General features: G+C 42.3%; 6 protein-coding genes and 3 non-coding genes across 10 annotated transcripts; 6 read left to right on the top strand and 3 right to left on the bottom strand.

The window, feature by feature from the left end:
• Window positions 1-9,372: 9,372 nt before the first annotated feature.
• On the bottom strand, window positions 9,373-17,592 carry lcp2a (lymphocyte cytosolic protein 2a). Of its 2 annotated transcripts, XM_073480101.1 has the most exons (21): window positions 17,043-17,211; window positions 15,733-15,795; window positions 15,582-15,628; window positions 14,801-14,866; window positions 14,582-14,607; window positions 14,243-14,283; window positions 13,829-14,021; window positions 13,099-13,193; window positions 12,960-13,020; window positions 12,720-12,797; window positions 12,584-12,609; window positions 12,371-12,390; window positions 12,167-12,274; window positions 12,046-12,064; window positions 11,941-11,956; window positions 11,761-11,848; window positions 11,543-11,595; window positions 11,234-11,286; window positions 10,949-11,023; window positions 10,569-10,718; window positions 9,765-10,001 (listed from the first exon to the last, which is right to left on the bottom strand). In XM_073480101.1, exons 1-21 carry the CDS (start codon window positions 17,118-17,120, stop codon window positions 9,852-9,854), a joined length of 1,506 nt encoding a protein of 501 aa, XP_073336202.1. In that variant the 5' UTR covers window positions 17,121-17,211; the 3' UTR covers window positions 9,765-9,851. The 2 variants fall into 2 exon arrangements, with proteins under 2 accessions (XP_073336203.1, XP_073336202.1); XM_073480102.1 differs by lacking the exons at window positions 11,941-11,956; window positions 12,046-12,064 and having other exon boundaries at window positions 9,373-10,001; window positions 12,141-12,274; window positions 17,043-17,592.
• Window positions 17,593-21,849: 4,257 nt separating this feature from the next.
• zmat2 (zinc finger, matrin-type 2) lies at window positions 21,850-24,956 on the bottom strand. The gene is made up of 6 exons (XM_073479976.1): window positions 24,797-24,956; window positions 23,981-24,080; window positions 23,440-23,563; window positions 23,255-23,328; window positions 23,021-23,166; window positions 21,850-22,912 (listed from the first exon to the last, which is right to left on the bottom strand). Exons 1-6 carry the CDS (start codon window positions 24,812-24,814, stop codon window positions 22,769-22,771), a joined length of 606 nt encoding a protein of 201 aa, XP_073336077.1. The 5' UTR covers window positions 24,815-24,956; the 3' UTR covers window positions 21,850-22,768.
• Window positions 24,957-25,854: 898 nt separating this feature from the next.
• On the top strand, window positions 25,855-30,823 carry slbp2 (stem-loop binding protein 2). The gene is made up of 9 exons (XM_073479975.1): window positions 25,855-25,961; window positions 27,755-27,913; window positions 28,167-28,247; window positions 28,344-28,424; window positions 28,511-28,654; window positions 28,889-29,059; window positions 29,410-29,572; window positions 29,706-29,835; window positions 29,924-30,823. Exons 1-9 carry the CDS (start codon window positions 25,909-25,911, stop codon window positions 29,986-29,988), a joined length of 1,047 nt encoding a protein of 348 aa, XP_073336076.1. The 5' UTR covers window positions 25,855-25,908; the 3' UTR covers window positions 29,989-30,823.
• Window positions 30,824-38,084: 7,261 nt separating this feature from the next.
• On the top strand, window positions 38,085-40,476 carry fam53c (family with sequence similarity 53 member C). The gene is made up of 3 exons (XM_073480090.1): window positions 38,085-38,143; window positions 38,926-39,935; window positions 40,186-40,476. The coding sequence occupies exons 1-3, from the start codon at window positions 38,137-38,139 to the stop codon at window positions 40,474-40,476; spliced, it is 1,308 nt and encodes a 435-aa protein (XP_073336191.1). The 5' UTR covers window positions 38,085-38,136.
• Window positions 40,477-47,515: 7,039 nt separating this feature from the next.
• LOC141007535 (heat shock protein beta-11-like) lies at window positions 47,516-48,264 on the bottom strand. Its single transcript, XM_073479897.1, has one exon. The coding sequence runs from the start codon at window positions 48,262-48,264 to the stop codon at window positions 47,617-47,619; it is 648 nt and encodes a 215-aa protein (XP_073335998.1). The 3' UTR covers window positions 47,516-47,616.
• Window positions 48,265-50,324: 2,060 nt separating this feature from the next.
• On the top strand, window positions 50,325-50,397 carry trnaa-agc (transfer RNA alanine (anticodon AGC)). Its single transcript has one exon. It is a non-coding gene; the product is annotated as a tRNA-Ala (tRNA).
• Window positions 50,398-52,815: 2,418 nt separating this feature from the next.
• LOC141007739 (early growth response protein 1-B-like) lies at window positions 52,816-56,278 on the top strand. Its single transcript, XM_073480136.1, has 2 exons — window positions 52,816-53,395; window positions 54,373-56,278. Exons 1-2 carry the CDS (start codon window positions 53,182-53,184, stop codon window positions 55,683-55,685), a joined length of 1,527 nt encoding a protein of 508 aa, XP_073336237.1. The 5' UTR covers window positions 52,816-53,181; the 3' UTR covers window positions 55,686-56,278.
• Window positions 56,279-58,987: 2,709 nt separating this feature from the next.
• trnav-cac (transfer RNA valine (anticodon CAC)) lies at window positions 58,988-59,060 on the top strand. Its single transcript has one exon. It is a non-coding gene; the product is annotated as a tRNA-Val (tRNA).
• A 477-nt stretch (window positions 59,061-59,537) lies between these two features.
• trnav-cac (transfer RNA valine (anticodon CAC)) lies at window positions 59,538-59,610 on the top strand. Its single transcript has one exon. It is a non-coding gene; the product is annotated as a tRNA-Val (tRNA).
• The last annotated feature ends 10,454 nt before the right edge of the window (window positions 59,611-70,064 follow it).

The raw sequence follows: 70,064 nt of genomic DNA, 5'->3' as shown, positions 1-70,064 counted from the left end.
CCACCACTGCTTATGAACACTGTTATAAAACAGAGAGAAAAAAATCAGTTATCTGTGTGTGTCTGACTCCTGACATTTAACACACACACACACACACACACACACACACACACACACACACACACACACACACACACACACACACTCCTCAGTGTCTCTGTGTTTATTGTGACAATACAGATCATCAGTTTCAGCTGTCTGTGATGACACACACAATAATCTATGTGTGTGTGTGTGTGTGTGTGTGTGTGTGTGTGTGTGTGTGTGTGTGTGTGTGTGTGTGTGTCCTGAGGGTGGACCTGTCTGAGGACGTGTGGAGTGTAAACAGACGGCACACTTACGCTGCTATTGACCTAAACCTAAACAGACGGGCTTGATCAGACGTCTTTCAGCAGTATTGATCAGCTGATGGCATCAGTCAGTCAGAGTGTGCCGTCTGTTTACCGTCATATACACATCAATGGACGACATGATGACTAAACATGCAGCATGGAGACACACACACACACACAGGCAGGACATTAACATCAATGTAAAGCTGTTTGATGCTTTAATAACAATCAGAGCTTCGTGTGGTCGTTGCTCATTAGTAGCTGCTGTGATGCGTGTCTGGACCCGTCCCCATAAATAAAAAACCTTTAATTAAACTCTGATGTAATCTTTATTTATCCAACTCTAGAGACACTAACAGAAAGAAACAACAACTTCCAACTCTGACAAGATATAAAGACAGGAGTAGAAATCTGGGTAGAAAAACATCTGTATGTTTACAGTCATGTTAAACAATTAACCTGCAAAACGCTCAAAACTAAAAACATTTTATACTTTCATACAAACATGCAGCCTGAAGTGGCTCATAGCAAAATTGGGACAATAAAGACCAAAATAAACAATGATAGATGAAAAATATATAAAGGACTAAACATTGTAACAATAATCAATAAAATGTTAAAGATCAGAATGAAATATTGTTCTTTAGTCCACTACACAACACCAGAGGTGGACGTATTACTCAAATCTTGTACTTAAATACAACAGTGAAAACATCCATTTAAAAAAAAGGTTTTACATTAAAACTTTCTTTTAGTGTTTCATCAAAATAAACTTAGTAAAAGTAAAAGTACTCATTAAGCAGGATGTCCCAGATTAACTGCTGGTTAGTTTGTGACTGTCCACTGAGAACAATAAAGTTTTAATCTTGTAAAGTAAATATAGTTAGCATCATACAGCATGATGAGTATATTTTGCTTTGAGTATATTTTTAGTGATGATATTTTTACTTTAAAAACAAAACAATAACAAGGGCTCAGGGCCACGTATCATCACGAAGACTGTGTGATATGGTCGAAAGCTCCAGAATATGCTGGTAAGTGGACAGAAGTCCATTTACAAAAAGATAAATCCAAAGTTAATTAAAATTGTGGTCAAAATTATGACTTAGTACGTCACAGTGTTGTAAATCACACCCAAAAGTAAAGATATCATTTATCATATTACTTTGGTAAAAGTAAAAGTCACCCATGGGACAGACAGTACTTGAGTAAAAGTCTTTAAGTATCTGACACTGAATGTACTTAAGTATCAAAAGTACAAGTAAAAGTAAATTATACACATATTTAAATGTAGGCCTGCGCTGTATAAAAACTATTTTAGTGCAGTACTTGAGTAAATGTACTTCTTTCCATCATGTTAGCCTGATAGATAAATAAATAAATAAAAAGGTGGAGGACTTCCTCTTTCCCACAGATTAGTTTTACCTGCCATCAGTTCACTGCCTGTGGGAAATCTGAGCGCTGGTTGTGTGTCAGTCTGTGGGATCTGCTGACTGAAACATTCAGAGCTGTAATCTGCGTCATCATCTCTGCTGTCGACTCATCCTGCACACGTTACTGCTGAATCACTGAAACTAAGTCAAACACACAGATAAAAGGTTTTCCTCTTCCTGGATATCACGACTCAGCAGATCCATGAACCGCAGCATGACTGTTTGTTTGCTTGTTTGTTTGTTTTTCTTTGAAGGTGCTGATGTCATTATCCCTCGCCAGCGGTTCAATCTCCGTGGGAAGAGTTTTAAAGAGAGGAGATAAGAAGGATTTCTCACTGCAGAGAGTTAATGACTTCAGATGTTCAAACTTGTTAAGTTCAGCTGTGGAGCTCAAACACATGAGAGCAAAAGGATGCAGTCAGGGCTGAGAGATCTTCCTGACACCACGACATCATCAACTAGAGATCTTCAGGATCCTTTCGTCAATGAACTCTACTGTGTTTTCTGTTCGCTTTGAAAGCAGCTTAATCCTGTGATAAATGGCCTAGAGAAACTAACCTTAGTGTTAGCCTGTTGGAGAAGCTAACCTTAGTGTTAGCCTGTTGGAGAAGCTAACCTTAGTGTTAGCCTGTTGGAGAAGCTAAGCTTGATGTTAGCCTGTGGGAGAAGCTAACCTTAGTGTTAGCCTGTGGGAGAAGCTAAGCTTGATGGTAGCCTGTTGGAGAAGCTAACCTTAGTGTTAGCCTGTTGGAGAAGCTAACCTTAGTGCTAGCCTGTGGGAGAAGCTAAGCTTGATTTTAGCCTGTTGGAGAAGCTAACCTTGATGTTAGCCTGTTGGAGAAGCTATCCCTGATGTCAGCCAAGCTAACCTTGGTTGTGGGCTATTAAAGACGCTAAGCTTGATGTTAGCCTGTTGGAGAAGCTAACATTGATGTTAGCCTGTTGGAGAAGCTATCCCTGATGTCAGCCAAGCTAACCTTGGTTGTGGGCTATTAAAGACGCTAAGCTTGATGTTAGCCTGTTGGAGAAGCTAACCTTGATGTTAGCCTGTTGGAGAAGCTAACATTGATGTTAGCCTGTTGGAGAAGCTATCCCTGATGTCAGCCAAGCTAACCTTGGTTGTGGGCTATTGAAGACGCTAAGCTTGATGTTAGCCTGTTGGAGAAGCTAAGCTTGATGTTAGCCTGTTGGAGAAGCTAAGCTTGATGTTAGCCTGTTGGAGAAGCTATCCCTGATGTCAGCCACGCTAACCTTGGTTGTGGGCTATTGAAGACGCTAAGCTTGATGTTAGCCTGTTGGAGAAGCTAACCTTGATGTTAGCCTGTTGGAGAAGCTAAGCTTGATGTTAGCCTGTTGGAGAAGCTAAGCTTGATTTTAGCCTGTTGGAGAAGCTAAGCTTGATGTTAGCCTGTGGGAGAAGCTAAGCTTGGTAAAGGTGCAGGTACTTCATTTATATAGATGATTACATTTGAGAAAAAAGAGAAAACAGTTTTTGAAGTTTAACTTTTCTTTTTTATTCCAAACATTAAATACATTGGACTCATATTTACGCATCAAACATTCACCCCCCTTTTTAAAAAAAGATAAATAGGAACATTCACACTCTGGCTGGTTTGAATTCAACCAAACATTCACATGAAGACATTTTGAAAACTTTAAAATACATCATCAGTTCTCGGTGTAAACATATAATGGTCTCTGGAGGTTCGTGTCACTGCGGGAGAACCAGAGAGTCGAGGGGCAGACGGTCAGTGAAGCCCCCGGAGAAGAGAGGCTCACACTGGGCCTGAAGCTGCTGCAGCTGCTGGGCCTCCTGGAGCTCCGGCTGAAGACAGGACGCCGTCTGCAGGTCGACGTAGAGCGGGGGAGAGCCGGCATAAGGGTCGACGAGGGAGGAGAAGTGGGTAGGAGTTGACTGGGAGGAGGGGAATGGAGCAGGAGGAGGTGTGATGGAGTGTTGGAGGGGAGGTGAGGAGCTGCAGGTGTCCCACTGAGGAACAACAGCGCCGGGGGAGTAAGAGGAGACGTATCCCTGAGGAAGAGGAGGAAGAGGAGGAGGGGAGGCGTGGTCCGGTACCTGCATGTACAGCGAGGGGGAGCTGGCGTGAGGAGGAGGAGGAGGAAGGGGGAAGAAGGAGTCCTGGGGTTGACACATGAAGTTGCTGAAGCTAGTGTCTGAGAGGGCAGGGAACTCAGTGCTGCTGTTACTAGCACCGCTGCAGTGCATGCTGGGAACTTTAGGGCTCGGCTCTGATGAGGAGGAGTCAGAGGGAGAGGAGGGGGAGGATGGTTTCTTGTCAGCGGTCACGTCATCAGCCTTCCTCTTCCTCTTGCGGCGAAAGTTTCCGTTGTCGAACATCTTCTCGCAGTTTGGGTCGATAGTCCAGTAGTTTCCTTTACCTGCAGAGAGGAGGAGGAGGAGGAGGAAGAAGAAGATGAAGGTTATTAAAGAAACAAAGCAGCAACTACTTTTCTTCTCTTTTCACCAGAACATGAAAGAAAAAACTCAATTCAGGAGCTTTAAAATGTCCAGAAACAAGAAGTACAGATGTGATTTAAACATGTTTCTACCAAACTGAACTCAAAAAACACTTCATTTAATTACACATGACTTTGCATGAGCAGGTCAGTTATAAGTATAATATATTTACTTCTTCAGAAAACATATAAAACAGCCAATCAGAGTCAACACGACAAACTCAGGTGTGGCTCGTCTCACCTGGGTCGTTCTCGTCACGAGGAACTTTCCTGAAGCAGTCGTTGAGCGACAGGTTGTGTCGGATGGAGTTCTGCCAGCCGGCCTTGTTGGAGCTGTAGAAGGGGAAGTTGTTGGTGACGTACTGGTAGATCTGGCTGAGCGTCAGCCGCTGCTCCGGTGCCGTTTGTATCGCCATGGCGATGAGGGCGGAGTAGGAGTACGGCGGGCGGACCAGGCGCAGCATCTCATCTGGGTTGGACATGGAGAACCAGGGGTTGTTGTAGAGATGAGGGAAGAAGCCACCGAACACCGGAGGGAGTCCTGTCGGGAGGGCCCCAGAGACCGGGCCCGGGTCTCGGGTGCAGAGGTAGGGGTCGCTGTGGTTGGTCGGTGGGAGCCACTGTGACGCCGACAGGCTGTGCTCGGGAGGAGCTGGAGGGCTGTACAGGCTGAAGTCGGTCGAATGGAGGCCCAGAGACGGGAGCTCCTGCTGGGACAGACCCTGCTCCAGGACGAAGGAAGTCATGCTGGTCTTCTGTTCCCTCCTGTGGTTCTGCCTTCACTGTCCTGTCTCGTCTTCACGCCGACGTCCTTCTTCTGCTCACTTCCAACAAGCGTGTGTGTGTTTGTATAAATAAGTGTGTGTGTGTGTTTCCAGAGGCTTCACGCAGCTCCTGCACCTGTCGTGATCTGTTCACCTGCTGCTCACCTGAGAAACTTATACTCTGATGCTCCACCCATGGACAAGCTGATTGGCTACTGTGGGCTGTCTCACACACACACACACACATTCGCATGCATGTGTATGCGAATGTGTGTATGTGTGTATGCGAATGTGTGTGTGTGTGTGTGTGTGTGTGTGTGTGTGGGTTGATTTGAATAAGACCAGGCTGAATTCTTCCCCTCAAGCAGATTAGAGCCTGAGGATTTAATGCTGAGGTATGTCACCACACACAAACACGCACACACACACACACGCACGCACACACACACACACACACACACACACACACACACAGCTTGATAAATGAGTGATTGGGAGCCTTTTCAACGTTTCAGTTTCAGACGTCAGACGTCAGACTTCGACTCGTCTGTTGAAAACGTAAAACAAACCGTCTAAACTCCCGGTCGCGTTCATCAAACGCACATTATGAAACATGTATATTTATTTATTTTTGCAGACGACTTATAAATAACATCACGAAGATCGATCAAAAAGACAATTCAGAGCCGGCCTGAGAATCATCATGATGTCATCACTCCCTGAGTCACATGACGTCAAAAACCAAACATCAGGCTTGTCCAACATAGACAAAAAAACAGAGAAAAAAAGACGGCCTTTTGTAATTCAGAACTTGCCTTAGAATATTCACGTTTTTAAGTTTTCTTGAGTATCAAAGCAATCTAGTGATAGATGTCTGAACGACCACGAGTACACTGCAAACAGGAAGTGCTCAGAGCTAATTCGGCATACTTTTAATGAAGAATGAAGTTTGTCCTGCGCTCATTAAAGACTTGTGTTAGAACAAAGTTAAGTTTGATTTTACAGTCTGTCATCAACAAGAGTTCGAGGGTTGTTTTAAATTGTCTTCTCTTTCCATCAGGACATGACAGAAAACAGTTCGGGAGCTTTAAATGTCCAAAACCAGCTTCGGTTTCATGCCATACCAAACTCCACTTAAAAAAACACGGTTTTAAAACATTATTATAACTGGTGTGTTATTCTTCTCTTCACAAAAACTGAGCTGCTGTTTTCTCTTTTTAATGAACATCACAATCCAACTATAACCTCCAGAAACAGCCAGAAGGAACTGATTTTTATCTTTTCTCTTACAGAAACACAATAACTGTGACCAAATTGTGGAAAGCACATAAAGTTTTACTGTAGGGGGTCACTAATAAACTTAAAAATCATATTAAACCAGTGATTTTCCTCTCTGATCTCAGATCGGCTGTTGATTTAAGGTGCCGACTCAGAGGGAGTTGATTCCCTCAGAGCAGAAAGTGAAACTTAATCTGTCTTAGAGACTCTGCAGACAACAAACAGACCAACAGACCATCAGCTGCTGTTTGAGGTGTCGCCCAAAACTATTGTCCTTCAAACAACCACACACACACACACACACACACAGTCAGCACGTCTATCTCACTCACATTAACACCTCAAACAGCGATGTCAGATGTTAATGCTTTGGTTCGAAGCTGCATGTTGATAGAAGAAGTGATTTAAAGGACGTCTTTGTTCTGAGAGAGTCTGAATTATCTTCTATAAACATGCAGCTTTAAAAAGTAGCCACACAGTAATGGTTCAGTTGTTCTGAGCTGTTGTAAACATGTTACGTTTGTCCCGAGGGTTGAATTAAAACACCACCGATAAACTAGTATCACAGAAGCTTTTGTCACATGTTTATTAAATGCTACTTAAGTATCAAAAGGAATTTTCTGGCAATATACATAATTAACTATCAAATGTACAAGTAAAAGTAAATTATACGTATGTTTACATGTATGTATTTACTTTAGACTAATGGTTGATTAATTATCAGATCCGATATTCAGTTTCTTTCTGATTATCAGTATCAGTGTTGGTTTGTTTTTTAATCTGAAAGCAGATAAAATAAGTTAATTTGAAGAAATGTGAAAGTAACTGAATTTATCAAATAAATGTAGTGGAGTCAAAAGTACAATATTTGACTCTGAAATGTGGTGAAGTGAAAGTATAAAGTAGCAACAAATGTAAATACTCAAGTGAAGTTAAAGTACTTCCAAACTGTATTTGAGTAAATGTACTTAGTTACCTTCATGTCCACGAACACAGTTTATGATGGAAACATTTATATTAAAATGTGACTCATTTTCGACCTTTTTTGATGTAATTTTCTTTTCTTTTTCTTTTAATTTAGTGTTTGTTTTAATTTGATATCAATAATTAATTCAATCATTTTCTAACTTTTATAATTGACTTCTTTTGCCTCGAGACGACCAGAGACCGCGTTGAAAAAGCTGACGAGGATCCGAATAAAGAGTAAAAGGTCAGAAAAGGTCGACTTTAAGATCTGAGGGGTTCGTCATGGGGAGCAGTTATACGTCCCGACATTCAGTTGACGACTGTTGTCACTTTACAAATTTAGCACAAAGTATATGAAGAATTTATAAAACATGTTTTGTTATAAATCAAATTAAATCAACTCAGATGATGTGAAGATGTGTTGCTTCTCCTTCGGCTCCTGGTCAGAAATAATCTGCAGATTAACATCAGTTGCAGCCAAAGTGAGCTCCAGCTCAACAACTACAACAGTAAACTCGTGTCTTTACATAAACACATAATTATCTTCTGATGTAATTAATGAGAGTATAACTAATATCTGACTGCAGCCTGGAGCCTCAATGAGACGAACACACTTTAACCGAAGTCTCACCTTTAATCTGAAACTCTGAGGTTCAACATCAGCACGTCTGACTGAAGCAGACAGATTTCTTATCAGCTCACTTTCTGCCAACGACGACAGACTCAACCTCAGGTAATTCACACCTGTGTGTGTGTGTCTGTGTGTGTGTGATGACAGTTGGCGATGGCAGCGGTAATCTTCGCCCTGCGGTGCCTTCGTACACGACGCAGACAAAACAACACACACAGTCTGAAATATAACTGACAGATGACTGGGATTATGGGGGAAGTGCCGCTGTACTTACACTGTAACAGCACCTTCAACTGTCACACAGAGTCTTCTTGGTTCAGAAGGATTGAAGGCTTTAATTTTCCACATCAACAACCTCTAAATCAGTGTCTCAGTTATTTTTACATTGTGTAGCACCTCAGAAACGACGTTAAAGTACAGTAGCGTAGGCCGACTCTAGGCAAGTGGGCCTGTTAGCTGCCGGGAGGCTACGAGACCACCGGAGTTCAGCTTGACAGCAGAGTAAACACAGCGTGGAGGTGATTTATAGCAGCTCTGGACAGGACAGGTGAGAAGCGACAGAGTTGGACAGCAGCAGCGGGTGAAAACTGTGATGGAGCGGGAATATTTCCATATTGTACTCGGGGGCTAGCTGGTTAGCATGCTAACGTCAGTAGATAACGTCGACCGTGGTCATATCTTACAAATTGCTCCTTTAATTGGGACTGTGATTAAAAAGAAATAAAAGATATGTGAGTGCAGATATCTACGGAAGCCCTAAAGGGCCATGCATTCATACATTTTATTTCCTTTGTTTTCCCGTGATAACGAGTTAATTTCATTTGTTTTCCCGAGATCTCGAGTGATTATCTCGAAATAACAACTGCCGTTTTCCCAAGATAACGAGATAATTTTCTCGTTATCTCGAGATAACGAAACTTTGTTTTCCCGAGATAACGATATAATTAATTCGAGATCTTGAGAAAACAAAACGATAGTGTAGTATATTAAATCATTGCAGGAAACATCATTCAGTGTAGCATTGTCAGAGGAGCAGGAGCATATCGATCACCACGTCACATATCTTTTCAATCAAGGCCTGACACAGGCTGAAATAGCATTATGCCTTGCTATTACAGATAATATACACATTAGTGTGCGTAATCTAAAAAGACGGTTAGCAAGGCTTCAGCTATATCGGCGGCGCAATCTAAGTGAGCCTGATGTCGTCGTTAACTACATAGCTGACCAGCTACGAGGTCCCGGGCGTCTCCATAATCTCAGGCCTATCATATCACAGTCATTATCTCGAGATATCGAGAAAATTATCCCGTTATCTCGGGAAAACGGCAGTTGTTATTTCGAGATAATAACTCGAGATCTCGAGAAAACAAATGAAATTAACTCGTTATCACGGGAAAACGGAGGAAATGCATGGCCCTTTAGGGCTTCCGTAGATTTCCCCCAAAAGTTAAACATCTGAGTTCTGTTTGAGAAAAACACGAAACTGCTGATGCTCTGATGATGTTTTAATGAGGAGACAACATTTACAGTGAATCAACATTTACAGTTGATTAAAAATGTCCAGACTGAATATAGAGAAGCAAAGTATGAACACTGGAGGCTGGTGATACAATCATGAAACCTGGCTTTATGCAGCTCAGCTGAACACAGGACGAGGAGACTTTGACTAAAACATTTATTCATCCAATATCGTGTACTGGAAGTAGCGTCATACAGAAATCAAGATTAAAACCTTCTCCACTCAGTTTAAATGGTTTATTAACTTGAGTTTATTAACTTAAACCTCAGCAGAGCCGACACAAACCTGGAAGCTGTCGTCTGTGAACACAAACTAAAGTAAGCAAATGAAGCAACATGTGCAAAAAGGCCAGAAAATAAACTCCGGGTTTCAATAAAATGTTTACAACCGTTCGATTCTGCCTGTTGGGTTTAGTTTGACTCAACCGGTCTGAGTCGGTTTATCTGGTCAGGACCAGCTCTGTCCCGTCATGCAGTATCCGGCCGGGTCAGAGAGTAGACACTGGTTCTGCTGAGCCGAGCCGCGGTTTTTGGCGTCGATGAGGAGGAGAGGAGACTGGGAGTAATGGCAGATGATGCCCATGACTGACGGGAAAGTCTGCGCACACGCACACACACACACACACACACACACACACAAACACACACACACACACAGTTATAGCTGTGTTTCCTCTGAAGGTCGTTAAAGTGCAAATTTCCCCAAATCCCAAAAAATCTAACGTTAGCTTCTCCTAGCATCCTGGACCGGCTTCCACACAATCAATGTGTTAGTTGTTAGCTAACGGTATGCTACAGTGACTTGTTGCATTTAAGGGAACAATATGTAAGAATTTTGGGTTAAAACATTCAAAACTTGACTAAAATTACAAACTGAGTGAGAAGAAATAACAGTTCTGATGTGATGACGTCTCTGTTTTGTTCTTCAGCGATATCAACAGAAGTTAGCATTGCTACCCAGCTATCCCCGGTCCAAAGTCCCCTTGTTAACACTGTGCTCTGAGCTCACAGTCCTGACTGCTAGCTGCACTGCTAGCTGAGCTAAATGGCTAATGGAAGCTACAGTCAGCAGCAGTTAGCAGTTACTCTGGTGATATGCACAATCACTCCTCAGCAAAGGGATGCAGCCCTTTACTTCTTCTCTGCTCAGTAGTGTCATATTTACCTCCTGGACTTTGAGTCCAGTTCCCAGCAGGAAGTGCTGGTGCTGCTGTTTGATCTGGATGTTGTAGACTTTGTCCTGGTAGAAGACCATCAGGGTGAACGGCTGATTGGCCTGCTGACGGGTGCTGTCCCTCACCAGGTACGCCCCGTCCTCAACACGGAAACAGAGACAGACGTAAGAGACGTCACAGAAACACGATAATAAAGATGATAATTATGTTAATTTAAGGATGTGAGTAATTTCTAAACCTGTTAAGCGTCTGTTAAAATGTCAAACATCATCTTGTTCAGACAGATTTCAGAATAAAATACATTCAGATTTCTGCATGAAAAGTCATAAAAATGTACTGAACGTTTATTTTTGCTGCTCTGTTTTGTTACCTTGTTGACTCGTTTCAGACATCCTTCAGCCTGACCTCTGGTCACCTTACCCACATACCAGGAAGGGTCCATCTCCTGCACACACACACAAACACACACACACACACACACACACACACACACACACACACACACACACAGTATTATACTTGTATCTGACTGATCAACAGCGAACAGAAAGACAACAGCCCCACCTGCTGTTCAGACTGAACTACTACTACTACTACTAATAATAATGTGTACGTAGGTGTGTGTGTGTGTGTGTGTGTGTTTGTGTGTTGTTACCTGTGTGCGTGAGGTTGTAGATGGAGGAGGACGAAACGACTGTCTGTCTGGTCCTGCAACACACACACACTGTCAGTACAGGTTTTATTAACAGTGCTGCTGGACGAAGCAGCGCTGCGGATCAGCGCCCTCTAGTGGTCTCACAGAACCACCACAGTCCCGACACACTCGGGTCATCTGACATCAAAACAACAACAACTTAACTACATCCTGGAAACAAACCTCGGTTGAAGGTCGAGATTCACACACCTGTAAAGGTTGGGATTAACATCAACTGTCCCTTTAATGTTTGTGTTGTCGTCGTCTTACCTGACTGTAGTCTGTGAGGCAGAGATCCTGCAGAGGGAACGTTTGGAGGCAGACTGCTCGGAAACAAACAAACAAACAAACAAACAAACAAAGATTATTCATTTAAATGCAGGAAGTTTTTGACTTAATCTACCTTGTGGAGGTTCTGAACAGTCGTGGTGCTGAACAAAGTTTTCAACACTCCAGTTCTGACAGAATGATATTATTGTTTTTCACACCTGTCTCCGAGTCTTGGGGGGGGTCCAGGAAGTCCAGGGCGGGGCGGCAGGTTTTTATTCTGAAGGGGGAAGGTGTTGTGTTTCGGAGCTGGAGGAGGGAAGAAGGATTTATAGATTCACGTCAATAACAAAATGTTGTGAGGGCAGATAAAGTGAGATTAAATAAAATGGAATCCTCACCTTCATCAGGTGATTGCTGATAAAAAGAGAAAAGAAGAAACCGGGTCAGAGTTTATTCACAATTATTCAACATTTTAACAAAATTCTGTCCGAACAGCGTCTTACCTCTCTCCTCACATCAAACCTGTAAAACCAAACCACACATACAAAGTGGATTATAATCAAATAACTTGAATAAACTGATGAATATGAATTCAAACATTGTGGCGATGACACGTTTAGCGACCTGGGAGGAAGTCTGGCTGCTGAGTTGCTCCTGTTGATGGAGGTGGCGGACGGAGGAAGAACCGGAGGTTTGGACCAGGTCGGAGGTTCGGGGACGTCCGGCTGAGGCCTGAACACACAAACAAAAACAAATTAAAAGTCCACCTTAAAATATATAACACTTCAGCTCTAACTTGATTCTGATGAGAGTGTTTTGCGTACTCACCTCCACGGCTGCGTGCTCGGCTGTAAGAGACACACAAATTTAAATTAACAATAACAATAAAGACGTTAAAAGAACGAAAAACACAAGTCAGAATGAAGTGTTCGGTGTCCATGGTGGTACGACAGTGGAGTTCCTCAGGGTTATAGTCTCGGTCCCTTTATGTTTTTAACTTTCTATGTTGCTAAAGTTTATTTAAAAGTAAAAACCCCTCACCCTGTCCACTGTGTTGCGATGAGGTCCTGTGAAGAAGAAAACTCGATGTTATGATGTTAAAACATCAGTAGTTTATTGACATTATTAACATGATTTAACAGAATAAAACCAGACGGCCTCTCAGGTTCAGGATTACCTCTGACCGGTGACGGGTTGGATCCTGAATCTCGGCCCGGTTTGCTGGCACGAAAGATCTGCGGCGGCTCGGGAGGAACTGAACACAACAACAAAGACGCAGATGATAAATATTTTGATGAATCGGTCAAATATCTGGAATCTATAAGCTTCATTTCTTCCCTACGAAACCTCAAAACTAAACTTGGTGACATATTACACATTAAGCTCCACTTGGACTGGATTTCTGAGCGTTACTCACGTTTTCCTACAGGTCGTCCGCCGCCCATGTGTGGGGAGTGATCTCTTCTGGACTCTCCGGGCTACGAGTGGCAGTCAGAGGTTTTAGTTAGCGCGACTAGCGACTCACAGTGTGAACAGCTGATGGTTAAAAAACTCACCATCCTTGCAGACGGTGCAGACAGGGTGGCGACTGGAGGACGGGGGCAGAGGGCGGGTGGCTGGCGTCTGGATGACACGTGGTTATCCCTGTTATCTACACACACACACACACACAGTTATTGTGAGCTAACTGCAGTGTCATGGAGGCGCCTCGCTCTTTATCTCATTATGCGACTTGAGTTTCTGTGAGGAAATTTAGAAAAATCCCCATGACGGCTGGTTACCGTGACAACAGTGGTTATGAATCACTTATTCCTCCCATTAGCCAGCAAGAGGGCACCGTGCCATCTGTACGGAGCTTTACCAGTTTACTTACAGCAGTAGTAGTTTAGCTAGTGTCAGCTAACCAGTATGCGAACAGCTATCCATGAGCTAAACACTTTGAATAAGTTAATAACTATGCTAACAAATGTCTATTAGCTATCAACTACCCATAAGCTAACTGTCCATAAGTTGACAGCTATCCATGAGTGAACAACTATCTTTAAGAGCTAATAAGTATCCATGAGCTACCAGCTATCCATAAACTAACAACTATGCTAACAACTATCTATGAACTAACTATGCTAACAACTACCCATGAGTTAACAACTATCCATGAGCTAATAAACTATCTATGAGCTACCAGCTATCTATAAGCTAATAAACTATCCATAAGCTAACAACTATGCTAACAACTACCCATGAGCAAACAACTAACAACTGTATCCAACCCCCCCTGGTGGTTACCTATATATTCGCTGTCTCCGATGGGCAGAGTGGGGCACAGGTTGCGCACCATGTCCTCTGGAGGTTCAGAGGGAGGAGGTTCGTAATCGTTGGCCCCGTCCGGGTCATCATTTGGGGACTCATAGTCTCCCCCACTACCCTCCTCATCACCGCTGTATGGACTCTCATAGTCATCATCAAAGTCCTCATCATCCTGATGGAGTGAAGGAGAAACTGAGAAAATATGCAGCCAGAAAATATGTGCCTTTTCTTGTCTCAAGTATGAAGTGGTACTCATTTGTTATCAGTGTTTTTGTGTTCTTTAAATACCAATGAAGGAATAATTATTTAAATTCTTTTAAACTCGAGTTTTTCTGGTTAAAACAGACAGAAAAGAGGAAGAGATAATAAACAAGAGAAAACAGATGAACGTACAAACTCGTCTTCACCCCAGCCCTGAACATCCGTAGGCGTCTCTGCACAGAATAAATCAGCACGTTAGCAGCTCATATGTGAAAATGCTAATATCTATATATTTTTTTACATTTTATGCAACCAAGATAAAACTTTTTTGATCCTCAGAGGAAGTTTATAAAATAAAATAGAAACTGTAGAGTACTGTAAAGTGCATACAGTAAACAGAAATGTATAATACACGCAATCTTAATGTGATACTATGACATTTTTTCATCCAAACATTAGAAAAATATTTGTCTGTATTAATACAGAAATATGATTAATTTTTAATGTATTAAATTAATAAAGAGTTCTTACCTGGTTCGTGATATCTGGGAGTTGTTCTGCAGTGGAAAGAAAAACAAACAGACAGAAAGAAATGTATTATTATTTTCCATCGTGACCTTCACAGCTCGTGGTTTTCAAACGGTCGACTCCTCTTTACTTAATGATATCATCAGTAATAGTATATAAAATAATACTATAAAAGTGCATTATCTGTGAAGCTTGTTTTAAATCAGTAAAAACACGACTGACTTTTTACCGAACAGGCCTCGTCTTTCCTCCTTCTTGCTGATTTCAGTGCTGATCTTGGAGATCAACCTGAGGAGACGCAGACAGACACATCGAGGTTATTCAAACTTTTATTAATGAGTCAAGATGTCATCTGCTAATGCCGTGAACCATTTTGTATCTGTCTGCCTCTGTCCTCCACATATCCTCCGTCTCGTCTCCTTTTCTTTGTTGTTACCCACATATTAGCTAGATGGAGAGGCTAACACAGATGTTAGCCTGTTGGAGCAGCTAGCACAAATGTTAGCCTATTAAGGAAGCCAATGCAAATGTAGGTCTTTTATAGAAAATTACACATATGTAAGCCTGTTAGAGAAGCTAACACTGATGTAAGCCTGTATTATCTAATATTAACTTAGATGTTAGCCCATTGGAGAAGCTAATACAGGTGTTAGCCTGTCAAAGAAGCTAGCACAAATGTTAGCCTGTAAGAGAAGCTAACCCAGATGTTAGCCTTTATATTCTTCCCTCCACCGACACGATCAATGTCTCTGACTCATCAACACTAAAATTGAACACCTGTCTTTTCTTGTCTATTATAGCAAGCTAGCTAGCCAGTGACAAGCGAAGGGAGACAGCTAGGAGATGATTGAAGAAGTTTAGAGTTACATGTTTGTTTTTTAAGTTAAGATACAACATACGGATCGTCTTCAGCTCTTCATTGGTCTATTAAAACCTCTAATCAAACAGCAGCCGTCATCGACACTTTCTGTTTGATATGAATCAGCAGTTTGTCGGTACTCACGGGGCGTGAAGTTTGGGGAATTTTTGTAGGTCGTTATCGCTCAGATTCTGCAAAATAAACAGAGAAAATGTCAAACTGTGCGTTGAGTTTAGGTGATCACATCTCCTCCTCACCTTTCCTTCCTCCGTCAAACCTGTTGCGATGAACTCACCACAAATCTGGAGCCGCTGATGGAGTTCTTCAAAACGACTTTATCACAGCCGGACAGACTCATCTGCACAGAAACACAGTGTTAGTGAGAGTGGAGGCAGCAGGAGTTGAACCATCAACCTCAGCAGGGTCAATGGCCTTATTTATCTTGTACTGGCAAGAGCCCTCCCTCCCTTAAAGCTAATTTTCTTCTGAGCGTTCCAGGCGTCTGCCAAACGTTAGCACTGATGCTAACCGCTCATAGCGCAAACTAGACAGGCCCAGTAAAAATAGCAGCCATGGCCGCTCACGTTTTTGCATCCATAGCACCGAAGCAGCAGAGAAACAGACCGACAGTGGTAGGTTTTTTTAATTTCCGCATGCTATTTCATGATTAAACTCCAATTCCAGCTGCTGTGTTGGTGACTCAGGCAATGAGTACAAGCCAAACCCCGGCCGAGATGTCCTCGTCCATCCGCAGGTCATAATCTACACTTCAGACTGGCACATTGCACATTTCAACCAAAGCATTCAGCCTCTTTCGCTCTCTGCATGGTCTGTTTACCTGCACGCAACCAAAGCCCACTCAAATGTGACCGGCCAACAATGTTCCGACCTCAGAAACCAAAACGCTTCCGTTACCAAAATGTTTCATCCCTTTGCTCACAGATTCTGATGCTGCGGATGTACAGACGTCTACATTCGACTTTAACGCTGGAAAAAAACGTAAAAACAAGATGATTCTCAGGCAACTTCTGCAGTTATGAGGCGTTGTTAATCTGGAAGATGCTAACAAGCAAGACCCCATAAAAGATCAGCACATGTGCTGTTGTAACGTCGGCTACATTCTCTTTACAGACACTTTTTTTAATATAAAGTCTGCCGAATTAGCTTTTAGCAGTTCCTGTTTGCAGTGAACTCGTGGACGTTCAGACAACTATCACTGGATTACTTTGATACTGAAGAAAACTTAGAAACGTGAAGATTCTCAGGCAAGTTCTGAATGGTCTTCTTTCTAATGATTTCTAAGTGACTCTAATGCCTCCTCTTTTACTCTTGAGGGCCCCCTGAGGAGGCTTCAGCCTGCTGAACGTCCGTGTTGGGTTAAAACGTTGTCCTGAAACATACGTTAACTCGTGTTGAACTTGATGCAAAGACTCCACAAATAACCGCCGTTACACTGAAGTGAACCGACCTCTCCACAAAATGTGTGACGAAGCCTCGACTGTTCTTTAACTGCAGCAAGTTTCAAGTCTCGGTTCAATGACAGTAGGACAAACAAAGACAGGAAGACAGGAAGGACGGAGGACAGAGTATGGATGGAGGTCTCACCCTCTTCAGGTAGTCTGCCAGCTGCGGTGGGCTCCACCCCATCACCTCAGACCTGGACGGCACTCGGTCAGAGCTCATCCTGCGTCCTCCTCACTTCTCTCAAAGACACGTCGTCCGTCCGGCTGATGTCAAACCCCGAAGACTTCTGCTCTAACGAGAGGAGGCCAACATCACCTGGAGACGAGTTTGTCGTCACCGTCTTTTAGATATTTTTTATTCTCCCAGTCTCGTTGTCCGTCCCCGCTGCTCGTCTTCAAGTTGGACGTCCACCGTTCGATTGTGTGACGGCCCCCCCCGGTCCTCACCACTCCTTCCTGCGAAGACGTAAAAAAAAACCCCCAAAACTTCTCAGAAAGACTTCCAGAGAATTAAAAAAAAAAAGCCAACTGTCTTCAGAAAGTTTTACTTCCTCAAATCAACCCACCACTTTCTGTCTCTCCCAGCGTCTTTTGAAGCAAAGAAACCAGAGAGAGGACAGCAAAGTGCAGACAGACATGCAGCCGAGGAACCAAAATGGCTTCCTTCTTTCTTTCTCTCTCCCCAACTATCTTTTAACCTCCCTTCCCTCCATCCTCTCTCTCTCTCTCTCTCTCTCTCTCTCTCAGAGGAAGTGACTGTGCAGAGGGGGGGATGAAGGCAGCATCCTCCTCCTCCCCTCGTCTGACCACAGAGCGGAACAGATGCAGCAGTTGCACCCACTCGCTGCAGCTCGGCGGCTGACGAGAAACTGTTGACAAAAAAAAAGGGAAGAAGAAAACTCTGACTCCAGATCAGTTTTAAGAGTTCAGTCTGGGTCGCTGCAACGTCTCCTCACTGAACTCAGGTCAGTTCAATTCACGTTCGCACGTTTGCAGGTCAAAGTGTAACTTTGATGAAGTTTTGACAGCTGGAACATAACACGGTGTGAAGTGCTGCACTTAAAGGGACATTTCACCCAAAATTATAAACATATTTTTGTGACATATCAGCCGTACAGACGTCGGCTTTCTCTCCGATATAAAGGAACCAGATGGCACAAAAACACAACTGAGAAACACAACAGTGATGTGTCTTTCCAGAAATCCTGACCCGGTTACTGAAGACTTTGTTGTGAACAGTTTCATGTCAACACCATGCAGATGGAAGTTCATCTACTCATGGACGAGAGGCTACGCTCACTTAACTTGACCTGTTGTGGTGTTGATTCCTTTTGGAGAATTTTCAATACAGATAAATAAATAAATAAATAAATAAATAATTAAATAAATAAGACTTGCTGCACTGACCAAAGTCGAGGAACAGGTGCTGGTGTTTTCGATCAACGAGTGACCCCGCTGGCGTCAGCCGGCGGACAGCAGCTGGAGCTGGCGAGCTTCTGGAGGGAATAAACAACAGGAGTCAAGGAGAGCACAGAGATTGTTTGTTCAAACTTTTGAGGATTAAAAGATTTGTCTTTACTTCTCTGTCTGCTGCTGCAGGAGGCCCCGGAGCTGCTGAAATCCATTGCAAAGCATAGTAACTGCATTAGTTGACTGCTGAACGGAGGAGAAACGTACAATACTTTATGATCGTACAGAGAAGAGATGGAGGGGAAGAACTTTTTGAAGAGGAAGAAGAACATGTGGAATAAAATTTTTTTATAGGACTGCAATGTGAGATCAGCGGACTGCTTTTCAACTCCCCAGGACCTGTAAACACACTTTAATGGGTCAAATTGTTGGAGCTACCCTTTAATACATGTGTGTAGGAGATCTCTAACCTTCATATATTTCTTTACCGTCCAGGTTTTCTGTTTAACCTCCTCGTTGCTGCCACACATCTATTTTAGCTCGTCTTTTTTAAGAGTGTCAGAGGAAAAAACCCTCCACTGCTTCCTCCTCTGGTGTGATGTCACATGACCGGCTGCTTATGAAACTGCATCTGATAACAGCTCCGACATGACGGGAATCAACACAACCATCATAAAACACACACACACAGCTTCAGGGTTCTGGAGGAGGCAGAACCAGCTCACATGTGGGTTTAAAGGTCACACCTCATCCTGCTGAATCACTGACTTCCAGTCTGATGGGAGAGGTGCACTCTGCGGAAAAGCAGATCCAGAAATAAATCACCACTTGCAGAAGTGGCGGCCACAGCTGATGGTAACAGCGCCACAGCAGCGTTAATATGCAAATGAAATAAGTTGAGGTTTGCTTCACATTGTGTCTGAAATAACCTCGCGTTCACATTCACATCTCGTTAACCCTGAAACTCCTTAATTAGTGAAAGAGAAGAAGAATTTATTAAACTTATATCATGTTTAGAAAGTTATTTAAACAGCCGTGTAAATTAAATCCTGCTTCTCTTTCTTATAGAGTCGAAATTCTCAAACATCACAGCTTCTTACAGTCTGCATGACTCAAAGCTGTGAAGCCCCGAACTTCCCATAAGGTGACATGTTTTTTATCTTGTGCGTGTACGGCCTTAAAATTATACTGCAACATTTTTAGGCTATGTAGCGACAGACAGCCTGGCGAGACCAAGTGAGAAGCAAAGGACGGTCCACTGTTCAAGCTGCCATTTCAACATGTGCAAACGAAAGATAATGGACATTTTCCAGCTGTGTTCGAAGCGACAAAACCAGGTGATTTAAGCCAAAACATGATCTTTTTCAAACCCTAACCAAGTATGTTGTGCCTAAACCTAACTAGATCATGAGCCCAGTGTTGTGACAACATAAAATTGAAAAAAAAAGAAAGTAAAGTTGCAACACATCTGTGGTTTGCAGACACACTGCCAACAATTATTCTCCCGATTGTGTGGATCACAGATAGTTTCATAACTTGTCAATAATACTTTGTACGAGTTCACTTTGCTGAATCTCCTCACAGTCAATGAAATACAGACTAAATGTAGTTAATATACTTGCACAGATCTGTCCCCCTGTAACTGAAGCAATAAATGATATTGTTAATGCTGATGCAGATTATTAATGGGACAGGAAGGACGCACACATTTGTTTTAAGTCTCTGGACTTTTCTCTGTTTGATTTTAGATGAAATATTAGATCATTTTCAACAGTTACTAAATTAAACCTTGTGAGAAGTTTAGAGGAAACGGTCTCCGATCCCAAATGATTGTTGTAAGAGATCACACACCTGGTTTAATCTTCACGAGCCGCAACTATAAGTCCATCAATCAACTGAAAGAAAATGAGTTGCCAACTATTTTAATAATCAATTGATCGTTTCGGTTGTTTATAAAGCAAACATGTCAAACATTTTCTGGTTCCAGCTTCTTAAATGTGAGGACTTGCTGCTTTTTCTTTGTCATTTATGACAGTAAATGAAGAGTCTTTGGGTTTTGGACTGTTGGTTGGACAAAAGAAGCGGTCTGAAGACGTCACTGCGCTCTGGGAATGTTTAAAAAAATGGAAATATGCAAGTGAAGTACCTCAGAGTTACTTAAGTGCCACTGTGGTCCTGTGAGCTTTGATATTGACTGTATGAATGAGGAAACGAAAGGTTGTGTCAGACAGAAACTTGTTTGGGCTCTTATAAAGAAAATATGCCAGCAGGCAGGATAATGTTACCACGGTTACTGACATAAAGTTAAAGTCACTAACCCTCTCACCCGTCCTCTGGAGCTGTGACACTGTGAATTATCCCTAAACACAGGATGTTGATCTCAATAAATGAGACATACTGAACAAATGAAACTGAACTGATGAGTTTGTTTGTTTTTTCTCTCCGTGGACAGAAAATGCTCCGACTACGTTTCAGTAAGAATACTTCGTGTTCATGCGGTGCGTCTGTACGATGTGCCGCAGGCGCCTCAGTCCAGTCGAGTGTTTAGAGGAAAGATTACAAACTTCCTCTTCTTCTTCCTGTTCATCAAACTCAAGTTTCAAGTTGCAGCATCAGCCAACAACAGCACAACTTCTTTCACAACCAGAACAACAGCTGAAAGAAAACCAGTCTGGTTGCATCTCAGTTATATTATACATGCATGCAAACTAGAGCTGAAACAGTCAGTCAACTGAAACACAATGAACCGATGATTTTGAGTCATTTTCATGCAAAAATGTCAAATATTTGATGCCTACAGCTTCATAAATGTACGGTTGTGCTGCTGTTTTTGGTCTCAAATGACTTTAAACTGAATATTTTGTGTTTTGGATGGACAATACAAGACATTAGAAGAGGCCATCCTGTGCTTGGGGATGTTGTGAAGGGAATTTTTCAGTTTTTTGATGTTTATCAGTTATTCCTTCTACTTGAGGGAGTACAAGATACCGGGCTCATCGGGTCCTTATAGAAACCAAAGTGAGAGCTGTATCCGTTCCATCCACACAAAGTCAAAGTCCCCTGACACTGATTGCGTTTGTGATTTGCATGGACAGGATGTCAAGGTGCAACTAGTGGAAGAAGAACGTCTGGTTTTGAGGGCCTCGGATCACTTCACCATGCAGACATGGTTCTGTTGGCTCCATCGGACCGTGACCTTCTTCTTCCCACGGAGGAGCAGTTTGCAGCTGATCTGGTTTCATTATTTTACATCCGTTACAAATCAACATTTACTTAATAGTGATACGCTAAAACAAAAATCTTGTATATTACCAGTGTCAGTGTTGATGTCATTTATCCGTTTCATAAAACACAGAATCGATTCGTGAATAGTTGTGATGAGACTTCGCTCACGTTTATATTTTAAACACCGACCTCGTCTCCTGCTGGTGAATGTACTGTATGTCATTTGAGTGCCACTTTTCTCCTCCAACCTGTTTTGGTGATGCGTTCACTGACACAACCAGCGTCGAGCAGCTGATAAATTGGAGAACGACCAATTAGAAAGAAAAATCAGTGTGTTTATTACAATCTGAATTTCTCCAACAAACTGTATCCTGATACAACAGACAAGTTCTGACACGTCAACAATAAAACTAACTACTGCAGTTGGTTGAGCTTTTCTTTCTTCTTGACCTCAAAAGTAAAAGATTTAACAGGTTAAAATTCAATTTGAGGATTTCATAATTCAGTTCTTCTTATCAGAAACTCTTAAGTACTTTTAATTTCTCCCGATTCATGTCCAACGTAGACGCTTAAATTCTTGAAATCCAAAATTTAGTTTTCGACCAACTACAATTGTATTTTTGATTCAGACAAGAATCTTTCTTAACTTAACTTATTTAAATGTATTTTTGTATGAAAAGCTAAAACAGTTTCCTCTCGTGTTTTTAATTAATAACTTGCATGACCTTTAACGTGTCGCAGTCAGACTTCTTACCAACATCAAGGAAACTTTTGCAGCTTTTTTGGTCTCATTTTTGTCCATCGTCCCCGCCATTTTTAAGCTTTTCGTTCAGCAGCTTTGCGTCGGACTGAAAACTGAACCTTTACATTAAAATCCAAACCAAAAGCCCTGTCTGACTGTCTAACCTGTGACCTGCTGTGTTTATTGAAGAAAAAAAAAACTTTTTCTGACAGGAAGCTGCTGAATTAAATCTCATCAGAACTGACAGAGTGATGGATGAAACTACCGAAATAAGAGCCTGGTCGTAGATATAAAAGAAAGAATTTTCTCCGGTTTTACAGTCTGAACCCGGTCTGTGGAATAATGTCTGCAGGCTGCAGCAGGACTCCTCCTTCCAGTGTTTACAGTCTCATTCTGGTCCGAAACTCCAGCATACGGAGGGGGGCGGAGCGTAAACCAGTTTCCTGTCCTGGTGCGTGGTGGTCCTCATGGTGATGTCAAGCTGCAGAGTGTCAGTGACTCTTCTTGGATGAGCCAAAGCCTGAAAAACCCATCACAGCTGCCATCTCATCGTCCTCCTCAAAGTCCACGTCGTCCTCTGCCCGACGCTTCCTCTCCTTCTGCTTCTCCTTCTTGTAGGCCTTCGCCTTCTCCTCCTGAGGAAAAAACAAAAACAGGAAACGTTTCAATGGTTAATCATGAAAACAACACTCAGAGCATCATAACTTCTTGTCCAGCAGGCAGCGTGTCCCCTCCCTCCTCACCTCCTCCCGCAGCTCCTTCATGCGCTCCTCAAAGTCGTACTCCTTCTGCTTCTCCTCCATCTTCTTCTTGTTCACCTCGAAACGTTTCTTCACCTGATCCAGAGACGAGCGCTCGACCCGCATCGACATCCCCAGGTTCCTCTGATCTGCTCACACACACAGAGTGTTACACACACTTGTATACCGACAGTAAACTAGTTTATCATCACAGTGACTTCATCGATGTAAACTCACGTTTCTTCCCGTTGATGTGATCCAGGAAGTTGATGGAGTCTTTCACGACACAGTCACAGACGTTGCAGTAATAACTGGAAGAGAAGACAACAGCCAATCAGAACAAGGCTAAAAGTTAAGATGTCAAACAGTGACGTCAAATCTGGTGACAGCATCAGATTCAGTAAGCATAAAACTCTTCGTACCCGCCCATCTCAGCCTGAGGAGTGGTCTTTGTGATGACGATGGTCTTCCCCAGTTTGGACTCCAGGTCCACCTTGTAGTCTCTGTGACGCAGGAGGTCCCGCTTGACTGGCGGAGCGACTTTCCCTGAGAGAGCGAGAAGAAATCTGTCAGTCAATGGAGAAAACTACTAATGATTATAAATTAAACAATGTTCATTTTCCATTTCCACAACTGTTGTTTTGATTTCTCCGACGTGAGGATTCAGGCTTAATCAACTGTTTTAGTTCTAAACTTTGGAGTGACACAACATTTGTTGTTTGTTGTTCGTTTTTGAAAGACAATAGTTAATGTACACAAGGAAATATTTGATGTAAATGTTTGTTTTCCCTTAATTTGCTATAAGAGACAAAAAAAGGGGGAAGAAGAGTTGAGGACAGAAAGACAAGAAGTATGACGCCGGAAAAAACAGACATTTTAACAAATCATGGCACATCTACTTCCTCTCAATTAACCATTTCCTGTAAGATCGATGCAACATTTCTATACGTTTTATCTTCTCACCATCTCTCCTCTCTCTGTCTCTCTCCTCAGCCAGTCGTTTCTGAGCAAGATTTTCATACTCGTCTTTGTCCCACTTCCGACGGAAGTCATTCTTACTGGACTAGAAGACGAAAAAGAAAACAAAGAGTCAGGAGAAAGTTTTAATTAAACATAAACATGTCACGTCATACAAAAAACCCAGCAATTGACAGTGTAAATAATAGTTGCAGCCGTATGTAACAGGATTTTATTTTGTCAACTTTCAACTTATACTTCCTAACTATACTATACACTTTATGTACATGCAGTATGATCTTGCTCTGTTTTATGTCTTGATAGCAGGCATTTGTCAACACAGATGGAAAAAAGTATATTTAATCTGAAATGTGAGCTTTCTGTTAATGTGATTGTGATGATGGCGCTTTTATTCTGGAGGTATATGGCCGGAAATCTCATTGTTGTAGGTGCTAGCGGAACACAGGCTAACATGTAGCAGCGTTTCATTGTATTTCAACGATGTTGGCGGACAAAAATAAACAAAAATAACAGTCAAGTGTTCAATAAGGCAGCATAATAACGTGAAGAAAACGTCGGCAAAATTGAAATAAAACCGGAAATTTGTACTTTGTTTTGATTGGACCAAGTTGGCTAGCTAGTCAGTTAGCTGCTAGCTAACGAGTCGGCGCTTGAGACGGTTTTTAAACACGTTAAACAGATTCAGTCTCCGCCGTTAGCATCTCTGTTAAACAAACACATCATGGCTGCAATTAAAGTCGCGAAACAATCGAGTATTTGTACATTTTTAACACAAAAACCGAGCTCAGATAAGGAACTTACCCCACTGCCTGACGCCATCTTGTTTACGCAGTCACAGAATACGGCTGTCGTAAAATCAGAGTTGGTCTTTAACGAGTGAACAGCGCCGCCTGCTGGAGCGGAGAGGAGCGACAGGGAGGAAACAGGCTCACCGACTATCAGCTCAGGAAGACGATGTGTTTTTATCTTCTCTGCAATAAACAGAAAGGCCAACTAACAACAATAATCTCACAGAAACAACAATGTTATATATTATATTATATTATATACAACAATGTTGCAGAATGACTGAAATCAGACTATTTTAAAAGCTTAACCTGTAACCTGAGAATTTTAAGAAAGAAAGAAAGAAAGAAAGAAAGAAAGAAAGAAAGAAAGAAAGAAAAAGAAAGAAAGAAAGAAAGCAAAGTGAAGAAAGTGGAAAAGTAGAGAATAATGAAAATGTACCAGGGTATTCCCCACAAAAAGACAAAAACATAAAAACATAAAGCAAATCTAATCATTTAATAAAAAATAATGACTGAAACAAACACTATGAACGTGTTTAAATGATGCAAAATACTAATAATAATAAATCAAAATAAATAATAATAAATCAAAATAATGCACACTGTAGATACTGTGTTTATTTTCCAGGTACTTTTCCATTTTCTGCTATTTCAGCCCATATCTTTCATTTTTCATGTAGAATATCTGATTAACTGTGAACAACATCAACATCTTTTCCTCCATTACAAGTAAACTACTGCAGTCAAAACCTTAAGAAAGGCAGCCAACAACAAAAGCAGCAGCATTAAAATATAGGTTACTTCATTCAGGCCCTGAATCTCCCTGGAAGAAGAAAACAGTACTTTTGATATAAGCCACTTCAGCTTAAGTATTTTAAAGCATGTACAACTTCTCTCTCACTGATAAAACAGCAGGCTTGTAGTCTACACTTGAGTCATGAGGTTACTGACCATCACCTGCCCACCTTCTCACCGGGCCGGATGCGGGTGCCCAGGTGAAGCGTGCGTCGGCTGCAGCAGGCCCCGCCCCCTCCCCCTCAGGTGCGGCTCATTAAAAAGCTGTGAAAGCGGAACAATGGCGTCTGTCCGTCTGAAGCGAAGGCGCCAAACTCAAACTGCAAAAAAATGTCAACCAGCGGAGTGGAAACGGCAGCTCAGAGCCCGCTGCTCTCCTCCAGGTAACAACAGCCAGGAAGACACTAGATATTCAACATTTTATCTACGCAACCCGGGTCACCTGTCCCGACAAATACCCGGGATACACGCGCATATCTAGTTTTGAAATGAAAGCGTCTTTTCCAGCAGGGGTACCGACTCTCTGGACATATTCTGTCCGTCCAGGTGAATCTAGAGGACGGATGACAAAGATTATCTGTTGTTCAGGTGTCACCATGTGTTCACACTCGCAGTCATTAAACTTTACAAGCTGCAGAAGGTGAGTTGTTAAGTGCCTGCAGGCAGAACTGAGGGCTGTAAAACACCCCAAACACGTTTACAGGGTTAAAAAAATAAAAGTCTTCATAATGTCATTTGTGAGATTGATTTAAATAGATGCAGGGCAAAATATGTAATGTTTGTGGTTAAAATATACCAAATGAAGAAGTCTAACATGCCTCTAAAGTGCACAAATAACTAAATGTAAAATACTAAAATGATTAAACGGACGCATCAGGTTAAATGGTGGAGGTAAACGTCACACTTCCTGTGGCTGCCTTTCAAAGTAAAAGCGGTCCCGCCAGAACAGGAAGTGCCTGAGAAGTGTTTTAATAAAGCTTTTATTTAAATCTATAATAAATGAGTCTACACATTAAGGTGCATACAGTCATTCAAAGTATGAAGTTTGTGGAAATGATCAGTTTGCATCTAAAATGTTTGAAGAACTCTAAAGTGTCTGATGTCCTGATAAATGAGTGATGATCTGAAGGTTTAAAGGTTACATATTCACACAAACAGCAAAATGTTTACACTCGATATATATTTACTTATATAAGTCGTCTGAAACAGGACGTGTAGCTTATTATATGTACTTTTCTCAGATTTATATCCATAATAAATGTCTGTTAAAAATCAGAGACTGAAATTATAATGGAAAAATCTGGATATGATAGACTTTCACAATAAGTGTTACAAGAAAATGACATGTGGTTAAATAATGTCTTTGATCCTGTAAACTCTTGAGATAACCTTAAATTTAAACCCACTGAAAAAAACCTGTTTTCTATATTTTTAATCAGCTCATCAGACATTTTACTGTGACATCAGAGCTCATCTGACTGTTTATGAACTGAATGCATCATTTTAAAACTGTCTGCTGTCTTTAATTCACACTCTCAATGTCCAAAATCAGTGGTGGAAAGAAATCTACTGCACTTAAGTTTAAATAAATAAATGAATAATCAAAGTCTTTATACTTTTATACTTAGATAAGGTTTTGAAGGCAGGACTTTATTTGTAGAAGAGCACTTTCACAATGTGGTATTGGCACATCCTTTTGTAAGTAAAGGATCTGAATACTACTTCCAGTAAACTTCTAGCTTGTCAGGAGTAACTTTCCATGTTTACTTTACGACTCCCACAGCAGCGACTACAGCTGGAACATCTTGATATCAAATGAAGAAGTGACTGTTCAGGAAGTTTGTTGTTATGACTCAACAGCCTTTGATTCAACTTAATACTTTAATGATTTTATTGAGTTTGTTTTTCAAACTCATGATGACTTTGAACTAATTACCAAACCTCATTTCAGTTGGCTCTTGTTTAAGTCTGCAGAGAAACCTTTTTAAGTTGAACCAGATTTAAATGTTTTCATGTACCATTTGTATTTTTCCAGATGTGAGTAGCTCCTCTATTTACATATTTAGTCTGCATGCTGTCCTGCTTGAGTCTAAACACACTACAGTGTGTACTGTGGATATGACACTTGTTTATCATTATGAACAGATGTCATGTTGATGTTGTTTGTTGTCCTCAGCTTATGTTTCAGCCCGTGGTCGTGTGTTTGTGTGAAGGGCTGGTCGGCGGCTGTGTGGAACGGCCTCCCCGACCCGCTGCTGGCTGTCGCCTCTGGATGCTCCGCCCCTGAGCCGTGGCTCCTCCCTGGCTGCAGCTCCGTCTACGACAGCCTGGTCAGGTGAGAAACACACCTGGAGACGCAAGCACAGGATCTTCTATCAAGATCAGGAAGCTGCTGAGAGACTTTTACTAAAGAAGTTTGTGAAACGTGTTCTCATTCGTACATTTAATATCAGATACTTTAAGACTTTTACTGAGACTGCGGTGAGACATGACTCGTATACGAGCTCCAGACGAGATTAAAATCACTGACCAGAGATCGTTCTCTACCTCCGAACACTCATTGATTTCTGATAACTTCTTCTTCACAGTAACGTCTCTCCGATCCCGTCTCCTCCTCCTGCCAGCGGCCTGCGAGGAAGAGAGAGAGCTGCCAGCAACAAACCTCGCAGGTTCAACAACTGACTTCATTTTCAGATCTGTAACTATATTCAGATGATGACGTCATTGATCCTGTTCCCCGTCTGTCGGTCTCGGTCTTCCCTCAGGTCGTCCATCCTCGAGCGCTGCATCCTCAAAGTGTCGACCAGCAGTGTGGCTGTGGGGACCGACGATCTGGACAATAAGAGGTCAGTACACTCTGAAAACTGCTGCTCAGCTGAACCTTTCTCTCCTGTCTGGTCCCTGTCCTCTCGTGACTCCCATGTCCTCGCAGGCCTCCCCTCGGTCGCTGCTACCCCCGCCTCCCGGACCCGGCAAACACAGAGACCAACGCTGCGGTTCTGAAGCGGCGGCAGAAACAGATCCAATACGGCAAGAACACCAGCGGATACCAGAACTACCTGCAGCAAATCCCCAGGTGAGAAAACACAGCTGAGTCTGAATACACAAAGTCTGAGTAAAAGTTCTTAGAGTCATAACCGAGTCAAATGTGAACACGAGGACATGAAATACACACGTACGTTCATGGGTACACTGCAACTGCTAATGGCAACTTTGGCAAAATATAAAAGAATGCAGGTCCAAAAGAACCAGCAGATACTCAGTAAATGAGGTGTGTCTGCGTTTTAAACTCTGATCTCTCTTTCTTCAGACACCTGCGGGATCCTAAGCTCCACCCGTCCACTCCCAACAAGTACAGGAAGTACAGTCGGCGCTCCTGGGACATGCAGGTGCGTCTGTGGAGGCGAGCGCTGCACCTGTGGGACCCTCCGACCGACACCCAGCCGGACACCGCCGACACACAGGACCCAGTGGAGCAACTGTAGGTGGAAGCAATGCAACAAAGCTGGAGATGTTTCTTCTGCTGTTTCTTCTTCTGCTGTTTCTTCTTCTTCTTTTGTTTCTTCTTCTGGCTCTTCTTCTGCTGGCTCTTATTCATTCTACTTATCCAGATTATTGCAATATAAAACTTGGAGAAACTTGTGGTTTTGCCTAAACAATGGTCAAAAGTTGTAATTTTTCTAATTGTTTCATACTTTTCTACACAATACAAACCACTGTCGGTGGTGCACTTCTTGTGTCATCAGTTCTTTAGTAAAAGTTTCTCTGCAGCTTTGTGAAAAACTCTGAAAATTATACTCTGAACCAGATTTCATGAGGACATTTTTGCAGGCAGAACCAACTGGCGAAGATGAACTCTGACCTTTGTGAGGATGGAGGAGACAAGCAGAGAGAGAAGGAGACTCCAGCAGCCTCCAAAGCCTCCTCTGTGTCTCCTCTGTCGGATGTGACGTCGCTGGAGCTGCCTGGACCCTGGAACAGTCCACCCTCACAGGTAACACCGCAAAACTTAACAATCAATGCACTTAATGACCAGTTTGTCTTCAGTTTTATTAATTTTTATGGGTTCATTTGCGATGTTCTGTCTATAGACCTTGCTCAGTTTTTATCTCGTTTCTCCTCATCAGGAGCTGGAGGGAAGCCACCGGCCTCTTCGTCCTCCCCCCGGCCTGAGCCACTCCTTCAGGAGTCAGCTGCCCACCAACGACAACATGACCGACTGGCTCCGCGTCCTGCTGGAGGCCGACGACGCCCGAGGTGAGGTCACAGGTCAGGTGTTACCATGACAATACAATAGCTTGTTTGCACAGATTTCATCTCACTGTTCCTGTTTTTTTCTTTTTAGACTTCGGCTCTGATGACCAGCAGGTTCCTGTTTTTTCCGACCAGCTCTTGTGGAATCCGTACTGATCATCACCGAGTCCCATCTGTCCGAAACACACAAGGTTCAGTCGTCTGTCAGCGTCTTTAACTCCTCACTCATCATCTTCATCATGGAAACTTGACCTCATCGTCTGGACCTTGATTAGTTGATCCTGAATGTGTCGGAGTAACGTGTGTGTGTGTGTGGTTTCCAGTGTCCATTTGTCTTTTTAAGATAACGACAGCAGGGATGTGATTAGTCTTTTGATCGGAGTTACATCCACCCCTCCAGGATCTCTTCTGGGAGGAGTGCTGAGAGGAAGCACCCTCCTCTCTCCTTCAGCCCTGGAAATGTCTGCGTTTTCCCGGCTGCTCTTGAACGCATCACAGGTCTGACAGCTGAACACTTTGACCCTGAGCATGGTACCATAGTGTGCACTTTATATATTTATGTTGAACGTCATCAGATGGAGCACTTCTTCTCACCTGCATCATGTTTTATTTTGAACCCGCACTGGAGGAAAAGCTGCTAATTATTTGTACTTGAAGTCACTTTATTTTGTCTGTTCATCTCATTTTGTTTGTCACTTAATTGCCTCTCTGGAGGCTGTTTGTTGTTGTTGTCTTTGGTCCACCATCACCTTCATGCTCTGCTGTCTGTCTGAATCAGGCTCCAGCTCCTCCTCTCTCTCTCTACCTCCATGTTTTTTCTCAAAAACAAAAAATCCTGATTAATGGAGGAGAAAAGGCTGTCGCTTTGTGTTGTGAGATTTCTTTTTACTTTTTGTGTTTCTCAATTTTGTCGTTTTTGTGCTGCTTGAAATTCAAGAGCAACGCTGAAAGATGTGATTAATAAAGATGTAAATAAAGTGTTATAAATTCAGACTGAGCTACTCATTGATATTTTTTCATTTTAAATATTTAAAGTTGTTTATGTGGCATTTATCACAGTGAATAAACTATTATTCATTTTGTTAATAAATATTTCATGAGTAATATAGTTTGTCATTTTTATTTGATATAAGTAGATGTTTTTTTTCAGCAGACTCAAATTTACAAGATATTTAACCTTTCTGTCCCAAACCAATATTAGAAATTTAAAGTAATTAAAGATGGTGTAGAGGAGGAAGTATTCAGATCCTTTACTGAAGTAAAAGTACTTTTAATTATACGTTAAAAAAAAATACTGTTACAAGTCAAAGTCCTGGATTGAAAATGTTACTTAAATAAAAGAAGCTGTAAGTGTCATCAGGGAAATGTAAAGTATACAAAGTAAAAGTACTCAATGCAGTAAAATGTCCGATATATATAACATGAGATTATGATGACTCGTGTATTCATGTAAAAGGATTTTATTGTTGTTGTTGAGGTGGAGCTCATTTTGAACCAATGACTATTTTCACTCTGGATCAATCTGCTGATTGTCTCCATTAATCGATCGATTGATTGTTTTGTAAAAAGTCTGAAAGGAACGAGAAATGTGGCCACAATGACCCGAAGTGACACCTTCACTATGTTTGTTTAGTCCAAACCTCATCATTATCACACATACAATCATATTATTAAAATAATTGATTAATTGTCAAGTATTAGTAGGAAAAAACCCTCAAAATGTTCTGATGTCAGCCTCTTAAATGTGAATATGTTCTGGTTTCTTCTCTCCTCTGTGACAGTAAACTGAATATCTTTGACATCTGAGGCTTCATCTTGAGCCAGTTTATAGATCAAACAACTAATTGATTAATCAAGAAAATAATCAGCAGATTAATCGACAATGAAAATAACCGTTAGTCGCAGCCTTAACTGGAAAAATGAAATGTTTTATATGAAAAATGACATGAGCCAATTAATTTATTGCCAATCGACTTATTGATCAATCGATTTTTGAGTGTCAGCTGTTTAATTCATAAGAAAGGGTAATTTTATAAGCTGTTGTGTAAAAAAAATCTTAATGTTTTCGTGGCCTGCCTTGAATTTGTACTTGAGTAAATGTACTTAGTTACACTGTAATGATTGGAGGAGCGGGCTGGAGTACATGTGAGGTTATCTGGGCTGATGATGGGGAGGATGAAGGAGTCTCCTCCGTCCACACGGTGCTGCTGCTGCTGCTGCTGCTGCTGCTGCTGCAGCCTGAAACGACGCTAAATCACCAGTTTGTGTGCATTTGTCCTTTAACCGCAGCGCTCACACGCTCCTCTCCTGAACATCTGGATAATAAAAAAAATAACAACAGCAGTAAATGACTTGACACGGGCCACATCAGACCCCGCAGATCTGGCTGCTGTAAACAAGCCGCTGTGAACAGGCTCTGAACTACAACTCCCATGATGCTTCACCACTTCACGGCTTATTCTCACATTTGCTGATTTTTTTTTAATTTTTTTTTTTTTAAAATCTACTCCTGTTATATTTCTGCTCTGAGAACGGGCTGTTTGCGGGAGCGAGGGTGAGATAAAGATGAAATATAACGCGTGTACGCGGCAGGTGCTGGTGGGGAGGTGTAGCGCCGCCCCTCCTCCTCCCGCCTGGCACCGTAAATGTTATTTATGAATGCCTGCCGCTCACGGGCGTGTGCACGCAGATCCTCTATTATTATGTTTTTAATAATATCGACACACCGGACATTGATCGTAGCCGATGTTTAAGCGTGCCCCGGACCCTGCGGTGCCCGCTGTGTGCGGTTAAATCCAGACTTTTAATTCATTGTGGTCGGTTTTCGGTGCTGACAGCGGCGGCGGCGGCGGCGGCAGGCGGCAGGCGGAGCGGCGCGTTCTGCTCTTTAATAATACTGGGTCAATACACCGAGCAGCGCCGCTGCATCCACCGGAGCAGCTTCGCCCCCGTCACCTGGAGGTGCTGTCCGACCAAAAAGGTAAGCGGTGCCCGGCCACGGCTGCGAGTGAGCAAAGAGGGAGAAAAAAAAAAAAGCCCGTTTGTTTGGTTGGTTTCGCTGTCTGTGGTCGCTCGCTGGTCCCGGGGTTGATCCATCCCGCAGCATCCCGCCGTGTTTTCCTCCTCTCACGCTGCTCCGGAGAGCTCACAGGCCGGCCAGACGTGATCATCACCACCGCTATTTTTTTTTATTATTGTTCGCCCCGCAGATTCTGGCTGTGAATTAGCCTGCGAGGGTTTTTATTCAGAAGTAACCTCTCTCAGCAAAAGGCTGGAGGAGGGACGACAGACGAGCACATCCCTCTCGGATATGCAGCGGGTTTGTTTGTGAGACCGCCGCGGCTAACGCTGCTAGCTAACGCTGCTAGCTAACGCAGCTAGCTAACGCTGCTAGCTAACGCTGCTAGCTAGCTAGCGCTGGGCAGGTCAGCTAGCTACCGTCAGCTAGCTGCTGCCCCTGGATGCAGCCAGGCGGCCAGCGTAGCTCCCCTATTAGCCCCGCAGACCCGCGGAGCAGACCGGCCCGAGCCCCCGGAGTCGGCGAGGCTGTGCGGGAGGCACAATCTTCAACCGGCCGATTTGTTTCAGTGAGCAAAATGGCTGAATTTATTGTGCCGACCTTGAAAGTAATAACGAGATGACATATTATTTATAGCGAGCTAACTGTGCAGGTGATGTTGGGCTGCACGGCGGCGCGTAGCTCGCTCGGAGACGTAACCGGCTGCATTTATAACGCGACAATGTGAATTATTTTTATTTTTCCGCGCTGACTTTATGTCCAGATCTCATTATGACATTCCCGCACTTATTCCACACTCGAATGGGAATACCACTGTATATGTGTGTTAGCATCCCTCATTGAAAACAATGGGATCTGTTAGCCACGAGCTAGCAGCAAGCCGGAGATGCCCAGCGGCCTCAGTCAGTCCGGCATCAGAGAGGCGGCTCTGCTCAGGCTGCACAATGGCCTCCGCTGCCAGGGACAGCCTGTCATCACCAAACACTGAGTGCCATTATTTAACCACAACAAACCACGTGTTTTAACTCGAGCCCGATTAACGCTGCGGCTCCAGCCACATCAAAATAAGGAGGGTGCGGGATCAGGGTCTGGACTGTTTGTGGCCCCTGACCTCATTTGTACCAGGAGCCAAAATTCTCGTGACTCCATCAGTAATACAAGCTGATGCAGTGCCAGACTTTACTGAGCGAGACATTCAAGATGTTTAAAAGGATATTATATTAAGCCTAGTCTGTATTACAGATGTATAAAAATAAAAATAGAGAACTGAAATTGTGAGTCTATTCATAGGTTAGGTTAGCAACAGAGAAACAAACCGGCTATTTTGATACTCGATTATTTCTCAGTTTTTCAGGATGAAGTATGAAACATTTCAGCCTCTCAGATGTGTTGATCTTGTTTTTTCTTATCTTCATGATAATACAATGAATCTCTTTGGGTTTTAGGACCGTTGGCTACACAAAACTCACAATGTGAAGATGTCACCTTTTTGGCTTTGAGAAATTACAATTTCATTTTTATCTCCCAATTTAATAGAGAATTTAGAAAATGGTCATCATTGTCATTACTACCGCAATGATGTTCAGAGCTGAAATGACCAGCTGAATCATCAGCTAGTCCATGGAAAGAGATTTAATACATTATTTTAATCGTTTAGTCTCATTTAGTTTTTAAGGTGCCTAACAACAGTCGAGGCGTTGGCTCCTCCAACGTCCCAGATTTCCTGCTCTTCTCACTCTATCATCTAAATTGGATGTCTGAGGGATTTTCGCTGTTGGTCCAGCAAAATAACACATCTGTGCATCTCTTTTTTTTATTATTTCAGAGACCAAAAGGGTTAATTGATTCATAACAATCATGAAATTAAACTAACAATGAATATAGTTGTCAGTTGCAGCCTTGACCAGGAACATCATCATCATCAGCACCACGATTCATCATCTCTTGATTATTTGTTTCATCTAGATGAATCAGAAAACTGTTAAAAATGTCACAATTTCCCAATGTGATGTCTTCACATGTCTTGTTTTGTCAGTCCAGCAGTCCAAAACTCAAAAGATATTCAGTTTAATTTCTTGTGAGATAAGAAAAGGTAGAAAATTCTCACGTTTGAGAGTTGAGAAGCTGGAACCATCCAATTAATTTGAGTCATCATAATAGTGCATTTTCTTTCAATCGATTAATCGACTGATCTCAGCAGTGCTAACACAAATGGCATATTTTCATTTTATTACAAATACTTCAACAACAATCACTACTTCAATTATAACAATCTCCATGTGACCCTGTCTGCTTATTAAGTGGACGCATCTGGGCAACTGTCTCAGGATCCCAAAAACCTCAGGGCCACTGTCTGATAATTGTGTTGTGGTAATGTGACGAATTGTATTTTGTTGTTGTCAGAGAATCAACTGACATAATAAATGTTTCGTATTGGGTTATTAGCTAGCTAAGCCAGGTTTTCTCTTCTTTTTATTCAATATGTTTAATTTGTTTTACGTTGTCCGTATTCCAAAAGTATTTGGCATTTAATTAAAACACCTCACAGCAAACCTCAGCCATGTTCAGTAGGATCCCTATGGGGCCCCCAAAAGCCCCCAGGTACCTGTGTGACTAAAGCACAACAACAACAACTGACCTGAAGGTATCCTTCCAGCTTTACCAGCTGATCTTTAGACTCTGTCGTCGTGAAGAGGTCAAACTGTAGTTCAGACGTTCATGATTTTACCTGATATAGCATGTGTGCATTGTGCATATGCCTAAATGTATTTGTTTCATCAGGTTACCACACATCAAAGCTGTGGCTGTGTATTTTTACCAGGAGAAAGATGTTGTCTGATACTAAGTCTGAAAGAGCCGGTTGCCAGATATGCAGCATCACAGGCCCAGAAATAAGGTGGATTGATCAAATTATGTTTAACTTCTAAATATGTCTGAACGCGACGCCTTCATTGTGTAATCAAGTCTTTAAACAGCCAGGCAGAGACGCTGATCAACATATTCATTAGTGAATCTCCTGCTGATATTTCTCAGTATATTCTTAGTAGAAAATGCTGAATCCAATGATTTTTCAATCACACTCAGTGCCCTTTTTTTTTAGTGGCAGCTCCTCGTAGAGCTGCGGTGATATGGCCATAAAATAATACTTTAAAATTTTTAGGTTATATGGTGATACAAATTATATATTTTGAAATACCTTCAAAAGAACATAAATGCAAGGATATTTTTGACCAAATACCTTGATATCGATACAACGACAATATTGTAGGGATGACTGGTACTTTCACAAAATTTTAACACAATGATTTTTTTGAGAATTAATCATCAGTAATATGTACAAAGTGTGTAAAGACAAATGTTATAACACGTATAACAGTCTGGTAAATACAGAAAATGTCATCACTTTATTGCAATTAAGACTTTAATATATAACGATAACGATATAATAACTAAATATTGCCCAGCACAAGTTTCCAGCACATCTTTGGATCCATGAAACTAATAATTCCTGCACCGTCCTCCAGTATTAGAAAGGTGTTCCTCATAAATTTGCTGTTAGCTTGATGTGTTGTAGTAGTGTACTACTAAACACTTATTTCTTAGTACTCCTCGTGTTTAAATACACTTTTGACAGTCAACCTTTATTTGCACCGGCTTGTTTTGAACATGCCTTTTCACTTTTTATATTCAAGCTTTTAACTCTGATGACGTTCTTGCTAACTCTAGCAGTTAGGTGCGTGTGTATGCAAGGTGACATGATTGTCAGGTTGTATTGGAAATTTTCTTTTGGATTGATATGAAGGATTGATATGGTTTGTAATGTCTAAGGCTACAATTAACAATTAATGACAAATTGTCTGTAAAATGTTAGAAAATAGTGAGAACTGTCTCTTTATAATTCACCAAAGCACAGAATAAAGAAAATCCTCAAGTCCGCACATTTGAGAAGCTGTAAACGGCCCATATTTGCTGATCAGTGACTGAAACGATACGTCAATCATCAAAATAGTTCCTAATTATACAATTTAAGAAAATGACCCTAATATCCTTTGTTGTTGTGTGTTATCTGTGGAAGAAATTCTCTGCTAAATTACTTAAAAGTACAATCTGGTTTTATCCATTAATTGGAGATGATGTTAGCTTCCCTTACAAAAAGGCTAATGTCAATATTAGCTTCTTCAATTAGCCGGTTGGAGAACTAACACTGATGTTAGCCTGTCCGAAAAGCAAACATCGGTCTTAGCCCGTCCGAGAAGCAAACATCGGTGTTAGCCGTCCGAGAAGCAAACATCGGTGTTAGCCCGTCTGAGAAGCAAAAATTGGTGTTAGCCTGTTGGAGAAACAAGATATTAACCTTTTAATGTTAGCATTGTTTTAAATCACTCTCATTTTTCACACCTTGCTAATGTTCAAGTGCTAATTCAAAAATGCTAATGTTGTCTGCAGTTGGACCCTGGCTAACTGTTTTAATGAACATGTATGACTCCTCATGCTCACGTGTGCATCTCTTTCCTCTCCAGGTGTGTTGCCGGGGGCAACAGCTGACTGACAATGTCCTTGTGAGAGTGGGCAGGGCTACCTGGCCCTAAGGTGGTAAGGAGGAGGAGGAGTCTCAGCCCTCAGCCCCTCCCGCTTCTCCTCCTGCGACGGACCAAACGGACGGACGCACAAACGGGCGTGGCTTTCCCCTCCCTCTTCCTCCTCCTCCTCTTCCTCCTCCCCTCTCCTCCCCATTTTCTCCCCCTCCTACTCTCCCTGTCTCCTCCCCGCCGCCCTCCCCCATATCCCCCCTCATCCCCTGCCACCATGCTGTGGTCACGCTGCTGGTGGAGAGCCTGAGAAAGCAGACTCTGGAAGGCGACCCTGCTCAGCCAGGGGACTACTACCTGGTGAGGCTCACGTCCACCTGCATCCTCACCTGCTTTCAGCCGGCCTGAAATGTATAGAAACTCACTTCAGACCAGTTTTTACTCCTCAGATCAGTTTACTCATTGTTTCATATGAACGAAAGTGAGAACGTTTGCTAACATTGAAATAACAGCTGTAGCTACTAAATCTGACACTTATTTTTCTTGAGCTACTTTCATGAGCTGCTAACCAGCCTCCTCATCGTGGGTTGGTTGGCTTTTAACCCGCCAGATATTACACACAACACAAATAATTATTGTAGTAGTAAAGTAAGAACTGTTGTTTGACTGTTTAAAGTCAACCTGTCTTTTCTTTTTGTCTATCAGTCCCTGCTGGACCCGAAAACCCTCGCAGAGTGCTGGCCCCCAGATGGCTTGATGCCTGGTGAGTGTTTCAGATTTCATTCTAAGTAAATGTATCTCAAATTTATCCTACTCGTAAGGATTACCTGTGATTTTGCTCCAAATGAACAGACCAAACACTTTATAATGTAGTACTGCAGTAATTTAGTACTTCACTTACACAAGAGGCAGATAAAACAACAGAACAGTCCTTTTTAATGGACTAAAAACAACCTCAAAGCACGACAAAAATGTACAGTAATTAAATACGAATAAATCAATAAATATATCGGATGCTACAGAGACTCTGTGTGACGCTGGTCTGCAAGTCGAGGTCGTTTGCCCCTGACAGGATAACCGAATCCAAAGAATCAAAGAAAGATTTCAGGATAAAAACTGGCACACAATAAAATAGTTATATAAATATGTGTATAATTGACATTTTTATAGAGTCACAAGAGAGGAAGAGACCGATGAGTTATTGTTTCTTTAACTTGGTTAAAAGGATTTTTGTGGTGTCTTAGTCACAAGAAACCACAAAAATGGGTAAACAGATTTTTCTGTTTATTGTAACAGAGTGCTTGAGAAGATTTAGAAAGAGCTCACTCGTGTAAATTTATCTTGGGGCCAGGAAAGGAACTACACTTATTATTGTAGAATAATAAATAACAATAATGTTGAACGTGCGAAAAGGGGAAACCATTACATCGGAAATGTATAGCAACATGTCATCAGCATAGAGTTACACCTAATGCTTTGTGCCATACTCTAAAACAAAACCTCATCACATAACCTTTTGTATTGTATGTGTGTGTGTCCTCTCAGAGAGCAGCTACTGGCAGCTCTGCCCTCCCTCCAAGTCTGGCCTGCAGGGGGGGTTACTGAGCTCTAGTTTCCCCCCCGGCCCTGTGCCCCTGGTACCCCCAGATGCTCACCTACAGGAGGGGGGCGACCCCCTGGACGGGACCCCCTCTCAGCCGCAGCAGCACCGGCCCCTGGCGCCCAGCACTTCAGCATCCGAGCTGTCTCTCCCCGGAGCGCCAGTGGCTCCTCCTGGCCCTGGGCCCCCTCCTCCTCCTCCCCCGCCCCCTAAACGCCACTGCCGTTCACTGTCGGTGCCCGAGGACCTGTCGCGCTGCCGCTACACCTGGCGGCCCAGCGCCTCACGGGTCTGGACTCCTGTCAGCCGTCAGCAGTGCCATGGGGGAGCTGGGGGAGGAGTCGCAGGTGGGGGGGCTGGGGCAGGAGGAGGGGGTATAGGGGCAGGTGTGGCGGGGGGAGGAGCCTGTCCTCTCCGCGCTCCCAGTTCCTCCCTGAACTCATCGCTGCACTCCTCGTCAAGCCCCACCTTCTTCAGCCTGGCGCTGTCTCCAGACTCCCCGCTGCCCTGGAGCTTCCCCTGGGACCCCAGCGAGGCAGCAGCAGGAGGAGGAGCCTGTTGCTGCTTCTTCCCCTCCCCTTCCTCCTGCTCCTCCTCGCCCTCCCCCCTCCACCCACCTCCCCCGCCTCAGAGGCGTTTCTCCCTCTCACCCGTACTCATCAGAGACTCGGCGGCCTCCACGTTCCTGCCTCCGCCTCCTGTGCCGAGCCAAGCGGTGGCGCCTCCTCCAGGCTGCTCTGCCATGGCCGGAGCAGCCCGGGGGGGCCCGGTGCCCGCTTCACCCTCCTCAGCCTGCAGCACACCATCGTCCCTGAGACGCAGCCTGCCACCGCAGCTGCCCCGCTGCCACTCCCAGCCCTGTGACCTGCTGCTGCTCAAACCAGGTCTGAAGAGACGCCGTGACCCTGACAGACCCTGCGCCCGACCTGTCCTCGACTTCACCAAGATGACTCAGGTACTGCAGAAATGTTTTAATAATTAAAATGATGTAAATGTCTTTGGGTCTTGCACTGTTGGGCGGACAAAACAATCCATTTTAGGGTCACATTAGAGTCATGTTTAACAATCCCTTAGATTAGTTTTTGAGAATGACTTACTGGTCTTCACTATCAGCAACACACTATATCTGTAACAAGCTGACACCATCGATTTTTCGGTAGTTGTAGTTTTTTAACTTCTTAACCTTCTTCCTGTGTTTCCCGCAGACCCGCAGCATTGACCCGCAGTGTCTGGAGCGTGGCGGCAGGCTGGTCTGCGGCGGTGACGTCTGCATGGGCATGGAGGCCTTCATGGGCGACTTCCGGGGCTCCTGCTCGCCGGCCGAGTGCCTGGGCAGGACCAGCATCGGCCCGCTGAGCGAGAGCGACGAGGAGTGCCGCGAGGACGACGACGATGACGACGGGGAGGAGGAAGCCGAGGAGCGTGAGGCAGCGCAGCAGGCGGTGTTTGAGAGGGATTGTACAGAACTTGACTTGAACTTAATAGAAGAAAACTGACACATTTGTAAATGGAAGGCTGTTCTCTGTTTCAGTTTTTTAATTTAGTTTTATTTTGAATTGATCTGAACCCCGCCCCTCTTCCTGGACCACCACCGTCTCAACACTCTGCGCCTCCTTGCCACCAATCAGCAAGGCTCTCAGGAACAACACCTTCTCTCATTGAATGAGCTGGGGTAAACAAAGCTGATTGATGACGACAGTGATGATCTGACTACCACCGGTAAAGACTCAGCGCTGTGGCTTCACTTGGAATCCTCCTGGCTGCTTTTTAACATTTCTTTGGTTGGAAAGCTGTTTGTTTTTAAAGGGAGGATCTCTTAGAGAGTAACTCTGGTCGCCTGAGATGAGAGGAAACCTCCACACTCTGGATCCCAGTCAACAGAATGTCCTCCTGCATCTGACCTTCAGTTACCTCTAAAAAACAACCAGGATCTTTGCTTCAGGTATCTGAAGCCCAGATGCAGAGATTTCCCTCTTCTGTGACTGGACTCAGACTGTGCAGGTGCTTCTTGGCGTCCAGGTGTCTTCCAACACACAGCTGCTGAGTCTCTTTAACACACTACAGTCTGATGAGGCCGTCGCCACAACGCAGCTCCGTCCTGAAACACCATCACCACGCCTGTCACACAGTCCAGCACGACAACACAAACACCAGGGGACACCAGATCTCTTCTCTCAAAAAGCACCTTCAATGTCCAGTCGGCATTTAAAGGGTCACTTCACCCGAATTACAAGAACTTCTTTTCCCCAAAGTAGTAAATATACTTAAAACTCATATCAAAGTGCTTTTCTATGAGACAGTATTTCGAAAATAAGAGACTTATATATTTGTTCTTTAATTAAAAAAGGATCCTCAGCAAATATTTATTTTTCAGCATAGTTTTTATTGACAAAATTAAAACGCAATAATATAGTATGTTGTCAAGACGCCAAAATAGTAGACTTAAGAAAATTGCTATTTTGCCATTAATTTGTTGGAATGACACGCATGAAGATGTTTAAAACTAGAATGGCACTAAGTAGAGCGCATACCTCTGCCAAGGCCAAACAGTCAACATTTTGATTTTTTTCCATCAAGATTCATGCTGCATTACCTGAGAAATTACCTAAAAAGTAGAAAAACGCCCAATCACGAAATGTAAAAAAAAAAAAAAGTCCTTGAAAAGTTAATGGGGTCTTTTCTGGGCCGAGACCCAAAAATGAGTCTAAAATGAGTCCCTCCAGAAATATGACTACAATGACGTGTCGAGACTCTATCTGGGATTTCGAGTTGTTGCCCTCTCCACGTCCTCTTTTTGTTGGTTAGTTGTTTTTTTTAATTATTGACAAGATGAAATATGTAGAATAAAACCAGATTCAACCTTTAAAAACACTCACGTACAACAGCTTGTGTTTCACAGTAATAGATAAATCTGATTTGTTGGCCTGTTCTCCTAATGAAATAAAGTGATCACAGCTCCATGTCTCACATAGAGATGTATATTTGGATCTGAGCAAAACATTTTAGTTTCCCGTGTTAATTTCGAGGCATCGCTATGAAATTTATCATGATAGTGGCCCAACTTTGTTTATAACAATACGTAGTTCGGAGTCTGGTGTTGTATTAAAAACAACACTGAAACACACTGATCATGCACACGTCACAGTCATGTGACCTCAGCGTGGTGATGCGTTCAGGTTCGCTGTTGTTTTGAGGTGTCGTCCCATCAGGCTTCACTGAGGGCAGGTAGCCACTGATGCTGTTGTTCACCTGAGTGTTCACACATTCCTGTCACACACCTGTCACTGAAAAACACGACACACACTCCTCCTCATTCACTCACCCAGTCTCTCAGTGTGTGTGTGTGTGTGTGTGTGTGTGTGTAAATCCTTGAACACCCCTGATGGTTTTGGGATTTATGTCCAGATTGAATCCAGATTGACTCCAGATTTGGGTTGCAACGGTATGAAATTTTCACGGTACCATAATCAGCTCAAAAAATATCACTGTATAAGGAATTACACACTTGTTATTGTTACCATCAGTTACAATGACCTTTCACAGGATAAAAACAATGTTTGCTTTTGATAGAACAAACGCTTTATTATAATTCCACAAATATTTATGTCCTGACAGACATGAAACTTATCATAAATGTATTTTTAAATGACACTTGATACAGTAGAATCCAATATCGTAGATAAGCAAATGTACACAGTATGATAATCTTCAATTTATATCGCTGCAACCCGACTCTGGACATGATTTATCCTCTCTGAAGCTGTGCAGAAACACTAAGTGGTTTTAGTGGATTATCGTGTGACATGTGAAAATACCTACGCAAATACCAATCACAGGTTGTTGGGTTGATGCTGGCCAGTTGGAGAATTTTAACATATTGCCCGAGGCTATTGGGACATCAGATCAAGAAACCTTTCAGGTGATTAATCGGGCATTGTGACCTTAAACTGAAAGTCCAAAAAGTTTTTAAAAATGAGTTGCAGACGGCCAGTTTAGGGTTAAAACGTGGGCTGAATCTGCACACTGTATGCATTTGTATCTAAATTCTGATTGGTTATTGGGCTTGAGTATTGCTTGAAATTTTTCTAATACTAGTGCTGATAAGATGCGTCAATTTCCATTATTGTATCAGCGAAACAACAACAGAATGATACCTTTACATTAAAGGTGCAATGTGTAACCTGTCAAAGGTCACTCCAAACCAATAGGGGGCAGCGCAACACCAGAGGAACCGCCAACTGCTGCTCATTATACTCTTTGCTGTTGCTGTTAGCTCAGTTACCAGTAAATTAAGAAATTATTTTGACCAGACCAGAGTTGGTGATCATTGGAACAGTTAAAAGACTAAGAGAGACTGTTTTGTATGGTTGCATTTTTCCATTTAATAAGGATAATATTGCCTTTATTCACATATTGTGAGTTAATTCTGTTTATTTATAAGACTAAAAAGCTAAGCGAGCTTGTGAAATGTTACAAACTCATCGCTCACAAACATCTGCGCTGAAACTACGGGGGTTGTACTATTAATACAAAGTGGTATTACAAGACAGGACAGGCCATGGCTAGAGGATAAGCATGCTAACTTCAGTTGACATCTGTGCGACACAAATCTAAGACGTCTTTAACATGACGTCAACACTGTTGTTTCTTCACAGTCTGTTGACAATGTGAGTTCATTTGTCAGATATTTTAAACAAAAATTCTGACCCTATCTTACACATTGCACCTTTTTTATCAAAAATACAATCGAAGTTATCACATTTTACAGCAACACGGTCTGAAACAAGCCAATAAGATTATAATTCTGACCCGATATTCAAGATTAACCTTCAGCATTTGACGGTTTCAAGTGCTCAGTGCTACAGACGTGTATGTAAATGCCTTTATTGACTGTATGTTTCATAGGGAGCTTATAGAGAATAATGCATTTGCGGAAGTGGATAAATCAAATGTGAATCTGGATGCAATCTTGATGGTGAAGATTCACAGAACCACCAGGTGTGAATGTGTTGTTGGGGAAAGTCGACTGAAAACGCTCACAGGTTGTTTTTTCCCCACCAATTTCCCTTGAAAAGAACAAAAACTGCACATTTAAGGTCTCCGAACCATTTACAGTGTTTCAAAGTTTCACTGAGCGTCCATGTTGTTGTTGCCAGCTGCATAAAGGACCACACGGCTTGTTTTAAATGTTAACTTTTGTACTCAAAATCATACTTCACATTCCTGCATCAGGTTTCAGATTGATTTCCTTGTATCCAAGCAGCCATTTTGTTTCCATTAATTTCTGTGAGGTAATCCATCACAGTCAGTGTTGAGGTTTTGTTAGACTTGTGGTCAAAGTTATTGTCTTATTGTCGGCCACACAGTTGAAAACAAACTGTTTAATGATTCATTCAAGGGCAATGTAACATCCGAGAGTTGACGGTCAATTGCTGAACAACATCTGGGAGTGATGTTAAAAACTAAAAACTTAAAGACAATCAACATGGAAACAAGAAACAATTTAAAAACGATCTTGTAGCAAAGAAGTAAGGTTTGTTTGGTCATTTCAGATCAGCAGACTGTCAGATCTCAGATGACGAATTGTCCCTGAATACAACAAAAAGGGAAAAGGGTTACCATTCAATAACAATCGTTTAACTTAAAAATTAAAGGTGTTTAAATGCTTACTGTGATGGATTATTGTCATTTGGTTTTGGCAACGTTACTGTTAGGTTTTCAGATATGTGTTTTAAAAAAAAAGAGCATTGAATCCACTTTATGAAAGACAAGTTTGTTGTTTTGTTAGCGGGCTGTTGCAGTCTGGATGTCTGAGGGTTTAAAACTCATCCGCGTGTTTGATGTGTGAGCGGAAAATGCAGCGTTTCAGTTTGTGTGAATGTTTCTTCTTCTCTGTCTAATGTCAGTTTTCATCCGTCACGTCGTTGGGTAAAAGCATCTCTGAGAAACATCTTGCAAGTTACTAATTTGGCGCTCATAAAGGAACAGTTCAGCGTTTTCTTCGGAGTGTGATATTCAGATGGATCAGTCTTATGTTTGTGTTGTCTTCATTAAAGGTAGTGTCGGGACACTGTTAGCCTTCACTAGAGTCTAGTAAATTTTTGATGTTCACCTCATCCAAATTTTAAGTCTAAATTGGACGTATTGAGAATTTCTGATGGTGACAAGGCAAGAGAGGGTGATCATTTGTTAACTTTAGAGGTGTTGGTAGGTGTATTTTTGAACTTTACACAGAGCCATGAGACATGACAGAACTATGTCCTTGTGCTTTCCCATCTTTATGTTAAGCTTAGCTAAGCCAAGCTTACCACATCCTGACTCCAGTTCTGTATTTAACACGAAGTCATGAGACTGATATTCATCTCGAAATCTCACACATCTCACAAGAAAGAATAATGTTGAACTACTCCCTTAGGATAAAATTAAAGTTTGCTATGAGCTAATTTGTTAGCATGTGCTATCAATTAGAAATTTGAGAGTAGCTCACCAAAATTAACAGAAAAAAAGCAGATCAGTTCACTCAAATTCATAAATTCACAAAATAATTGAAAAAGAAACATTACATTTTTATAAAATAAACCTGCAATATGACCAGAAACAATGTCCCCATAACACATGTACACACACACACACACACACACCTCCGCCCACCCCCCTGGTTTGTCGGTTCGTTTCTGTTGATCGCTCCATAACACCCAACATAAGCCTTAACTGAACATATTCTATTATTCTGTAAATCAAAACGTTAAAAAGAAAAAAGGAAAAGACAAAACTAACGGAGAAGAAAAGGAAATGTGTACTGTAGCTGTTAAATTTTTAGTCCCTCTGTTAATTATTTTCTGCTGTTTTTTCTTAATATTTCTAATCTGATGTCTGAGCGTGACGAGGTGTCGGCGATGAACGCATCGTGTTTGAAAAAATAAAAAGAAGCTTCAGGACAGAGGAGGGAGCTGTAAACGGAGGAGCAGTCGTGTACAAAGTTAGCGGAGAGACTCGGACATCTCTTGTCTTTTAGAAATGTTTTTTATTGTATGTGATTAAAAAAAAGAACAATGACAACATGGCAATTTGAAAAGCAGTTTGTGAATAAATTAAGTTTATTGAGAATTATTTTACAAAGAAAGGGAAAACTGGTGTCCTGTGTTTATTGTCATCACTTTCATCAATCCTGTCAGAAACTAGTTCATTTCAATGTTTTTATAAAAGTCTTGGTCGACGTTTATGGTCACGATTGAATGAGCATATCGCTGGTTTTGTACGTTTTAAGTCCGAGAACTACACGTTTATCTGGAAGCTCCCGTCACCTCCGAAACTTGGACCACAGAATTGGATGGTGCTATTACTCTTACTGTAGATTGATTGACAAATCTTTTTTGTTTTTAACATGACTTGAATCAGTTATTAAACTTGTTTGATGCTGTTACAGTACAGTATAAGATTGTAACAGGTTGTTTACATCAGTAAACAGCAAAGCAACAGGAAGATATTTTAGTTATGATGTTACAAAATTATTATGAGGATAAAGTCGTCATTTTATGGGGAATAAAGTAGTGAAATCAGAATACAGTTTCAGTTGTATCAGAAAAGGTCATAATATTAGAACAAAGCAGCAATTTTATGAAAAAAGGTCACTATAATTTAAAAAAAGACATACATTTAAAATTATATTCATGATATGAGAATATAGATGCAATTTTCTAAACAAAAGTAAATATTACTGGAATGAACTGGACGAATCAGACGAATTAGTATATATTTATTATTTTATTTATTTTACTTGTACATTTGATAGTTATACTTAATACATTATACATACAAAAAGTAACTTTTCATACTTAAGTACATTCAATATCAGCTGCTTTTAGTACTTCAAGTACTATTTGTGTGGGTGACTTTCACTTGTACTAAAGTAATATTTTAATATCTTTACTTTTACTCAAGTATGACTTTTGGGTACTTTTACAGCACTGAATATATTCATAATTTACTCCAAGTTGTCCATTTGATACTAAAGTACATTTAATATCAGATACTTTGAGACTTTCACTCAAATACTATTCGTACGGATGACTTTCATTTTTACCAAAGTAATGTTTTAACGTACTTTTTACTTTTTTGCAACACAGGTAACAATATGAGTACAAAGTCATTATTATGACAAAAATCACAATTTAATTTCCCCATAATCTCATAATAATGAGCTCAGTAATTAATATTGTGAACAGGGATAGTGCACATTGAAAACATTAAGGAGACCTGAACAGATGTTACACCCTAAAAAGAATACAAGATTAACATTTTAAAAGTTAATTTAATAGTAAATAAGCATGCAGCACAATAATAAATGCTAGAAATATATAATACAGGGCATCATTATGCTACATTGTAAGGTTGTAATTGAAACATCACACAAAAATGAGAATGTTTTCATGTTTTTGACATTAAAAAGTCCTGGAGATGTGACTGAAATAACTCAAACTTCATTCTGAGACATTAAAACATCAAATGAGAAGTTTATTATAAAGAGTTAATTGTTAAAAATCAAAGTGCAACTCAGGAAAATCAGCTTCATGTTCCCTCCGTCCATCAGATTAATAATTAAACAGAAAGAAGATTATGTGAATGGATGAGATGGTTCAGTTTTTCTCAGCAGGGCAGCTCTCTGAGGAGGAGGAGATGCTGCTCCCCTCCGTCCCCCCGCTGGAGGAGGTGATGGCCGGGGTTGAGGTTAAGGTGATGGGGACGACCCTCTCCTTCCCGTCAGTCAGCGCTTTGTCCCGGGGTGCCTGGATCTGCAGCCGGCCGCCCACCAGCGAGCAGGTGACGGTCTCGGGGTCGACATTGCTCGGCAGGTCGAACTCCTGCCTGAACTCCTGACACCTGTAGGAGTACGAGCCCTTCTCGTCCTCCTTCTTCTTCTCCGTCTTGCCGCTCACCCTCAGCTTCCTGCCCACCTGTTTGACTGACAGCTCCTCTGGGGAGAACTCCTGAGTGTCCAGGCTGAGGGCGAAGCTGCTGTCGTCCTTCCCCAGCTCCTGGAAGCCGATGGGCTTGAACATCCCCGTCAAGGTCGAGGTCTGGTCGATCTCCTCGAAGATCTTCTGGTGGAGCCTCTCCATGTACTCCATGTTCTGCCTCATCTCCTGCATGTGGCGGACCATCTCCTGCTCGATTTGGTAGAACAGCGGCCGGGTCTCGGGCCACAGGCTTCTGATGGGCCAGTGCATGTCCAGGAAAGGCCTCATGGTGACGGGGAGAGGCTGGAAAACGCTGGGGCACAACATCCTAAGAGCAGTAGAGGTGGAGGTCTGGTTTCAGATTAGTCGCTTCAGTCTGGAGTCCGACTGTCTGTCTGTCTGATATCCCGTCTCTCTGCTGCTTATATACCCACACACACCCCACCAGAAACTTCCAGCAGCATTCCTGTGTGTGTGTGTTTGTGTGTGTGTGTCCTCACAGTCTAAATGCAGCCCGGCTGGTATTCCTGCAGCCTGCTGCCACATGCCGACACATCTCAGCTTTGTTCTATTTCTGCTGCAGGACTGTCATCGTCTTTATAAAGCAGGTGAACACACACACGAGTCACTTTGCAGTAATTATACTACATTTATAGTTTTTATTGTGTCTTTCCTTCATCTTTGTCATATAACCGACGTTAAGAGATTATAAAATCAACTCTGTTTCATGTCTTTTAACTTCCTCTCTACACAGGAAGTGGGAATGTGTCGCGTTTGTCTGTTTGTGATCACTTTTACCTGCATTGGATCAAATATCAGATCTGTTTAATAATCTAACGTACAAGCTGAAGGGCAGACGGAGACAGAATGAAATGACAAACATCCACTGATTATTAGATCAGCTCACGGGTCATCTTCTCATCTTACAGTCAAAATAGTCACAGCGACTGGTCACAATGTGCCGGTCTTTATTGTGTTCATGATGTCATAACACAAGTTGTATGAGTCGACGTTCAAGACGTGTTAATACAGTATTTCTTCACACAGTGGAGACTCATTTGGTCTCACACAGTCTGGTTTCAGTATGACATGGGCTGATTATTGTGTAACAAATGGATAATTCATGTTGTGTTAAAAATAGGATGCACAGAACAGGAAATGGAACAAAGCAAAAAAGAGGCAGGAGGCTAAAAGAGTGTGAAAACCAGTGTCACTGAACATAAAACTCATCACAAAGACCACACAGGTTTAAGTTACGAGAAACTGTTTTAATGTTATACTTGTTTTGACAAATCCAGTGTTTTCTGTCTCTAAATACTACAATACCCATGAGCCTCAGCTGCTGTTGCTATGGAGAATTTTGGTGAATTCAGGACCTGGAAGTTAGCATTGCCCACAGAAGCGTATGAGATTTTTTAATTGGATTTTTGAATAATTTTATGATACTTGCACATTTTGTTCCTCAAGATAGTCTTCACAGATGAACACCACTTTTGTGATTTTCAAAGCATAAAATAAATCTCGAGTAGTAAAAAGCTAATGTTGGCCTATAAACAGACTACCGTGGCATGACGTAAACATCAAGTGGTACACAACTTACCACACAATTATTATACGCGTTTTCTGTAAACTGATCAATCTACAAGTTGTAAAGTTAGAGTTAGAATAGTTTCTAACTTAAGTCGTCCTGTAAAGACGGACTAGTGAGTAGATGAGACTCAGTATTCGCTGTGATGGCGTTTAATGTCTCCGACAACCTCTGTAGTCTTGTAGTTAGCCACTTGTTAGCAACCGCCGTTTTTTAAGACACGTAAGCCAAGGACATTATAACGCTTAATAATTAAATTGTGGGACATTTAATGATGTATTTTATGTCGCAGAACAAAATGTGGCTAGCAAGGCTTGACAGGCTAATGACTATGCCAGCTATGTTAGCTTAAACGACTGTTAATAAATGTTGCTTTGGGCTTCCTTAATGATCCTTGTATTTACATTTATTGAATTAACAACATCGCTGCATGCTATGGTCAGTAAAATTACTTAACGTCGTGGTTTTAACTGCTGATGAACAGGGTCAGCAGTGTGTAGCGGTGCATCAGCCTCCAGGTTTAGCGTGTTAGCAGGTCGCTGAGCTGTTTCCGTGAAAGCGACTCATCCACTTCGTTTCTATTTTTTGCTTCAGTTTTTTCCCGCCACTGCCCCCAAACATACCTGTCCGGGATCACAGCAGGTCACAAGCCAGCTGTCATGAGGAGGAACAGGTCGGTAGGTTTGTCTTTACTACCTGATGCTCGGTGGAAGACTTTATTTTTTATTAAAACATTATTAATATCTTCGCTCGACATGTAATCTACTAATACTTACGACGAGCGCCCTGTGTCATCATCGGGGGATTAGCTCAAATGGTAGAGCGCTCGCTTAGCATGCGAGAGGTAGCGGGATCGATGCCCGCATCCTCCAGCGACACTTTTGACTCTCAACACCGCAAAATTTATCTACAAAGAGACGGTAAATGATTTGTGTTGAAACATGTAAAGATACATTTCGCATACACTCCTCCATTTTGTGTATTTGAGGCTGAAACTGACGTGTAGGTACGTTAACTTGGCCACGTGTTGCTTGTGTTAGTTGATGCTCTTGCAGAAAACATGTTAATAGTTTCATTTTCTACCTCAAGAGTATTGAACGTCAGACCGGAAGTTTCCAAGACATGCTTTACTGGAATCAAAATGTTGAATTTACGTCATTGGATGTGGCTGTTGCACATTAGTATTAACGCTATTTCCAGGTCACAGTGTACTTTGTTAGTCTGTAAACTTAAAATAAACACCAAATGTCTACTGATGCAACACAACATGTACAGAAAGGTGTACTTAACACCGTACATTAAGAGAAATTAATAGAAATGTGCAGTTAGAAATATATTTTAAAGACAGTGGGAAATGAGAATCCAAAAGAAAGACACATATTAAGACAAATAAAACAAAAACAAAATGACGCTTACATCAGGCATACAGGCAGTATCTCATCCGTATTATGGTCTAAGTTTAAGCAGTTAAGTTGAATCATAGGTTTAATTTCACTCATCCAAACAGAGAACAGTTTAACTGGATGATTATCTGGTAATATATTATATATATATTATCATCCAGCAGGTGGCGCTGCTGCCGCCGCCGCCGCCTTGCTTCATTTTGATGAACTGAATGCAGCTTCTCTAGCTTTTCTCTACAATTCATACGAGCATCAAAATGCTGCACAAAAGATGCTGAAAGAGACAAAAAAAGTCATTTAGTAAAGACGTGCAAAAGTGAAAATAAATGTGTAAAATAATATTTGAATCTGTTCAGCATTGCTTCATGTCTGCCCTGTCATTTACACCAGGACACAGATTTTAATCCAATATATATATATATATATATATATATATATATATATATATATATATATATATATATATATATATATATATACACACACACATTAAAAAATAAAACAAATATCATACTTGCATACTCTTGGCTGGAAACATACAGGAAGTTGTACCTTTACAGGAATGATGTGAGTAGTATCTGAATGATGTCAGATACAGTAGTGGTGAGTAATTAAGTACATTTAGGCTACTTAAGCACTATGCACTACAAATCAGAGGTACTTTTATTTTACTTGAGTACTTTATACTTTATTATATTTCAGAAATATTGTACTTTTTACTTTTTCTATCTAAAAGCTGCAGCTACTTTTCTTATTAATTTTTGTTTACAATTTAAATAAAACATAGGCTTATACAGTATTGTATAATATATAATAAATATATTGAAATATATTAAAAATTAAAACAAATATCGTACTTGCATACTCTTGGCTGGAAACATACAGGAAGCTTTACTTTAAGTAAAAATATGTCATTAGGAATATGTAGCCTACGTTATGTCCCTGTGACTGTTGTTATTATTAGATTATTAATACTCTGTAATACTTGTGTACTTTTGCTGCTAAAACTTTTAACTACATGAAGCTGATAATGCTCCTGCACTTTTAAGCTTCAATGCAGGACCTTTACTTTCATTATAGTTTTTCTACACTGTAGTATTCCTACCTTTACAGGAATGACTGAGTACTTTGTCCACTCTCAGTGCAAATCAGATACAGTAGTAGTGAGTAATTAGGTACATTTAGGCTACTTATGTACTGTGCATAAGTAGCTCACAAGTACTTTTACTTTACTTGAGTACTTTCAGAAATATTGCACTTTTACTTCTTTAGCTGACAGCTGTAGTTACTTTTAGTTTTTACATTAAACTACTCAGCAGTATTTAGACTACTTAAAATACTTCTATCTTAACCAGTTACATACTAAGTACAACTGATACTTGAGTATTTTTAGTCAAACCTGCAGCTGCCTGTCAGCCGTCTATGTTTTTTGGGGTTTTTTTTTTCTTCTGCCAGAGTTGAGCTGCAGGACGGGACGGGCCTGCACTCGATCAGCAGTCTGACAGGAAAATAACCAAATAAGGCCCGAGGAAGTGATGACGGCCTGGACGACCTCCATGTGACGTAGACCTTAAAAAAACTGATCTGGGCCGTGACGTGTCGCCGGGGTTTCCGGCCATGGCGGCTGGTTATGGTCCGTGTGCGCCGTGTACCGGCCACAGTCCGGCCGACAGAGGAGACCCACCGAACCGGACTCACGTCTGGACTCGACCGGATCGTTCACGCTCCAAAAACCGCCGCACAAAGAGCGCAGAGAGCACCGGAGCGTCCGTGTGCCGGCCGGGCTGCACGCTCACCTCTTTGACCAAATATGGGCTTACCGCCTGCCATATTTGGGAATGTACGTCACGCAGGAGTCTTTATAAAGCCGGGAATCCTCATTGAAGGAACTTGACAGAGCTCAAGTTCAAGTTGTCACCGTCCACACGTGAAAACACCAACCGGATACAAACATCTGATGTTGTTTACTTTCCCCGATGACTTCTGTCACAAAGATCCTAAAATCATAACTGAAACATCTTCTGAACCGGGACCGCCGGACCAGCGTTGGCTTCCCCCGAGAATCACCGCCCCAAGCAGCCGCAGCCGCAGCAGCAGCAGCAGCAGCCTCGGCCCGGCCAGACCGCCTCTCCTCGGGGTTCAGAAGCGGAGACCAACTCGGTCCCCGTGCAGGAGCAGCCCGGCGCTCAGGAGCTTCAGGAGCGGCTGAGCTCCACACCCGCGACAGCCTCTCGCTCTTCTTCCTCCAAAGAGATGGCAGCGACCAAAGCGGAGCTTCTCCTGCCCACCCTGCAGATCTCCGACCCTCTGAGCTGCTTCCAGCAGCCTCTCTCCCCGCTGGACGGCTACTCGAAGCTGGAGGAGCTGCAGATGCTGCTGCAGAACGCCGCGGCCGGAGGCTCACTGCTGGCCGCGTCGGCAGCGGAGGGAGCCGGGCTGCTGAGCGGAGAGCCCGGGGAGTACGGAGGTGAGAAGCGGGCTGTGCCGGCGGGGGTGGTTGGGGGTGTTTACAGAATGTTTAGAGGAGATGAAAAGTGCCAGACAAATGTACATGAAAACCCAAAAAAGAAATAAGTGCTTAATGTTGCTTATTATGCTCCTAAAATCACGATTTAATGATCAGGTTGAGGGTTTAATGAGGGATCCTGCATGGTGTAGTTTTGCAGAAGAAATTAAAACTCAGAATTTTGATATTTACAATATTAATGAGGTAATAATACAAACTCAATAAACATAACTGAATAAACAAGCTGTTCTCAGAGGAAAATAAGGTCCAGAACACTGTTTGAAGCTAGAAAAGTGGCAGGGTCCGCCACATATAAACAAAGTGAAACAGCATATAATTGTGTTGTCCTTTTAAGATCAGTTTGTTTATTCAGTCATGAAAACAAAGACAGTTTGTTTATCTAGTGTGCATAAAAAAATCTGATTAAAATTTCTTCCCAAAAACTACATAGTGCACCTTTAGGCTGTTTAAGGTGTGTTTGACTGATTAATAATTAATTTCTGAGCTAATAAAACAGGTAAATAAAATGCAATTACTGTCTAATTACCAGATCTAACACTATTTTAGTGATTCTTAACAGTTATGTGCATACAAGCTCAGAATGTAGCGACTATATCATATAAAATATCATATTTTCTGAAATTATGAACATGTTTTCTTCAGATCAGCCTGATTTTAAGGATTTTTAAATCTTGTTTGTCATTCTGATTCTGTCTTGTTTGAACACGCTGACACTGAAAAGCCTTAAACAACATTTAAAATTAAGATAAATAAGATGGGACGTTGGATTATTTGTGTCAGTTTAACAAAAAAAGCAGAATCAGCTGAGTCACTGCAGCCAATCAGATCAGAGCCAACTTCCCTCTCAGGTGTCTCAGGTATGATGGAGCAGGTGTGACTCGTCTCTGACCAGTTCTTCTTCTCTTGTTCTCTCTCAGACTCTCTCTCGGACATCCCGGACCTGCAGAGTTTCCCCCCTCTCACGCCCCGCCTCACCCCTCTGGCCTACAGCGGCCGCTTCACCTTTGAGCCGTCAAACGCTGTGTCCAGCAGCGGTGGCCTGTGGGCAGAGCCTCTCCTCAGCCTGTTTACTGGGTTGGTCAGCATGGCGGCTCCCCCCCCTGCATCCTGCAGCCTCTCCTCCTCTTCCTCATCAGTGACATCATCAGTGACATCATCATCACTGTCCCAGCCGAGCCTCGGCTCCATCCAGATCAGCTGCGGCGGCGGTGACGTCGCATCAGTCTTCTCTGCAACGCAGACATACACCGCCGCTGGCTCCGACCTCCCCCTCCCCTCCTCTGACTCCCAGGCCTTCCAACCACAGGGCCCCCCTCCAGCCTACCCCACCTCCACCTCCAGGCTCGGCCTCCAGCCGCCCTCCATGGTGGTGCCGATGCTCCCAGACTACCTGCTGTCACAGCAGCCACAGGACGGCGAGCTCGGGCTGAGTCAGGACCAGAAGCCTGTGCTGTCACAGAGCCTGAACCTGCCATCATCACAGCCTCCGCTCACGCCCCTCTCCACCATCAAAGCCTTCTCCACACAGATCCAGCCTCAAGGCTCCGCCTCTGGCCCCAGCTACCAGGCCCAGTTCACCAAATCCAACCGGATCAGGAAGTCAACCGCAGGCCGGCAGTGCAAGACGCCGCCACACGAGCGTCCATATGCCTGCCCCGCTGACGGCTGTGAACGCCGCTTCTCCCGCTCTGATGAGCTGACGCGTCACGTGCGCGTGCACACGGGCCAGAAGCCGTTCCAGTGCCGCATCTGCATGCGAAGCTTCAGCCGCAGCGACCACCTGACCACACACATCCGCACACACACTGGCGAGAAGCCGTTCGCCTGCACCGATTGCGGACGCAAGTTTGCCCGCAGTGATGAGCGCAAGAGGCACTCAAAGATCCACCAGAGGCAGCAGGAGCGCAAGGCTGACAGGAACTCCTCCCTCTCTGCTCCCATCTCCATCAGCAAGCCCCCCGCCTACCCCTCTCCTCCCACCTCCTCCCCCTGCTCCTCGTACTCCTCTCCCGCTCAGGGTTCCTCCTCCCCCGCCGCCACGCTCTTTCCCACCTCCTCCTTCTCCTCCCTCAGCATGCAGGCCGCCTCCCCCTGCTTCACCTCCTCCTCGTCACTGTCACATGTCTACACCTCCTCTCCGTCCCCCCACCTCTACTCCTCCTCCTGCTCCTCTCCGATGGGGAGTCCTCAGTCGGAGCTTCACTCGCCCCACAGCTCCAACATCTGCTGAGAGAGAGGAAGTCCGAGGTCCAGTCGTGACCTTTGACCTCAGACTGAAACTCGGCCTTTAACGTGAACTCACATATCAGACCGTCCACAACAAACTGTGTGGGGGAGGGAAACACCTCGCTGAACGAACATCTAAAAACTGTTTACAGACTCAGCTTCTGGTTCATTTTGAGCCTTTTCAGCCACCGTAGTTGATGTTCAAACACCGCTGACAACGTCTGTTGAGTTGAGTTAAAAATGACGTGCTGGACATGAACTTTAACCTTCAGCAGTGAGAGAAAAACTGACTTTGAAAAACTCTCAGCACCAAACTTCATAGGGAAAATTGCTGAATTTAAGAGTCTTCCAATCCACTGATTGAAAAGAGAGTTTCATGTATGAATGAGTGTAAATACGAGTATTTTTGTAAGTGGAATGTGTGTATATAATGTTTACATGTATTGTGTACATGAACATGTACATAGTTTTTACCTACTGAGTAGGTGCTGGGACTTTTGTATGTTTACATGCAGGTCAGTGTTTGATTTTATACTGAACATGTTTCCTCTTTAAAGCAAAGAGTTACAAGAATAAAAAGTCCTGTCAGTACTTTTATTTCTGACTCATACTTCATTACTTTCTTCACACGCTGAATTGTGTCTCACAAAAATGAACCCTTCAGCTAATATAGACAAGAGAAAACGTGAGTTTGACGGTGTCCTGACAACTTAGTAAACTCCAGTAGCTGTAGAAGACCATGAGATATAGATGAAAGCCCCAGAATGAGTGAGTAAGGGGACTATGAGTTGAGATTGAGTTGTTGACCTAAAGTTTAGAGACCAAAAAACTTTATTTAAATAAAATATTGATTTAAATCAGGAACTATGAGATCAAATAATAAGTCAAAAGGATTACAAATCAGATCAGACATTCAATGCCAACTTAACTATATAAACACATAAACACAAGTTTGCAGCTTTTATTTACTTTAACAGAAGAAGAAGAATCTGAGATAAAAAAAAAAAAAATAATAGTTTTCATATAGAAAAAAGTTTTATAAGTAAAAATCAAATGTCAAAGATCACAGAATGACACACTCCCGCTGTCCTCTGGCATTCATGTCAGCAGTAAATCCGCTGTGTGTGTGTGTGTGTGTGTGTGTGTGTGTGTGAGAGAGAGAGAGAGAGAGAGAGAGAGAGAGAGAGAGAGAGAGACAGCCAATGGGATCAGACTTTGTCCAGCCAGCTCTCTGCAGGGAAAAACAACACGGCTTTAGCCCAAATATGGTGTTTCCTGCTGCTGCAGCGGACGTCCTGCCGCCCAAATAAGGAGCTTCCTGCTAGTGGGACACCAAGACGGTGTGTGTGTGTGTGTGTGTGTGTGTGTGTGTGTGTGTGTGTGTGTGTGTGTGTGACGTAAGAACTAGACGGACAGGGACGGCAGGTCGGACTGGAATTAGTGTGTCTGTCTGTGTGAGTGAGTAAAAGTACTTCAGCTACAGAGGAGACTATCTGCAGCCAAATCAAAGTCCTGATAGTTTCAGTTTCTGGCGTCAGGCACCAACATGTGTTTCAACTTGATGAATCAGTGAGAAAAATCCCCAAACTTAAACAAGGAGTTATTTTCTCAAATGTAGGCGGAAGAAAGAAAGAAAGAAAGAAAGAAAGAAAGAAAGAAAGAAAGAAAGAAAGAAAGAATTTTAATGAAGCTAAAACAGGATAATACTAAACAGGCTTTTCCTGACAGTGGCCATATTTATTATTTACTTCCTGCTGAAGGTGTAGTACATATGTATGTACATTTACCTCCAGCTGTCTGATAAATGTAGGGGAGTAAAAACAGAACAAGGTTTCCCTCTAGTGGCGAAACACAGTCGGTGTTTTTTCAAGTTCAATCCCAAACTTTGACTATAAAAGACCTTTCTGTTCTCTTCACCAAGTTTCAATATTTAACAAGGCACCAGCTGCTCATTAGCTCGTCTGTCCGGTGGTTCCCAACCTCGGGGTCAGGCTCCTCTACAGGGTCACCTTTTACATCTGAGGGGGTCGCAAGATGATTAAAGAGAAACTTTGATTTCCAACCAGCTCTGTTTCATTAGATCCTGTTACTGCATCTGTCAACTGTTGTCAGATAAGCCAAAACCAGCACTGTTTAACTCGTGGTACCAACCCATCAGCATTTATTGTGCATTCTGGTTGTCTTTTGAGCCAAAGGAAACACTACAGCCCATTTTCTCTGTTTTATCTGGTCTTCTGGCATCAAATTCAAAAATATTTGCGCCTTTCTACTGCATGGACAGCCCAGTTTTATCAAGAGGTCATCGTTCCAGTGGTGAAACACTTCCTTAAAGGGAGAGAGAAGATGAAATATCTAAGTTGTGATACACAAATATGTTATCAGTTTTTTTGGAGGGGGGATTTTGGTGAAATATTGCCTATTTCCTGTCAGTCAGTCCCTCTGCTGCTCTTCCTGCAGCTTTTTTTCCCTTTTTTAAAATCCCCCTTTAGTTTTATGTCTCCATATAAAGTGGACTTGAGAAGTTTATAGGTCAACTATCTCATCCAGACACGATTTTCTCTGCCAGACTGATTGAGAACCACCAGTGTAACGTTATACTGGTTTATTGTTTCCAATGCATTCATGTTTACACAGCTTTTTCCTCATAGCTGCTGCAGGTGGAGCTAGTCTCAATCATGGTAGTCAGAGTTCCCTCAATGAATCAAAGGCTGTTTTAAGTATAAGATGACGCATGTTTGGATTGTAAAACCTTGAGAAAACAAGTTCCTGGGAGCGCTCGCCTGTCAATTAGCAGTTTATTACCTTTATCACGCAGTTATTCAGACTAGGAGCAGCAGGTGGCGCTCTCACCTGCACAAAACCACGCACGCGCCTCCTCCGGGGTCTCCACAGGGTCATGCGCGTGGCGGATTGATGTAGGAGTGAAGTGCAGGACACCTGGCAGAGACGGTCCTGCGGCTGAGATTTGTGAACTTTCTGCGGATGTCTGAAACATTTTTTTCACCATGACAGTCCTTTTAAGGAAAATTGACCATCGGCGAAGACGCACACAAGTTACAGTGAACGGTCTGCAGTTACGTGGCAGTTTGCTGCAGTGAGTATTTGATACACAGAATTTAAACTTTTGCAAAAACTTCCACATGGAGGCGAACAGAAGTTCTGCTGCGACGACAACAGTTACTTCATCTCTTCGATGTTTTTGCGTTGAATGTTTTGCACTTCAGGAGCAACTATAGATGGAGGCGTTGTAGCTAAATATTTACATGTTGCCGACGTGGGCGCGGTCACGTTTTTGTATGTGCACGAGTTTCCGTAGTGTAGTGGTTATCACGTTCGCCTCACACGCGAAAGGTCCCCGGTTCGAAACCGGGCGGAAACATTGTTTTCGAAGTCTTTTAGCGAAGCGGCGAACTCGACAGGAAGAAGAAACTGAAATATTAACAGGATGCATGAACAGGAATATAAAAAACAACATATGTTATGTATGTTCGGTGACCTGGTTCTGAAAAAGGAACTCTATAATCCCATTTAAAGTTAAGAAAGTCCTTTATTGACATAAAACATGTTTCCGCCCGGTTTCGAACCGGGGACCTTTCGCGTGTTAGGCGAACGTGATAACCACTACACTACGGAAACCGATATTCGAGGTTATTTCGGTTAACTATATGAATATTATCTATAAATTAACGGTTTCTGATTGACATTCAGGTGAACTATAGCAGGACCGTTTAACTCTGAACATCGTTACGATACGATAACATGACGGTAATGACAAACACATATCCGCTTAGGCTGTCTAACCTTCCCAATAAAAGCACAGGTTCATTTATTTATATATTTATATAGTGTGCATATGGTTTCCGTAGTGTAGTGGTTATCACGTTCGCCTCACACGCGAAAGGTCCCCGGTTCGAAACCGGGCGGAAACACTTATTGCTGGATATGGAGGACTTCAGTCTCTTTTTCTTGTTATAACACCCTTAATTTTCAACATTTTCAATTTACATTGATCATTAACTAACAATGATGAAAAGACAGCAAGACATTCTTTCATTTTTGTAGAACAGCTTAAAAGGTAAAAGTTCATGATGTTACTAAAAATAACGATAAAAAAATTACTTCAGATCCACAGATCCACGCCCACCTTGTTCTAACAAGTCGGCTTCTAATGCCTGATTAAATTCAAAACAGATGTTTTAGATGATTGCTGCTTTATATTCTCAACATGATTAAGTCAGGCTAACATTTAATCATTTGTTCAGATACAATTGACTAATGTGTGTATACTTAGACTAAATTAATCTGTTTTACGACATTGGTATGAACCCAAAACAAAGAGATTTCTCTGTGATCTGACAAATCTGATCTGATCTGTAAAAGGACGTCAACATAACAACATCATAATGCAGCCTGAATTAATCCTTTTTCAGGTCTGTCAGCCAGACGACAAGCAAACTTTTAAACTTTTAAATTACCTGTTCTCTGAATGGCGTTCGGATTGATCAGAGCTATGCTGTGCTGAGACATATTTCCACAACTTACCAGGTAGTCTGCCTTCCTTGCTCACTTTCCTCCACGGCAGCTCCGGACATCGGTGACGTTAATGTCATGACGTCAGTGTGGATGTCAATGCCTGCAGGCTTTTGCAACACAGCGTCGCACGAAAATCTTGCTTGAATTTAGTATTTTCAACTCGCACGATTACGTGAATGACGCAAATATGCGTGTTCCCATCTATTCACGTTCATTGACTTTGTATGTAATCTAAACGCGCTAACAATTCTCCCCCGCGCTTGGACTGAACCAAGCCCCCAGGAGAAGTGGCAGGCTTTGAAGTAGTGGCCAAACCATGTGATTACATCGTCATGTGTTTCACTGCGGCCCAAAGAGACTTTTTCCCTTGAGCTAACATTGTGAAAGAAGCATCTGTAAAACAGTGGAAACATTTTTTGGATGCACAACCCCACGAAATGACTCGTTTCATCGTAATTTGAGCCATTCGGTCCAGTAACATTTGGAAAGTCTAGAAGAGCTGCATGTTTAAATTATTTTATCCCCATCCAAGTTAGCTGGGCGTTCAACAGGAAGTTAGCCAGATTGGTCGGCAGAAGTCTCTAGTGCGCACGCTCTATGGGCCTCACAACACGGAAGATCGCGGGAAACACGGGAAGTCGAGCTTTTCTGGCTTCAAAAAGCCACTGAGCAGCTTTCACAGGAATGAATGGGGCTCCGCCTCCAAGGCTGTGTGCAGATATAATAAAACTAACCAAGCCGCTAACCAGAAGTTGAAGGAGTGTGCACCGCTTAGAGGAGATATGCTACCATTGGTAGAGAGGGAGGGATTGAAAGAGTTAGTTCGGTAACGTTACTTTGAGCCCGAGTACGTTAAGACATCAAGAGCTGGTGTGACTAAACACATGGAGAAACACTTTGAGAAGAAGAACAATGAGATAAAAGTCATGCTAGCTGTGGCAGACAATCTAACATGATCTCTTACAAGCGACTGCTAGACAGCTCTCTCAAACGAAAGTTAACTTCACAACTACCTGTGACTTCATCAGTCACAGCCCAGTGTGCTCCTTTGTCTCAACAAAATGAAGTGTGGAAATAAGTCCGGTTTGTGAGACTAGTGTGCTCCTCACTCAGAGACGCTCCACCCGGTAAGTGTCAGACAGCCTTGCTGGGGGCTGACGCTCCTTGAATCAACTGTGCAACGGATTAAATAAAAAGTAAGCGCTTCTTGTATTTCATGTCATTCTGTGTTTTTTTTCTCTCTTAATAATTAACAGGTTAATTACAGGTTAATGTGTGTCGAAAAACAGACATTTCTACAAGTTAGCTCGGACATGCCTGTAGTTTCAGCAGGAGGTGCACGTACTGACTGGGAAAGAGGATGACGTTGACTGTTGGATGGATGGTCCAGTAGAGCCACAGTATCCTGTTGACACTTGCCCTCTTTTGGCTGTAGAAGGAATGTCCAGGGACATGTTTTTTACTAACTTGCTCAACCAGAAAAAGTGTAATGGCAGCTCTGAAAATGGCACAACAGTTACTATCTAGTCAAAGTTTTGTTTCTAAGATGTGTTGTGTATGATTTGTGAGGTCCAAGGCCAGGTAGGAATATTGTTCGACTAATTGTTTCAGCACTAGCGTGATTTTAACGGTAGTATTTGCAAGTACAACCTAAAAAACAGCAGATCAAAACTGTCTGGCATTTTTAAAAATAAATCTACAAACATGAAGCTGCTGATTATGCAGAGGCTTATTAATCTAACTGAAAGAGTAAAGAGAGAAAACACTTTGACTAAAATCTCTAACTTCTGAAACTGACTCGACTGAAACTATGATGCATAAAAATGACTAAAATGTGCCTAGAAATAATAATAAAAAGTATTTTCATCTCAAATTTAAAATACCTGCCAAAATTTCACTGCATTAGCAAAGAAAGCATGACTTTTTTTTATGTAACTCCAGTGCCATGAGTATGTGTTTGGCCCTCTAGCTGTATGTTATCACAGCCACAGTAAAACACATTATTTAAAAACTGAAATATTTCTGAGGGTAATGTCATGGCTGAACGTGACCCCAGTGACCGTAACGTACTGCTCACTCCTAATGGAGAGTGTAACTAGTACTGAGAGTGAATTTATTGGGGTTTTGTGAACTTATGTTAAACAATAAAATAACAGGTAAATGTTTAAAAGGATTTTCTTTATATGGGGAGCTAAATGTCAGAATCCCTCTGGACTGATTGCAGTAGATTCAGATCACCTGTTGTGCAGAGTGTGGAGACTGACTCCTAATCAATGATTGAGAGCTGCTTGGCTTGTTCTCCTCACAGCCAGTCGGGGGATGATGACGCCCCTTTTGTGAAGGGTTAAGAGAGGTGGTGAACCTGGTCATTCTGATCCTCCACTGACTCAACTACAGACCTCAGCTTAACAAATTGTCAGTCAGAAACTCTGCTCTGTTTTGGCCCTGTTGAGATTTCCCTAGCTGTCTTTTTGTTCTTGCCTTATATAGCCTCAAGTTTCTTTTGTTTATCTCCACCGAACCCCCTTAATACCCAAGCTCCGTCGTGCACATTTTGTTTGTTTCCATGTCATTGGGGAAACTATACAGGGAGGTTATTACTGAAGCAGCACTTGTGTGGTTTGGGATTCTCAATAAGAGTTTAAGATTTGTTTGGAGCTGGTTCTCAAGCGTCTTCCCACTGGTACCACCACAACTGCAGTGATGTTTGGTTTGTTGGTGAAATAAACCCCACACATCCAAACATCCTCAGTACAAGACCTTTTTATTCAACATTTATTGTTTGTGCACATGTAAATAACAATTAAAAAGTTGGGGTAAGATGACAACAAGAGGCAGGGGAGATGGTGAGTCCGGTCAGAGGACGATGGGCCACAACATGATGGAAAGAGTGAATATGAAGACATCGGATCGTCCAGGGTTGTTTTTTTCTGTCCACAATTTCTTTTTCCGAGCATGTTCAAGATTGTTGGGTTTTGTAATTTAGTAAATGTGTTTACTACCTTACTTTACCTCTGCTTTGCTACTCATTTCGTGTTCTTCACGTCTTCTTTTGTTCATTGTCAGAAAGTGGCCACGCAATTAAACAGGAAAATATTTCAACTCCCTGATATGCATATTAAATTTAAACTAACTGGAAATTGTAACTATTACAGCCTCTCTAAACACAAAAGACTCGCCACAGAGACCAAAATATATTTAAAAAAAAAAGGACACCAGAGACCAAATTTCAAGTGAAAAATTTGTTTCCTTTTTTTTTTTTTTAGTGAACACGGCCAGTTGAGTGATCAAAGGCTTTGCCAAACACAGCCTGACCGGGAAATGCCACTGGATGCATGTGCGTTGCGGAACGGCTCCGGTACAGTTTTGCCCCGTCGTACGGCAACCCCCACTGGCTCAGTTTTAAGTGCAGCGATAATTAAAGGCTCTAGCGCGACCGCATTTATACGTAAAATTTACAGGATGTTATGTTGTTTCTTTGTGACTTCCTGTCTGCTCTGTGCTAAATTGCTGCGCCGGCATCCGGCAGAAATAGAAGCCTTGCGTATCTGCTACGGAAGGAGCCGGACTGCCGGAGTAGATACGGAGACTAGAGTGAAACCTATCAGCTCTGCTGCCTAGACGGAGCGGAGATGGACCGAACGTGGTTCTGGTGGAATTTAGGGGTAACGCAGTGTCCGAGACAGACAGCTGCCAATTTCATGGCTCCTGGCAACCCAGGGCCGAGTCCGCTAACAGGACCATTAACGTTATCTCCATGGCTAAACAAGCAAGTGGTAACTGTCTAACAGCAGCTAAAATCCATTAACAACTTTGGTACTGGATTCCCCGTCGTCAAACTGGCTGCAGTCAGTATTGGAGTTTGTGGTCGGTCCCAACAACGCTACAGTTAGCTGCTGTTAGAGGTTACCCGAACAACAAGTTACGTCGTCTGTTACGTAATTACGTAAATCTGAGAGTTCAGGCGGGAGGACGTTTAGAGGGAAAACCAGAAAACATTGTGTCAGTAAAATATGATCCAGCTTCACACAAATCAATTAAAGTTTTAAGTACAGTAATCACTGAACACTCCAGGGCGACTTTCCAACAAGAAATCTGAACTCTGCTGTTCGCTCACCGCAATCGTGATATTATTGGCTGAAACTGGTAGGAGCTTACGTAAGCACTGTTGACGTTTCGCTTTACAGGAAGAAGATATGACTGGAACTTGATATAAAATTACACAGAAATTGATTTTTTGTTAAAACATTTATTCTTAAATGGGTGTGTTCATCCTGCTGTTTGGGATGCACTTGACTACAAAGATGAAGGCAGGTAGTCCCCTCATGTCCACAATTTCCAGGAAACTGCATGATCCAGATCCAAATGTCAGGATGAAGCTCCATCGGTCAGGAAAGATGTTCCCGGACGGCCAATGGTCCAGCAGAGAGACCTGGTGAAAAGAGGAGAGAAATGAGACAGAGGGGCAAAAACTTTTTTACGAAATGTCTACAGTTTGTTGCTTTCTTCTTGGCAGGACAAACATGAACCATAAGTACTACACTAAAAACAGTGCCTTCAAACTGCAAAAATATAGTCTAGAAATGGTGGTTTTGGTGTTAGAGGGTTATTGACACTGTATGACTGATCCAACTGTTCAGTCATGGTCTGTGGGAAGTTTCGGGCCATTGAAAACCCTGACATGTGGACAAGTAATTTAGACAGAAACCCTGCTATTGATAATGCATTAAACATCAACAGCTATAAAGGTAACTCATACTTTGAGAAGAATGCTTAGTACTTCTACTTAAGTATGATTTTAATACCAGTAGTTTTACTTGTAATGGAGTAATATTTTAGTAATTTACTCATTTTAATGCAGATTTTCAGTACCCTTTCCACCACTGGGTTTCTCGTACAGAGCTCATAGCACTTACCAGAGGGGAGGAGTTTGAACAGGTTGTGTCCAGTTGTGCACAAATGCTTCCTACCTGTTTTAGTCATCTGTTGGAGTGCAGGTTTGGCTGCAGAAACCTGGGTGAGGTGGCTCACTGTAGATTCCTCGTGTCTGTTCTCTCTTCCCTTGTCCAATATATCCTTGAACAAGGAGAGAGATATAAATAGTTTAGGTTGACATTACAACACAAGTGTTTGTTGATATGAAATGTATCTCAACAAGAATTAATTGTTACAATTAAGGTTAACAAGGTGAGGACCCAAATGCAGACAACACACGGGAGAGGCAGGATTGGGGAACAAAAGGTGAGCTTTATATTAACAAAGCTGAATGAAACACAAAAAAACAAGGAATCAAAGACCAAAGACAAAGTAGCAACAAAAAGGGCTTCAACAAAGTGCAAACAAAATCAAAGTACAAATCCATGACAACGCAAGGAACAAAAAACAAACATACCACTGGGAGACGCTGGAGAAAACACCGGAGATGACACGGGTGGGAAACACGGACGAACACGTAACGAACTGACAAAGACATGAGTGCCGAACCACCAGACAAGAAAGTAGCTTCATCCTCAGCACTCTGCCATAAAAAAATGTTTTAATTTTATGACAAGTAAATGATAAGTGGGAGTCTGACCTGCTGACAAGGATTGAGAATAACTATTGACCCATTGCAGACATGTCAAAATGATCACGTGACGCGGGAGGCGACGCCGTGACGGATGGCAGGAAGCGCTCAGCCTACAGTACTGTGTATGGGTGCCGGCACAGCGAACAGACGGAACAAAATATTGCGACGGATGAGTATATTGTTTTAAATGTAAATGATGGCTGGACAGAACAAAATACAACAGTTAGATCTGAGCCTGCCGCTTCCCTTACCATCTGATTATGTGCAAGAACAATCATCCCAAACTTGCCAGTGAACTTGAGCTACTGGAGGTCACTCTGGTCCACAATAACAAATGCTGCAGAGAGGAACTGGCAGAAAGAGCTGAACAGAGGATGGTGTTCCGAGACACACTCCCTGGTAAAGCGCCGCATGCAATGAAACAGGTCCAACTTGACGGTTATGTCCTCATTAAACTTGCTCCTTGAGGCACAGGTGTTTTCCAGGTTACAATTATGGTTAACAAGGTGAGGACCCAAATGCAGACAACACACGGGAGGTAGTATTGGGGAACAGCAAACCACTGTTCAATGGCAGCTGTTCAGTGACCAGCTCAAGAGGCTCAGTTACCTGAGGGAAAAGACAATAGGACATGAGAATGATCGGTGATGTGTTTGAAAGCAATACAACCCAATAGAGGTAGACCTCTATTGGGTTGTATTGCCACTTTTCTTTTATGTTTGCCCTCTTTGATTGATACTGGGGACACTGAGCAACCTAGAAGAGACCAAATAGTCAAATTTGTGATGAATGGACACATTAGTTCAGTGTTACATCCACAGACGGCCCTACTACATTTGCAAGAATACACATTACACTCCCCAGTTCACCAGGACAGGACTGTGGCAGGTGAATGTACCACAGATGATCAATAATGAATTATGTGTGAACAGCACATGTATCAACACAAGAGTCTGAGGATACCAACTTGCGGACGTCTTGCAACATTCCTGGCCAATAGTACCTGCAGATGATGGCACTGTGGGTCCTTTCCACTCCACAGTGTCCACCAAATGGACTGCAGTGGAACTCCTCGAAGATGGAGTTGGCCTCCACTGCAGTCAACACAACTTTGGCCAGGTGCTTGGAGCCATCCTTCTTTCTCCTGCAAATATAATGCAGGTCCCCATCTGATGTTTCAATGGTATAGTGTTAGTTTTGTAGGGAGTTGAACCATAGCAGATGATCGTTGTGTGCTAGGTTTGATAGAGCATGCATCCTTACCCTTTACCTTGAAGGTGTCCGCTCTCCATCTGATAATGAAACGCTCCTTGGAGGTCAAACCATCTGGATAGTTTCCACGGAGCTTTAGGTCCAACACCTCCTGTACTAGTTTTGGATCCATGTTACCCAACTTGAATCCTATCGCTACTATCTCTTTCAATATATATTATATATCTCTAGCGCTGTCTTCCACTGTCCAACCTACTTCTAAACCCACAAAGATGTGATGTGTGTGTGTGTGTGAGAGTTTTAAAGGCTACCACCCCACCCCCGTATTGATTTTAGTTTCTACACCTGTGCATGGGTTGCCATTTTACAACAGCCTGTGATTCTCCCTACTGACGTAGTACTCTGTACACCTGTGAGTGACAATTAACCAATGTCCTTCCCTAACTGCACAACAGGTAACTGGTGTGTGTACTTTGGATGGCAGTGTGTTGACTTGTGTTGGATGTTGAGATGTGTGAAATACATGTCTTTGGACCTTGCAGAAGAGCACAATGAGAACAGTGACTCCACACTGACAGGACTGACCCAAGCTAGGATTTAAACCCAGAATCTAGCACATCATGAACCATGATCGACGGACGATACAGATGTTTGTATCACAAGTTGATCTGGGCGTCTCACGCTTTGCCACAAGACTGTTCCACCCATCAGCTGTATGTGAGTACAGACAATCATGACAAAGATATAAGGCCGACAACATGCACTTTTGGACGGTTTATTGACAGTTGCGTTTGTTTCGGACAGGCATTGACACAGTCATCTACAGTGTCATTGTGTGCTCTGTAGCGTGACAACCAACATCTTTTGCAACATTCCGTGATGATTTACCTTCTTGAAGAAGTTTTATAATCCTCCATTGTTTCAACTGACATCTCTTGTTTTGGAGCCATGATTCATGAGTGGCGATTCCATCATTTTTGCCAGGGGTTGTATGTGTGTAGGTTAACAATAAATACCCTAATTAAGCTAATAAGACTTGAACCACAATCACATTTAACATGTTCTATCTAACCTGACCAAACAGCAGAGCTTAACATAGAGTAAGTTGAACGTAAAATGTACTTAGTACTGGTTGAAATGACGGTCAGTGTCGCAAAAACTTGAACCTCAACATACCATTTTTTTGTTAAGCTAGGGTACAACCTGCCGCAGTGCTGTGTGCTCACAGCCTGTGGATAGGTTGAATACAAGTGTTTTGAATTGTGTTTATATCACAAGCTTACAGTTTTGTCTTCCAAACATTAAAACCGGAAAAATAAGTGTTTCCGCCCGGTTTCGAACCGGGGACCTTTCGCGTGTTAGGCGAACGTGATAACCACTACACTACGGAAACTGGTGCCACAAGTCCAAAAATGTCCCTACAAATAAAAGTAAAGAGTAAAAGTAAGTATTGTACACTGATTGTCAGGTTATGTGTCCACAATGGCTACAACCTTGGAAGAGACAATAAATAGTCTGAGTAAAGACTTGTAGTTTTTATAAAAACAGGTGGAAGCTGCAACTAGACTTCTGGCTAAGAAGTTAGAAACAGTGACCGCTTTAAAGAACAACAATTATTATTACTTGTTTTGATGTGAGTGGGCCCTCCAGGACCATTACTATAATGTTGTTACCTTCTGCACCAACACTGTTCTGTTTGTGCAGTGTCCGTGTCATTAATGGCTGTTTGTCTCCATCTAGTGGCTAAATCAGATTCACGAGGAACACACAGGACTAGATTGTGCATAAGATGAGATAGGACTTTATTAACCCCGAAGGAAATTACTGTGTCAGAAATTACATTTACAAAAATTTACAGTGCTATAGAAAAACCAGTAACAACCAGTGGGATGCACGGGTCAGGGTCACACACTGGGTCCAGTTTAAGACAATAAGAGTATGATACAAGTTATTATAAAGTGTTGAAGGAGTAAATGTAGGAACCAGGGCCTAATATAGTAACAATAGAAGTAAGACAAGACATATTATTTCAGACTGTCAACCTGTCTGTCAGAATTTGTATCCCCCCCCCTCAAAATGGACAGATGAAGCCTGACCTTTGAATGATTTATTTTATGTGTACTTCAGATACTACTCTATAACCTCTGTGATTATGAGCAAGTTTCCTCTCTTCTAGCCAAAGATATGGGGGGAGACATATTATTTCAGACTAACAACCTGTCTGCCAGAATTTGTAGAATTTGCGGCTCAGTCTCCGTCTCAAACACGGTGTTTACTTTGAAAATCCCGGTGATTATCTCTCTCAGTTGTGGGAAAGTGGCGGAAATATCACTGTGTAACAGTTATGAATTATCTAAATTATTTAGGCTATTTGTTGTTAGGTTGTATTTATTTCATTTCACTCTCCTTAAACTGACAGCTCCGGCCAAGACGCTTCAAAACGCCCAACTTTTACTTTGAAGGCTGTTTCCGACACTCGACTTCCTTTTTCAATGTTCATTGTACAAGTTGGATAAAGGAACAAGTTGCATTACGCGTCTTACGACAATGAAATAGGACATACCCCCAAAATGGGATGTTTCATTATACTTCATGCACGGACCAATAATGCACATAATATTAAGTGTTATATTGTTGATGATGATGATGATGATGATGATGATGATGATGATGATAATAATATACTGCTGTAATCTTATTTTGAGTTGTGTAAATGACTGTTTTGTTGTTCATATTGTTTTCTTTGACCTATTTCTGGAGAGTAGCTTACATTGATAAGAATGTAGGATAGGCATGCTATATATAAGCACTTTACTTCTGCCCAAGCATTCACAGTAACTACTTAATACATGGACTGATGACTTTGTTTGTACTGTTTATATGTATTGTGTTATGTCTGATGACTGAATAAAAATACTACTACTACTATCTTTGCTACAGCTCAAGTTACAGTCAAACTTCAGAATCACACTAGTTCAAAGATCGTCTATAAGTACTAACATATCTGTGGTTGTGCTGGCACGTGGAAAATCCACGGAGAGTGAGACGTCTTTATTTTTATCCCTTTTC

This window comes from Pagrus major, chromosome 13 (assembly GCF_040436345.1).
Source record: "Pagrus major chromosome 13, Pma_NU_1.0".
NCBI classification, from domain to species: domain Eukaryota; kingdom Metazoa; phylum Chordata; class Actinopteri; order Spariformes; family Sparidae; genus Pagrus; species Pagrus major.
This window is presented reverse-complemented; position numbering and strand designations above follow the sequence as displayed.

Bases quoted from the DNA above. Each gene is read 5' to 3' on its own strand.
- lcp2a (XM_073480101.1), bottom strand. From the start codon at position 17,120: ATGAGCTCTGACCGAGTGCCGTCCAGGTCTGAGGTGATGGGGTGGAGC. The intron at 15,629-15,732 runs GTGAGTTCATCG...TTTATTTTGCAG, and splicing joins TCAGCGGCTCCAGATTTGTG to AATCTGAGCGATAACGACCT. The intron at 11,596-11,760 runs GTGTGAAAAACA...GTTTCCGAGCAG, and splicing joins CCCCCAAGACTCGGAGACAG to TCTGCCTCCAAACGTTCCCT.
- zmat2 (XM_073479976.1), bottom strand. The intron at 23,167-23,254 runs GTGAGTTTACAT...GTGTGTGAGCAG, and splicing joins TCACATCAACGGGAAGAAAC to ATCAGAGGAACCTGGGGATG. The intron at 22,913-23,020 runs GTGAGGAGGGAG...TTTTTTCCTCAG, and splicing joins TGAAGGAGCTGCGGGAGGAG to GAGGAGAAGGCGAAGGCCTA.
- slbp2 (XM_073479975.1), top strand. From the start codon at position 25,909: ATGTCAACCAGCGGAGTGGAAACGGCAGCTCAGAGCCCGCTGCTCTCC. The intron at 27,914-28,166 runs GTGAGAAACACA...TCTTCTTCACAG, and splicing joins GTCTACGACAGCCTGGTCAG to TAACGTCTCTCCGATCCCGT. The intron at 29,573-29,705 runs GTAACACCGCAA...TCTCCTCATCAG, and splicing joins GGAACAGTCCACCCTCACAG to GAGCTGGAGGGAAGCCACCG.
- fam53c (XM_073480090.1), top strand. The intron at 39,936-40,185 runs GTACTGCAGAAA...TGTTTCCCGCAG, and splicing joins ACTTCACCAAGATGACTCAG to ACCCGCAGCATTGACCCGCA.
- LOC141007535 (XM_073479897.1), bottom strand. From the start codon at position 48,264: ATGTTGTGCCCCAGCGTTTTCCAGCCTCTCCCCGTCACCATGAGGCCT.
- LOC141007739 (XM_073480136.1), top strand. From the start codon at position 53,182: ATGGCAGCGACCAAAGCGGAGCTTCTCCTGCCCACCCTGCAGATCTCC. The intron at 53,396-54,372 runs GTGAGAAGCGGG...GTTCTCTCTCAG, and splicing joins AGAGCCCGGGGAGTACGGAG to ACTCTCTCTCGGACATCCCG.